The sequence below is a fragment of the Oncorhynchus masou genome, chromosome 31, assembly GCF_036934945.1.
Source record: "Oncorhynchus masou masou isolate Uvic2021 chromosome 31, UVic_Omas_1.1, whole genome shotgun sequence".
Taxonomy (NCBI): Eukaryota; Metazoa; Chordata; class Actinopteri; order Salmoniformes; family Salmonidae; genus Oncorhynchus; species Oncorhynchus masou.
The window spans coordinates 90,427,458-90,499,546 of NC_088242.1; the positions used below are offsets into that span (position 1 = coordinate 90,427,458).

Consider the following 72,089-nt stretch of genomic DNA (forward strand, 5'->3'; position numbering starts at 1 on the left):
TTTGGGACGTAGCCATACTGACTAGCTCTCAGTATTTACACTCTAGTGTACTTAAAAAATAAAATGCATTTAACCTTTATTTAACTAGGTGAGTCAGTTAAGAACAAATTCTTATTTTACAATGACAGCCTACCAAAAGGCCTCCTGCAGGGACGTGGGCTGGGATTGAAATAAATAAATAAATAATAAAAATCTCTCCAATTAGGAAGTGAGAAAGTTAAAAGACTTACATGATTAACTTATAGGGTTAATAATAACCTCTGTAATCATAATAAAGAAGTAGAGATCTCATATCGAACACCCATTTAGTTCACCTAATGAGAGAGATGAATGTATTCATCTGGTTAAAATGAAATTAGAATGACCAAAATGAGAGAGGGATTTACAAAAAACGTTAAGAACATGACAAAATCTTGTTAGGACACTGTCTGTTGTTAATGTATATTGTTACACTCTATGTTGTTACTCTATAAGCTGAGTTTACCTTAATGGCTCATGTTCATTTACATGACTATCGTTTTTATACTGTAGTAGTTGCTGGGAATATATATAAATGGGATATATATATACCACATCATGTAAACTATAAGAGCCATTATTCAAAATGTAGGTGTGAAGGTATTGGAGACAACACAAGTATGTGTTCCAACTAATTAGGATGAGTCAGTCATTTAGAAATGAGTGCGAGGCCAACAAAAAGACATTCAGATGACTCATGTCCTGCCACCAAGGAATACGTCCAATCAACATTACATCATCATCAGCTGCCCAGGCAGCCCGGTAATTAGATGCTGCTGACTGAGATACTGTGGCTCGGGGTGGCAATTTATTCTGGCCGCCAGTCAGTACAGTAGACCCCCGGCCAATACAGCGCAGGGCCCGGTGCTACTGTGCCATAACCAGGCAAAGACAGAGGGACATCATTAACACTTGAGTGTGGCCTGCAGGACACGCGAGGCAAACATCACCACCACCACTACTACGCAGAGCCACCAGTTCTCTGTGAAGGATAGAAGGGCAGAAACAGACTGGCCATGGGGCAACTCAGACAAATGCCAGGTGGGCTGGTCCATCAATCCCATTGTGTAAATTAGTTTGTATGCAGAATTATCCTTTTTTTGGTCAAATAATGGGGACCTTGAGGAAAGTTGTGAGCCGGTGTGGGGACCTTGAGGAAAACAAATGGGCTGGTGTGTTAGAAATAGCTGGGCCGATTTCTGCTCCCAGTTCGTCCCTGTGGAAGGGGATCATAGGAGGGAGGGATATAAGCTAGCTGCTAACAGGACTGTGTCTGCTGAGTGTCTGTCTGGATGTTCACTAACCAGGGGATTCCAGCCAAGGGACAAACTGGAATTTGGAGGTGCTTGTAAATATTTTTGCAAGACTTATAGAGGTCGACAAGATGAGCTGACGCTGGAATGCCTGTTTACATAAAGCCTGTTGCTCCAGTGGTGTGTGCTCACTGAATCTAACCCTTAAACAATGTCACAAGCCAGCTAGCGCAATTCACTTACTGAAATAATGACCATCCTATGTCAGACCCCACACCAAGGCCTGTCACATAAGTCTGGAGGTGAGACAGAGCTAGCCAGTCAGTCTCCTGTTTATATTCCCGTTACATTTCTGCATCTGCTGTCTGCCTTCCTATTTCCCCACACAAACTGGGGTGGGCTGTGGAGGGTTGGGGTGGTGGGCTGTGGAGGGTTGGGGTGGGTAGTCTATGTTCTTTTTTCTATGTTGTATTTCTGTGTTTGGCCTGGTATGGTTCTCAATCAGAGGCAGGTGTCGATCGTTGTCTCTGATTGAGAATCATACTTAGGTAGCCTGTTTTCCCCATTTTGGTTGTGGGTGATTGGTTTCCACTGCTCCCAGGCAGACTAAATAACTTTTTTGCCCGCTTTGAGGACAATACAGTGCCACTGACACGGCATGCAACGGAAACATGCGGTCTCTCCTTCACTGCAGCCGAGGTGAGTAAAACATTTAAACGTGTTCACCCTCGTAAGGCTGCAGGCCCAGACGGCATCCCCAGCCGCGCCCTCAGAGCATGCGCAGACCAGACCAGTGTGTTTACGGACATATTCAATCAATCCCTATACCAGTCTGCTGTTCCCACATGCTTCAAGAGGGCCACCATTGTTCCTGTTCCCAAGAAAGCTAAGGTAACTGAGCTAAACGACTACCACCCCGTAGCACTCACTTTCGTCATCATGAAGTGCTTTGAGAGACTAGTCAAGGACCATATCACCTCCACCCTACCTGACACCCTAGACCCACTCCAATTTGCTTACCGCCCAAATAGGTCCACAGACGATGCAATCTCAACCACACTGCCCTAACCCATCTGGACAAGAGGAATACCTATGTGAGAATGCTGTTCATCGACTACAGCTCGGCATTCAACACCATAATACCCTCCAAGCTCTTCATCAAGCTCGAGACCCTGGGTCTCGACCCCGCCCTGTGCAACTGGGTACTGGACTTCCTGACGGGCCGCCCCCAGGTGGTGAGGGTAGGTAACAACATCTCCTCCCCGCTGATCCTCAACACTGGGGCCCCACAAGGGTGCGTTCTGAGCCCTCTCCTGTACTCCCTGTTCACCCACGACTGCGTGGCCATGCATGCCTCCAACTCAATCATCAAGTTTGCGGACGACACAACAGTGGTAGGCTTGATTACCAACAACGACGAGACGGCCTACAGGGAGGAGGTGAGGGCCCTCGGAGTGTGGTGTCAGGAAAATAACCTCACACTCAACGTCAACAAAACTAAGGAGATGATTGTGGACTTCAGGAAACAGCAGAGGGAACACCCCCTATCCACATCGATGGAACAGTAGTGGAGAGAGTAGCAAGTTTTAAGTTCCTCGGCATACACATCACAGACAAACTGAATTGGTCCACTCACACAGACAGCATCGTGAAGAAGGCGCAGCAGCGCCTCTTCAACCTCAGGAGGCTGAAGAAATTCGGCTTGTCACCAAAAGCACTCACAAACGTCTACAGATGCACAATCGAGAGCATCCTGGCGGGCTGTATCACCGCCTGGTACGGCAACTGCTCCGCCCTCAACCGTAAGGCTCTCCAGAGGGTAGTGAGGTCTGCACAACGCATCACCGGGGGCAAACTACCTGCCCTCCAGGACACCTACACCACCCGATGTTACAGGAAGGCCATAAAGATCATCAAGGACATCAACCACCCGAGCCACTGCCTGTTCACCCCGCTATCATCCAGAAGGCGAGGTCAATACAGGTGCATCAAAGCTGGGACCGAGAGACTGAAAAACAGCTTCTATCTCAAGGCCATCAGACTGTTAAACAGCCACCACTAACATTGAGTGGCTGCTGCCAACACACTGACACTGACTCAACTCCAACCACTTTAATAATGGGAATTGATGGGAAATGATGTAAATATATCACTAGCCACTTTAAACAATGCTACCTTATATAATGTTACTTACCCTACATTATTCTTCTCATATGCATACGTATATACTGTACTCTATATCATCGACTGCATCCTTATGTAATACATGTATCACTAGCCACTTTAACTATGCCACTTTGTTTACATACTCATCTAATATGTATATACTGTACCCGATACCATCTACTGTATCTTGCCTATGCTGCTCTGTACCATCACTCATTCATATATCCTTATGTACATATTCTTTATCCCCTTACACTGTGTATAAGACAGTAGTTTAGGAATTGTTAGTTAGATTACTTGTTGGTTATTACTGCATTGTCGGAACTAGAAGCACAAGCATTTCGCTACACTCGCATTAACATCTGCTAACCATGTGTATGTGACAAATAAAATTTGATTTGAACTGTTTTGTTTTCAGTTTGTGTAGTGTTCAGTTTTGATTAAAAATATGACGAACACTTACCACGCTGCGTATTGGTCCAATCCTTCCTAGTCCTCCTCAGAGGAGGAGGACGAAAACTGTTACAATTACAGACTGAGACCTGAGGGGAAGCAAACATAGTAACGTTGGAGACATGGAAATTACGTGTCACATTAGATTAGCCCAACAGAACCTCTGGAATGGCTCAGGGGAAGACATCATTATTTCAATAACATTATTCCCAAAAAGTCTTTCAACTATACAAATTCTGATAAAAACACATTAAGAGTGATTTGTGATTTTCTCGTGTTATCCATCATACAGTGTTAAATGTCTGAATCCCTCCGAGTCAAGAAGATCAACCACCCAGCATTAAATGATCATTTGCATTCTAACTCAGCAACAGCATCTTTTCCCTAAATCAAAAGCACAGGACATGGCCATCAACCTCAGCAATTCTCTACTGAACAGAGGAATGGAAGACAACTCAGTCCCAAACACTTCACATTTTATAAAGCTTTCCGTCACATGTGAGACTGACCCCATTAGGCATGTTATTAAGCCTGGGTCAGTGTTGGTCCTTTTCAAGGTTATCCCCTTTCCTCAGTCCCCAGCCTATACTGTTACCTTTAAACTTAGGTAGCCTAGTAGTTCATTACACTGCCATTACAAAAAGTGCAGTTTATTTTATGGAAAGGAATGCCAAATGTAAAATCTCAATGTTGAGTTGAAGTGAGACAATATCTATGCCTGAACATCTGTGTTTGGTATAAACCGATTACAATCAGGACTAAAGCATGTTGTTATCAGGATGTAAATGGCAATGTATGTTACTTATTTGTGCCTTTGCCAGAGGTACATTATTTTTTAAAGCAGTTGGATATGGCGTAATCACATTTTAGTGTAATGTTTGTTGTTGTTCAGGATAGAGGCTAGCACTGAGGATAACAGATTGGACGCTCTAAATGTAGCTCACAGACCCTCTTCGGGAAGAGGTAGGCTAAGAGAGCTAAGAGAGGATCATCACTCGAAGCGTGGACAAGCATCTGAGCAGCAGCAGCAGTAGCCACAACAGCCTGAACCAGAGTCGCTTTAACCTCACAAATTCACCACCTCCTCTGTTACAATTATAATCGGTCCGTCCACGTGACAAATACCGCACTATACTTGGAAAGAATCGCAAGCGCGTGTTTTTTTTTTAAGGTGCCAACGATCTCTGACATCTTAACTTGAGAAAGTGTTCTTTGTGCGGTTAACAAAGGTCCATTACTACGCTTTAACTCGGTAAGTAGCCTACGTCTAGCCCTATACGCAACTTCTTCTTCTTAACTGTTAAATTGTTATGGTAACCAAGGGGTTATGGGTTAAATTAGCACATGTATAGCCTTATTGTGTAGCCTATTCTACATTTTGTTGGCTTCTTGTCGGGCCTATATGCAATATACTATTAATATATATTTTTTATAATTATCTGGATGAATGTTTTATTATCAGGTATTTGCTCTTGAAGACTGCTACGCTTGTTATTATAATTTTTTACTCGCAAATTAGGGTTTGTTTTACATTTGAATAGCCTACTTTTCAAGATGTTTGTTGGGAATTCTGTTGTCCAACTTCTTACGTTGTTCTCAAACCGCTCATTTGGGGACCCCGAGACGTTTCACAATTTTGTTGTTGCCCTGAACTATCTCGCCAGATTCACCTAATCAAGGCCTTGATGATTAGTTGACCAGTTGCGTAAGGTGTGTCATCTCTGGGATATATCAAACACATGGGATGGCTTGAAATGTTTCTAATTTATAGGCCTGACGTGTTAAGTCTAAATAGACCTATATAATACATCAAATAAACAAAACTGAAAAAAAAATCTCTTGCAGGGAGTCTAAAGGATGTTATTACGCTCTCACATTAGAATGAGTACCGAGTAGTAAAACAATAAGGAAGGGAAGCGCTGCTAAGGTACACAATAGTAGATTTTGGTAGACTGAGTGTTTAAAAAAGTAACTTGGGGCGAGAGAACGCAGAAGACATGCGACCTCTTTCATGTGATTGTTTTTTGTTGAACAGAAGTTTTTAATTTGCACATTCATATGTAAAAAAAAAAAAAAAAAAAATCAAATAAATCTATCATAGTTCACTATAAGTGTAGATGATCAATAGCAAAACGATCTATTTCATAACCAAACCTGTAAGGAACATCATTTTTAATTGATCATTTGTAGCCTATAAATAGGTTAATTTCAGAAACGTTAACATTGAGGAAACAGAAACGATTCGTTTTATAATCCTCTTCAATATCTGTAGATTTACATTTTAGAATTAGACGCCAATATTGGGATTATTTTAACGTTTTATGCAGAACACACAAAATGTTATTCACCCAAATATCTATTTGATAAAACGTAATGTCAAGTACATGGAAATATATGCGTTTTACTTTATTTTCTATTGTATGTTTGTATGTTTTTTTTAATGTAACTTTCAATTTAATTTAACAGCACATTCTCAGTTACTAATACAAGTCAGCGCAGCCTTTCCTTTCCCAGTTGAGTTACTTAGACTATGAAAGTGTGTTACCATTCTTAACATAATTTTCTGTCCAGATTGCACATTCCTTATGGAAATGTCTTATTTTTGGTAATGTTATTATTTAACTTTTGCATTAGTTAATTGTGTCACAGTTCTCTTTCATCCCCCATATCTCTTTCTTATATCACCCTCATTTCTGACAATAATATTTTATCAAGATGTCTTACATTTACTGTACATTTAGCAGAGCAATGATTAAGTGCCTTGCTCAAGGCCCCATCGGCAGATTTTCCGTCTGAACCAGTGACATTTCGGTTACTGGCTCAACGACTCTGAGGATGGACTCACAGTGAAGTCATTCAGCATCAACCTCATCTGTCTCCAAAGCACACCATTACTAAGCCCATCCCCTATTGACCAGTCCCCTCTCGCTTTAGGGACAGCGAGGAGTTGATTGGATGGACCTCCACTGGCCCACCTTCAAGATGGACAGCTCCTCCTACCTGCCCGGTCCCCTGGCGTCCCCAGCCCTGATGGTGCTGGCCTCCACAGCCAAGGCAGGCCGTGATGCCTCCGTCCCCTGCCAGGCCCCGAGGTCCTTCAGGGCCCCAATCTTTGAGAAGGACCTCCCCTTCCCCTCCGGCTCCTACACATTTGCCTCCATGTACAACCGTCAGAGGCCTATCTCCGGCCACGGCTCCTTCCCTGCCAGAGACTTCCCTGCCTCCCTGCTCCACCTCCATCCCCAGTTCCACCCCAACAACCTGGACTGCCCTTCCCTGGGGATGCTCAACCACATTGGGGTAGGGGCCTTCCGACCCTTCTCCTCCCCGCCTGAAGAGAGGGAGACCAGGGGTTATCAGTCAGCCTTCACCCCTGCTAAGAGGCTCAAGGGCTGCTACACAGGTTCTGAGGGGAAGGTGTATGATTTTGGAGGAGGGTGTTTCCTCTCTGGCTCACCGGGATCACTCAAGGCCACCGAGGATTCTGGGAGGAAGTTGTTTACGGTGTCTGGACTACTGTCGGACAGAGAGGCCTCGTCTAGTCCTGAGGACCGTAAGGAACACTGTGAGTATCCTCCTCTGTATATACTTCTCCAAGCATATCTATATGGGTGGTAATATAGTGACAGTTGTACAGTGTGATTTAAAGACACGCAGCAAAATCCTCATACCAGGCTAGCGGGAATTGTACGCTTTTTTAAAATCCATGGTTTCAATACAATCAATGAAATCATTGACAGTTATGGAAGGCCTACATCTTGAATTTTTAATGTGTGTCTTTATGGACTGTGTCCTTTCTACTCTTTGACAATCTTAACCCAAATCTTTTCCTGCTTGTGCAAAGAATGTGACACTCTCTTGGACTTGACATGAGCTGACAAAAAATGGCCACTCGTCCATGTTTCTGGTAATTGGTCACGGATTACCATTAGTACTACCACTGAATGTATAGTTTCTCAATAAGGTGGAAGACAAACATAAGAGGAGGGGAAGTTTGAGTGAGAAACACCCTATTCAGAGATAACGAGGTGACAGAGCGAGCAAGGCAGCCATGCGACGAGAAATGACGCAGCTCTCGGCTCCACAAATTACATCCTCAACTCAATATGGCCACCCACGCAATCATGAACCATCTGTTGTGTTGACAACATGAAGGAGAGAGGTGTCAGTCAGAGCGACGGGGCGAGAGCAGCTCCTCATTACGCTAGAGGATAATTGCCCGACGGCGCGGGGGCACAACGGCGCTCGCCTGCCCTCGTCTTGCCTCCACCTCCAAAGAGTGGGAAGGAAGGCAGACACTCCAGCACAAGGCATGATGGGAAAACTAACCCCCGCACGGCCGCCAAGGTGGTGCCTGACAGATGAAAGTCCCCAGAGAGAGAGAGGGCCCACAATCCTCGGTAGATCAGGGGAGGGCCATGTTGAAAATAATGACAATGAGAGGGGGGAGCTGAGAGCTGTGATATCCATATAACAAAGATACTTTTCATCCCACATCAAGGCCTGGAGCTGGGATGCCTTGTCTTAACAAAAGAAACGGATTGTGTGTGTGTGCAAGCCTGTGAGTGTCTGGTTTTGTGGAACTTCCTGGTTTTGAAATGCCGTCGGGTGAATGACAGGCAGGAATCCCAATAATGAAACCTAACAGTGACAGGAAAGGGAAGATGCCAAACAGGTGTGTGTGTGTTCATAGGCTTATTACGAGAGCGACACCCTGTGTGTGTGTGTGTGTGTGTGTGTGTGTCTGTGCTCATATTACCTCCAAACAGAGAATAATTTGACGAAAATACAGGCATGGATGGACAGGGGGCATGGAATAGGGCTGCCGAACCAAAAGTGGGTGGTGCTATGTAGCTCAAAATTCTCTAAAAATGTACTCTGAGTGTTAGAAGCAGCGTTTCCTTTTTTATCCAATTAGATTGAAGCTCAGGCAAACTCAGGGCTTTGATGCAGTTGAGCTGCCAGCACTTTCTAAAGTCTGATTTGGTTCCTCTTGACTGACGAACAGTGTTAAGCTTCAAAACGTACGGGGATGAAACATTTTGGTTGCTACGTAGAAAACCTAGGTATGATAATACATGACACCATACATGGATATGTAGCCTACGTATGGACATGTGCGACCCATACAGCATGATCCATACCTCAAGACCCATACAGCATGACCCATACGTAACGACCCATACGTAACGACCCATACAGCATGATCCATACCTCACGACCCATACGGTACGACCCATACAGCATGATCCATACCTCACGACCCATACGGTACAACCCATTCAGCATGATCCATACCTCACGACCCATATGGTACGACCCATACAGCATGATCCATACCTCACGACCCATACGGTACGACCCATACAGCATGATCCATACCCCACGACCCATACGCAACGACCCATACGGTACGACCCATACAGCATGATCCATACCTTACGACCCATACGTAACGACCCATACGGTACGATCCTTACAGCATGATCCATACGTAACGACCCATACGGTACGACCCATACCATACGACTCATACAGTATGACCCATATTGCGCAACCCATACATCACAAAACACCAAGTGTGTTCACAGGCATTCTATGTCCCTCTCTATTCTATCAATAAATTATATTTGGGGCGGCAGGTAGCCTAGTGGTTAGAGCTTTGGACTTGTAACTTAAAGGTTGCAAGATTGAATCCCCAAGCCGGCAAGGTAAAAATCTGTTGTTCTGCCCCTGATCAAGGCAGTTAACCCACTGTTCCTTGGCTATCATTGAAAATAAGAATTTGTTCTTAACTGACTTACCTAGTTGAATGAAGGTAAAATAAAAACCTATTGGAAACCCTGTCTGTAAGCTTTAAAATGCTACCGATCTAAACCTTTTATCTTTTCCAGTGATGAAGACATGGATGTTGCAACACAATGTATCATGGTACAGTGGGGTATGCGAAATGGGTCAACTTTAAGCATCTCCTGAATGTTTGGGCTTTAAGGTCCAAAAAGTAACTTTCTGACCACTTCTACAACAGGCAAAAATGTATGAAAGGTTTCATTCAAATTAAAAGGGGTGCTGTCAAAAAAGGATGGAATTCAAATGGATTTACCCATCTTCTATGCACTTAGAGATACATTCATTAGCATACAGTCTCCAGTTGAAATCTATCAACAGGAGCTCACTGTGAATTGGCATATCTTGTGTGAGTATATCAAGAGTTAAAAACGGTTCTATGTGCTCTGGTTAGACAGGCTTGTTGTGGCTATCCTGGCTGTTTGTCTGACACAGTGTTTGTTTATATGTCTTCAGTATCATTGTGTTGCATGATGTCTCCCTTCTCTTCTCCAGTATCCAAACACAACATTACCCCAGGGGCCGTATGTGCCAATCGTCTCAAGAGTAGGAGTGTTGATTTAGGATCAGATTTGCTTTTTTTTTTACATCGCAATGAATAAAACTACATGGGCAGAGGGAGGGCCTGATCCTTACAGTAGATCAGCATCATGGCCCCAGACGTTTTATCTGAAGATGGGCAGATGAACAGATGTGACAGCTGTTTAAACGGCTCCTCTCTTTCAAAGGGCAGATGTCTCCAGCGAGGCAAATCATGCTGAATTTTCTCAGGGAGATGTTTCAAACTTCTAGGGGTTGAGCTGTATAACTAAAAGGATACAAAAACAGAGGAAGAGAATGATAAAACATTGTCTACTGCAGATTTCCAGACAGACAGACTGTGGTGATCTTCCCTTCAAATCCCTGTGTTGTTATCACACCGTATGGTGTTGAGTTACTGTAAGGGAGAGTTCTGATTGGTGTGTCCAGTTGTATGAATGGTAAATATGGGCAGGTGTGAAAATAATTCTGTAGCAAAGTAAAGCCATCAGACAAAGGTGTGTCTGTCTGTGCGTGCGTCCTGTCTGTCTGTGCGTCCTGTCTGTCTGTCTGTGCGTGTGTCTGTCTGTGCGTGTGTGTGTGTGTGTGTGTGTGTGTGTGTGAGACTGCATCTTGGAAATAAAGAGCCGATAGAAAGCTGGTGTATGCATGAACATGGAATGGTTCCTATTGATCTCCTCCTCTGTTAGATGTAAACAGTATGTCTTACAGGATACTTCAATCAATACACCCTCAGCTGGACAGCTGCACTGAAAACACACACACACACACACACACACACACACACACACACACACACACACACACACACGGAAACTGTGTCTGGAACGAACTAAACCCATAAAGCATCACATGAGAATGAATCCCTGTGGCAAGTCTGCACCTGTGTCCCATATGGCCCCCTTTTCCCTACGCAGTGCACTACTGTGGGAACACATTGTCATTTAGAATGTAGCCTACCATTAATCTATGGGATATTGATTCTGTACAGTCAGGTTTGGTGTTCCCTTGAGTTCCATAACAGGCGTGTATAACAGACCGTAGAGGACTCTTAAACACTGAACACATCTGGTGAACCGAGCCTTGGAGTGTTACGCTCAAATGTTTCCCCTCTCCCATTCTGGTAACTTCCCTGGGCCTCGCTTCCCCATCAGTGGAGGATTTAGTTGTTTTCTATCCAGTTGTCCCATAGAATTCCCACAGTCCCTCAACTGTAGATTTTGCCGCCCATCCCGATAAGGAAGATTTCCCCCATACAGTGCCTTGCGAAAGTATTCGGCCCCCTTGAACTTTGCGACCTTTTGCCACATTTCAGGCTTCAAACTTAAAGATGTAAAATTGTATTTTTTTGTGAAGAATCAACAACAAGTGGGACACAATCATGAAGTGGAACAACATTTATTGGATATTTCAAACTTTTTTAACAAATCAAAAACTCAAAAATTGGGCGTGCAAAATTATTCAGCCCCTTTACTTTCAGTGCAGCAAACTCTCTCCAGAAGTTCAGTGAGGATCTCTGATCCAATGTTGACCTAAATGACTAATGATGATAAATACAATCCACCTGTGTGTAATCAAGTCTCCGTATAAATGCACCTGCACTGTGATAGTCTCAGAAGTCCGTTAAAAGCGCAGAGAGCATCATGAAGAACAAGGAACACACCAGGCAGGTCCGAGATACTGTTGTGAAGAAATATCCAATAAATGTCGTTCCACTTCATGATTGTGTCCCACTTGTTGTTGATTCTTCACAAAAAAAATACAGTTTTATATCTTTATGTTTGAAGCCTGAAATGTGGCAAAAGGTCGCAAAGTTCAATGGGGCCAAATACTTTCGCAAGGCACTGTATTTGTGTCCAATTCAAGTGACTGGGAACAGGAAGCATTAACCCAAGTTGCTGTAGTCATGGTGTGAGTGAGTCCACTTACATCAATTTTCCCATCTTGCCCCACATGTTAGCATTAGACTGAGGGGGTTAAGAAAAGAATAACCAGGCCCAAAACCACTGCTATCACCATGTTTGACAGTGGAGATGGATCTTCTGTGTTCATACTGTAGATGAAGAGAATGTCTGGACCATGTGGACTGCACTTTGGGATTTCAGACACATTGTCTGAGAGAAGAAGAAGCATATGAATGAGATGGTGACTGTGTTTGATGTTCAAGGGTCGTGTTTGACTGCTGCCCTTCTTCCACAGTTTTGATCTTCTAATGTACTCTTGTCCTTTCATCCTGACAGGGGGGCTGTTATTATATCTTTAAGATATCTTTAAGAATTGTCCAGGAGCAGCATGTGTGGAAGCCTCAGGCTATTTCCATAACACCCACCCACCCACACTGCACATTGAACATTATCCAAATAAAACCCGCAAACACAGCGTTTGATACATTATCCTTCCTTAACACCCACTGCACATCACAGATTGATAATTATCTTTTAAACCACAGCAAATTGATACGTTATTTCCATAACACCCATGCAAAGCACATACAGCATGCCCACACTGCACATTTACATTATCCTTCCAGAAACCAAATAAATAAAATCATTTACCTTTGAAGAGCTTCTGCACATTGATACATTATCCTTCCATAACACCCACCCAGCCACAGCACATTGATGCGCATTATCCTTCCATGAACAGCAAATTGATACATTATCCTTCCATAACACCCACATCAGCACATTGATACATTATCCTTCCATAATAACCCACCCACCCACACTAGCACATTGAAACATTATCCTTCCATAACACCCACCCGCCCACACTGCACATTGATACATTATCCTTCCATAACACCCACCCACCCACACAGCACATTGATACATTATCCTTCCATAACATCCACCCACACAGCACATTGATACATTATCCTTCCATAACACCCACCCGCACACAGCACATTGATACATTATCCTTCCATAACACCAACCCACCCACTCTGCACATTGATATATTATCCTTCCATAACACCAACCCACCCACTCTGCACATTGATATATTATCCTTCCATAACACCCACCCACACACTGCACATTGATACATTATCCTTCCATAACACCCACCCACACAGCACATTGATACATTATCCTTCCATAACACCCACAGCCACATAAGCACATTGATACATTATCCTTCCATAACACCCACCCCACCCAACAGCACATTGATACATTATCCTTCCTGGATGCACATTGATCATTATCCTTCCATAACACCCACCCAACAGCACATTGATACATTATCCTTCCATAACCCACCCACACAGCACATTGATACATTATCCTTCCATAACACCCACACGCACATTGATACATTATCCTTCCATAACACCCAGCACACAGCACATTGATACATTATCCTTCCATAACACCCCCCACCCACAGCACATTGATACATTATCCTTCCATAACACCCACCCACCCACACTGCACATTGATACATTATCCTTCCATAACTTCCCCACACAGCACATTGATGCATTATCCTGCCATAACACCCACCCACCCACACTGACATTGCTGCATTATCCTTCCATAACACCCACCCACACAGCACATTGATACATTATCCTTCCATAACACCCACCCGCCCACACTGCACATTGATACATTATCCTTCCATAACACCCACCCGCCCACACAGCACATTGATACATTATCCTTCCATAACAGATTTGCACATTGATACATTATCCTTCCATAACACCAACCCACCAGCACATTCTGCACATTTCCATATTTAAGCACTTGATAATTATCCTTTAACACCCACCCACACAGCACATTGATACATTATCCTTCCATAACACCCACCCACACAGCACATTGATGCATTATCCTTCCGTAACACCCACCCACCCACACTGCACATTGCTGCATTATCCTTCCATAACACCCCACGCACACAGCACATTGATACATTATCCTTCCATAACACCCACCCACACAGCACATTGATGCATTATCCTTCCATAACACCCACCCACCCACACTGCACATTGCTGCATTGCCCTTGCATAACACCCACCCACACAGTACATTGATACATTATCCTTCCATAACACCCGCCCACGCAGCACATTGATACATTATCCTTCAATAACACCCACCCACACAGCACATTGATACATTATCCTTCCATAACACCCACCCACACAGCACATTGATGCATTATCCTTCCATAACACCCACCCACACCGCACATTGATACATTATCCTTCCATAACACCCCCGCACACAGCACATTGATACATTGTCCTTCCATAACAAACCCACCGCAACACAGCACATTGATATTTCCTGTCCAACACCAAGTGACTGGGAACATTGAAGCATTATCCTTCAATAACACCCACCCACTACTGTACATTGATACATTATCTTCCATAACACTTTGCCACAGCACATTGATAGCATTAGACTTGATAACACCCAGAAAGCACATTGATGCATTATCCTTCCATAACACCCATCCCCACACTGCGCATTGCTGCAGGGATCTTCATAACACCCACCCACACAGCACATTGATACATTATCCTTCCATACATACCACCCACACAGCACATTGAGAATGTCTGGACCATGTGGACTGCACTTTGGGATTTCAGACACATTCATACATTATCCTTCCATAAAGCATACCACATGAGATGGTGACTGTGTTTGATGTTCAAGGGTCGTGTTTGACTGCTGCCCTCCTGTCGTGGCAGTAATTTGTTCTTCTAATGTACTCTTAAGTGGGGAGCTTTCATCCTGGCGGGGCGGCAGGGGGGGGGCTGTTATTCTCTTTTTCTTTCTCGTTCCCTTCGTATTGTCTGGCCAGGAGCAGCAGTGTGTGGAAGTGGTAGAAGTTATCCTTCCATAACACCCACCCACCCACACTGCACATTGATACATTATCCTTCCATAACACCCACCCGCCCACACTGCACATTGATACATTATCCTTCCATAACACCCACCCGCACACACAGCACATTGATACATTATCTTCCATAACACCCACACAGCAAATTGATACATTATCCTTCCATAACACCCACCCACACAGCACATTGATACATTATCCTTCCATAACACCCACCCGCCCACACTGCACATTGATACATTATCCTTCCATAACACCCGCCCACACTGCACATTGATACATTATCCTTCCATAACACCCACCCACACAGCACATTGATACATTATCCTTCCATAACACCCACCCACACAGCACATTGATGCATTATCCTTCCATAACACCCACCCACACCGCACATTGATACATTATCCTTCCATAACACCCCCGCACACAGCACATTGATACATTGTCCTTCCATAACACCAACCCACCCACTCTGCACATTGATATATTATCCTTCCATAACACCCACCCACACAGCACATTGATACATTATCCTTCCATAACACCCACCCACACAGCACATTGATGCATTATCCTTCCATAACACAAACCCCCACACAGCACATTGATACATTATCCTTCCATAACACAACCCACACACAGCACATTGATGCATTATCCTTCCATAACACCCACCCACCCATTAGGGTATGCACATTGCGGATGCATTAGCAAATCCTTGCATAACACCCACCCACACAGCACATTGATACATTATCCTTCCATAACACCCACCCACACAGCTGGGTTACATTGATACATTATCCTTCCATAACACCCATCCAACAGCACATTGATACATTATCCTTCCATAACACCCGCACACAATAATACACATTGATGCATTATCCTTCCATAACACCCACCCACACTGCACATTGATACATTATCCTTCCATAACACCCACCCACACAGCACATTGATGCATTATCCTTCCATAACACCCACCCACCCACACTGCACATTGCTGCATTATCCTTCCATAACACCCACCCACACAGCACATTGATACATTATCCTTCAATAACACCCACCCACACAGCACATTGATGCATTATCCTTCCATAACACCCACCCAGCCCACACTGCACATTGCTACATTATCCTTGCATAACACCAGAATCCCACACAGCACATTGATACATTATCCTTCCATAACACCTAGAACCCACACAGCACATTGATACATTATCCTTCAATAACACCCACCCACATTAGCACATTGCTGCATTATCCCTTGATAACACCCACCCACACAGCACATTGAACATTATCCTTCCATAACACCCACCCACACAGCACATTGATGCATTATCCTTGCAATAACACCCACCCACACAGCACATTGATACATTATCCTTCCATAACATCCACCCACACAGCACATTATCCTTCCATTATCCTTCCATAACATTGCATTATCCTTCAATAACATCCACCCACGCAGCACATTGATACATTATCCTTCCATAACACCCGCCCACGCAGCACATTGATGCATTATCCTTCCATAACACCCACCCACACAGCACATTGGTGCATTATCCTTGCATAACACCCACCCACCCACACTGCGCATTGCTGCATTATCATTGCATAACACCCACCCACACAGCACATTGATACATTATCCTTCCATCCATACCACCCACACACAGAGTAGAAACCCCCATCCCAAAATATCCTTAGGACTTGTTATTCCAACCCCTAACATTCATTTAATCCATAACAACCTCTTTACACCACATCTGCCCTAGACTGGCTCGTAACTGTCTGCCCTAGACTGGCTCGTAACTGTCTGCCCTAGACTGGCTCGTAACTGTCTGCCCTAGACTGCCTCCCACTCCAGGGTAGCCTAGTGGTTAGAGCATTGGACTAGTAACCGGAAGGTTGTGAGTTCAAACCCCCCGAGCTGACAAGGTACAAATCTGTCGTTCTGCCCCTGAACAGGCAGTTAACCCACTGTTCCCAGGCCGTCATTGAAAATATGAATGTGTTCTTAACTGACTTGCCTGGTTAAATAAAGGTAAAAAAAAATAAAAAATAGTCCCAAGTAACATTGACTGTACTGTCTGTCATCTGTAGTGCCCATATCCTCAACCAGCCACCACACACACCCACTCAGTGTATAGACACAAGGGGGGTTGTCTGCGAGCGACATGGAATCCATATGTCCTCATTCAGCTCTAAAAGGAGCCCAGTTAAAGTGTCAGTCAGCCCAGCGGCCAGACTGGAGGAATTTTACAGTAACATGGGGAGAGAGAGGGTAAGGCTTCGTCCTAAATGGCACCCTATTCCTAGTGGTGTGCATCTTATCTTTCTGCATTCTCCTCATATTGAACAGCAGTGTAGACTGAGAGGACGTGGGTTGAGAGGACAGAGAGAGATTATGAGAGAGGACCAGGGGTCGTTAAAACGACATGTCTGCTTCAACAGAGCCTCTGTCTCCCTGCACCTGATGGACCCGATGGACCTGCCGCATCACATGGTCTGAACGCCTCTCTCTCTGATCTCACTTCAAAGACCCGTGGAGGGAGATGGGGGGGCTTTGGGTGGCTGGATGTAGGGAAGTCTGCGTCCCAAATGCCCCCCTATTATTCCATATATAGTAACTACTTTTGACCAGAGCCTTGTGTGGGGGAGTGCACTATATAGGGAATAGGGTGATGAGGTCGAGGGTGAAGGGGGCGGGGGCTGCGGTTTTGGATCACTGAACACATCCCCTGTTCTGTCCCTGGTCTTTATTTAAAACCAGGTAGGCCAGTTGAGAACTAGTTCTCATTTACAACTGTGACCTGGCCAAGATAAAGCAAAGACGTGTGACACAAACAACAACACAGTTACACATGGAATAAACAAACATACAGTCAATAATACAATGGAAAAGTCTATATACAGGCAATAAATTGGCCATAGTAGCCTCAGATTTCCACTTTATTACGTATAGTTGGACGTGTGCGGAACGGTTATTAGCAAATGGGGGCAGGTGTGGCTGAACAAACAGCCACACCCCGTGTGTGTGTGTGTGTGTGTTTGTGTCAAGGCTATTCTGGCAGAAGCCTGGGTTGAGGAGGCTGGATAGTGGATGGGTTACCCTGACTGAATAAGCGATCTGAAGCCATCTCAATAGCCACTCATCGCAGTAACACAGACACTCTCTGTTACACAAGTCGTTCGTATGGAGATGACACTAATTGACTCCCATAGAACATACAAGCTGTGCTGGACAGTACAAGCCTGGTTAGGGGCAGGCAAATGAAGAGGTCAGTCCGTAATGAAAGGAATTGTGACAGTGTGACGTGACCTTTATCCACCCCTCTTGCTGTGGGGTATGTTCACTCCTCAGTCAAACTGTCTCTCTAAGAAAACAATCTAAAACTATCAGCAGATTTAGCAGCTTTACTGTGGGTCTCATGGAAATGATCCATTATATTCTGTGCCAGCTAGGCACATTGTAAAGTGGAGAATGTTATACAGAATTATGCACTATTAAATGTCCAGAATCCCAGGACAGTCAGTATTATCGCAGGATCCTATCCCTATGTCTGGTTGGGCTAGAACCAACCTGCCGCTGGGTCTAGCTTCTAACTGGAGATGATCCTGCCTCATTAGCACATGCTGAAGTCTCTCTTTTGAAGCCATGTTCATAGGAGATTGAACTTTGAACTGAAAGTGTCCTCACTACAGCACCACAGCATGACCTGATTGAACAAAAACCGAGCGGTGAGGATCTATAACTGGCCGACGCTGCCAGACCTCTTTGTCCTTCAGTGTTAGCAGACCGGGAGGGAGTATCGCTGGGGGGTATTGATGAGCACCACACAGGATCAAGCTCACCAGGGCTACAGACACATGCGGTTGAACGTGTGCATGTGTGTAAACGTGCACACACACGCTGGCACAGAACATCAGCCACTGTGTTTCTCCACTGTGTTATAAAGGCTCTGTTTACTTGGCTGCCCTTATCCCAGTGATAGTGCTGGGTCGATGTGTCTTGTCTTGTCTGGCTGGCTGGCTGACTGACTAGTTAGACTGAAGTTAAGACAGACAGACTGACATGTAGACAGACCCTCTGGCACAGACTGACAGTTACAAAAAGACAGTTAGACAGACAGTTACGACAGACAGACAGACAGACAGACAGTTAGACCGACAGAAACAGACATAGACAGACAGTTAGACTGACCGAAACAGACACAGACAGACAGACAGGCAGTTAGACTGACAGAAACAGACAGACACAGACTGACAGTTAGACAGACTGACAGTTAGACAGACTGACAGTTAGACAGACAGACTGACAGTTAGACAGACAGACTGACAGTTAGACAGACTGACAGTTACAGACTGACAGTTAGACAGACAGACTGACAGTTAGACTGACAGTTAGACGGACAGTTAGACAGACAGACGGACAGTTAGACAGACGGACTGACAGACTGACAGTTAGACAGTTAGACTGACAGTTAGACTGACAGTTAGACAGACAGACTGACAGTTAGACGGTCAGTTAGACAGACAGACGGACAGTAGACAGACAGACGGACAGTTAGACAGACGGACTGACAGACTAGACTGACAGTTAGACAGACAGACTGACAGTTAGACTGACAGTTAGACTGACAGTTAGACTTAGACGGACAGTTAGACGGACAGTTAGACAGACGGACTGACAGACTGACAGTTAGACTGACAGTTAGACAGACTGACAGTTAGACTGACAGTTAGACTGACAGTTAGACGGACAGACTGACAGACGGACAGTTAGACAGACTGACAGACGGACAGTTAGACAGACTGACAGACGGACAGTTGACAGACGGACAGTTAGACGGACAGTTAGACAGACAGACGGACAGTTAGACGGACAGACAGACGGACAGTTAGACGGACAGTTTGACAGACAGACAGTTTAGACAGACGGACTGACAGACTGACAGTTAGACTGACAGTTAGACAGACAGATTGACAGTTAGACTGAAGGTTAGACTGACAGACGGACAGTAGACAGACAGACTGACAGTTAGACAGACAGACTGACAGACAGACTGACAGTTAGACTGACAGTTAGACTGACAGTTAGACGGACAGACGGACAGTTTGACAGACAGACTGACAGTTAGACTGACAGACTGACAGTTAGACTGACAGACGGACAGTTTGACAGACGGACAGTTAGACGGACTGACAGACGGACAGTTAGACAGACTGACAGACGGACAGTTAGACAGACAGACTGACAGTTAGACAGACTGACAGTTAGACAGACAGTTTGAGAGACGGACAGTTTGACAGACGGACAGTTTGACAGACGGACAGTTTGACAGACGGACAGTTTGACAGACGGACAGTTTGACAGACGGACAGTTTGACAGACGGACAGTTTGACAGACGGACAGTTAGACAGACGGACAGTTAGACGGACAGTTAGACAGTTAGACGGACAGTTTGACAGACGGACAGTTTGACAGACGGACAGTTTGACAGACGGACAGTTTGACAGACGGACAGTTAGACAGACGGACAGTTAGACGGACAGTTAGACAGTTAGACAGTTAGACGGACAGTTTGACAGACGGACAGTTAGACAGACGGACAGTTAGACAGACGGACAGTTTGACAGACGGACAGTTAGACGGACTGACAGACGGACAGTTAGACAGACGGACAGTTAGACAGACGGACTGACAGACGGACAGTTTGACAGACGGACAGTTAGACAGACGGACTGACAGACGGACAGTTAGACAGACAGACGGACAGTTAGACGGACAGACGGACAGTTAGACAGACAGACAGACAGACAGACAGACGGACAGTTAGACTTGACAGTTTGACGGACAGTTAGACTTGACAGTTTGACTGACAGTTAGACAGACAGACTGACAGACGGACAGTTAGACAGACTGACAGTTAGACAGACTGACAGTTAGACAGACTGACAGACAGACAGACTGACAGACTGACAGTTTGGCAGTTAGACAGACAGACTGATCAGGACCCCTGTCCATGTGATCTTGTTCATTATGATTCTATAGTTAAAAAGCTGATCCTAGATCACCACTCTAAGATGATTCATGAATATGGGTCCAGGTCTTTCTATACGATGTCCCTCATACCCGCAGCAGTGGTACGTGACTGAGACAGTTTCTGATGCTATCTGTATGAGGAGAGGAAGCAGGGTCACTTTGAGGGCTATGTGTGGTCTTTCTACTGCGGGTTCATATTAGTCCTGTTTTACTGTTTCCACCCCCTCACACCTGTGGTGTATGGAGGACAGGTGTGTGTGTGTCTGCATGCGTTCATGTATTTGTGCATCCGTAACTCGAGGTCCCCTGCTATCTTGTCCCGTTGTATGTGATTGTTCAGGGCCAAAGTGGTCCTGTGTGGCTCAGTCGGTAGAGCATGGCGCTTGCAACGCCAAGCGTTGTGGGCTCGATTCCCGCTGGGGCCACCCATATATAAAAGTAGTGGCCCCAGCCGACTTGTAAGTCGCTTTGGACAAAAGCGTCTGCTAAATGGGCTATATTATTATTAGAAAGTGCTTGATACAATCAGCTTTGTAGAATGAGCCTTTCATTTCCCCCCATTAAGGAGTGAGTGAGTATTAGAGACACATATTTCCCTCATTTTACACAGACCGACAAAGAATTAAAAATAAAATCCAAATTTGATAAACTCTCATTTCTATTGTGTAAAATACCACAGTGTGCCATCACAGCAGCAAGATTTGTATCCCATTTCCACAAGAAAAGGGAAACCAGTGAAGAACAAAAACCAATGTTAATACGACCCATATTTATGTTTATTTATTTTGCCTTTTGTACTTTAACTATTTGCACATCGTTACAACACTGTATATAGGCATATGACATTTGAAATGTCCCTTTGGAACTGTTGTGATTGTAATGTTTACTATTAATTGTCAATTTCACTTTATTTATTATCTATTTCACTTGCTTTGCCAATGTAAACATATGTTTCCCATGCAATAAAGACCCATAATTGAACAGAGAGACACAGAGAGACACAGAGAGACACAGAGAGACACAGAGAGACATAGACAGAGTTAATAAGTGGGTAGAGAAATGTGGATCTGTATTTTAAGAGCCCATCTAATTAGCACATAACGAGGGATTTTGATGGTTCTATTAGCCTCTTAATGCCACCTCATCCAGACCCACTCAGTTCACACACACACACACACACACACACACACACACACACACACACACACACACACACACACACACACACACACACACACACACACACACACATACACATGCACACTTTATTGCCGAGAGAGAAATGTCTTTCTTTTAGGTGCATCGACTGGGACACTCACAGTTCAGATAACTAGAGGAGTTGACCATGCTTTATAGCCAGATGGTAGAGTAGACAGCGGAATCCAACTGTCACTGCAGGATCTATGATCAGATGCTCCATTTGATTTCCCTTTCAATCTCCTTTACTGTCACACGAGTGCAAGTGTAAAGCATTTGAGTTACAGGTCCTAGGTGAACACTAGTCAGCGTATGTCCCGTAACTGTCACCTAGCCTGGGACAGCTGTTAGCGCTCAGACAGTGAACCGGTTTATAAACTATATGACCAAAATGATGTGGACACTGGCTCGTCAAACATCTCATTCCAAAATCATAGGCATTAATATGGAGTTGGTCCCCTCCCTTTGCTGCTATAACAGCCTCCACTCTTCTGGGAAGACTTTCCACTAGATGTTGGAACATTGCTGCAGAGACTTGCTTCCATTCAGCGACAAGAGCATTAGTGAGATCGGACACTGATGTTGCGCGATTAGGCCTGGCTCACATTTGGCATTTCAATTCATCCCAAAGGTGTTCGATGGGGTTGATGTCAGGGCTCTGTGCAGGCTAGTCAAATTCTTCCCTATCCCAAACCATGAAAAATGGCCCAGACCATTATTCCTCCTCCACAAAACTTTACAGTTGGCACTATGCATCGGGGCAGGTAGCGTTTTCCTGGCATCTGTCAAACCCAGATAGGTCCGTCGGACTGCCAGATGGTGAAGCGTGATTCATCACTCCAGAGAATGTGTTTTCACTGCTCCAGAGTCCAATAGCGGCCAGCTCTACACCACTACAGCTGACGTTTGGCATTGAGGATAGTGATCTTAGGCTTGTGTGCGGCTGCTCGGCCATGGAAACCCATTTCATGAACCTCCCGACGAACAGTTATTGTGCTAACATTGCTTCCAGAGGCAGTTTGGAACTCGGTAGCGAGTGTTGCAACCGAGGGCAGACAATTTCTACAAGCTACGCACTACAGCACTCTGATACCGTTCTGTGAGCTTGTGTGACCTACCACTTTGCGGATGAGCTGTTGTTGCTCCTAGACGTTTCCACTTCACAATAACAGCACTTACAGTTGACCGGGGAAGCTCTAGCAGGGCAAACATTTGATGTACTGACTTGTTGTAAAGGTGGCATCCTATGACAGTGCCACGTTGAAAGTCATTTAGCTCTTCAGAAAGGCCATTCTACTGCGGTGAGTCTTCCTGGGTAAGTCTCTAAGCTTTCCACACCTAGATTGTGCAACTCTTGCCCATTATTCTTCAAGCTCTGACAGATTGGTTGTTGATCATTGCTAGGACAACTATTTCCAGGTCTTGCCATAGATTTTCAAGTAGATTTAATTCAAAACTGTAACTTGGCCACTCAGGACCATTCACTGTCTTCTTGATAAGCAACTCCAGTGTAGATTGGGCCTTGTATTTGACGTTAATGTCTTGCAGAAAGGTGAATTAATCTCCCAGTGTCTGGTGGAAAGCAAACTGAACTGATTTATCCTCTAGTATTTTGCCTGTGCTTAGCTCTATTCCATACATGTTTTTATCCTGAAAAACTCCCCAGTCCTTAATGATTACAAGCATACCCATAACATGATGCAGCCACCACTATGCTTGAAAATATGAGGGGTGGTACAATGTGTTGTATAGGACTTTCCCCTAACATAACACTTTGTATTCAGGACAAAAAGTGAATTGCTTTGCCACATGTTTTGCAGTATTACATAGTGCCTTGTTTTGAAATATTTGTTTTTCTTCTTTTCACTCTGTCATTAGGTTAGTATTGTGGAGTAACTACAATGTTGTTGATCCATCCTTAGTTTTCTCCTGTTAGATTAATTCAACTCTGTAACTGTTTTAAAGTCAGCATTGGCAACATGGTAAAATCCCTGAGCGCTTTCCTTCCTCACTGGCGACTGAGTTAGGAAGGACGCCTTTGTCTTTGTAGTGACTGGGTGTATTGATACACCATCCAAAGTGTAATTAATAACTTCAGCATGCTCAAAGGGATATTCAGTGTCTGTTCTTTTTTTCTCACTTATCTGCCAGTAGATGCCCTTCTTAACAAGGCAGTGGATAAACTCCCTGGTCTTTGTGGTTGAATCTGTGTTTGAAATTCACTGCTCGACTGAGGGATGTTACAGATAATTGTATGTGTTTGAGATACAGAGATGAGGTAGTCATGTTAAATACTATTGCACACATATTCCATGCAACTTATTAAATTACTTGTTTAGGCTTGCCATAATAAATGGTTTGAATACTTACTTGTTTTTTTCAAGACATTCCAGCTTTTCATTTTTTATTAATTTGTAAAAATGTCATACATTTTTATTTCAGGCTATAACACAACCAAGTGTGGAAAAAGATAATGGGTGTGAATAGTCACTGTCGCTGACTGTTGCTACTCTTATCTAAGATGAGCTAGCTAACTAGCTAGCATAAGGGAATACGTTCCCAGCACAGAGGAGTTATTCTTTTTGATAGAGCAACGTTATTAGTTTCCCTACAACACTTTCATTCTAATACTACTAGATAATATTCTTGACCTTCAACAGATTGTCAGGAAAAACAAACTCAGTTGGGAGACTAAAAGCTTTCAATTGAATGGTGATCTGTTTCATGTTGTGGACACAGGGATGTATGAATGTCACCAGAGGGGGAATACAGACAAACAAAAGCCAAAGAGAAATATGCTGCTGAAATGAACAAGAAGGCAGTACTTTCAAAGACCGATCACTGTAATTCATTCCATACACGTTTACAACATTCATTTAATTTGATTAATGTTGAATTACTAACTAACAATGGAATGTTCTTCAATAAAATGCAAGAAGTTGGGCATTTTAAACAGGTTTCCCAACTCGCGTGGCACTTTTTACAGTACCGTTTTATGTGTAATGTGTATATCAAACTGTATTCCTATCATGTAATATTTTTTTATTTTTTTTATTTTTTACCTTTACTTAACCAGGCAAGTCAGTTAAGAACAAATTCTTATTTTCAATGATGGCCTAGGAACAGTGGGTTAACTGCCTGTTCAGGGGCAGAACGACAGATTTGTACCTTGTCAGCTCGGGGGTTTGAACTCGCAACCTTCAGGTTACTAGTCCAACCACTAGGCTACCCTGCCGCCCCATATATTGTCTAGGGCTATAAAAGTACCATGTATGTAAAGGGTATAAATAATGTATATGTAACAAAATATCTGTAAAAATGTCAAACAAAGTAACTTTTGTCCTCCTAAGAGGGGGGTGGATGGGCCAATAAAATGAATACATTAAGAGTGTAAGTAGGGTTAGGCTGGTGAGTTACTCCTCTATAGAGTGGGGTTAGGCTGGTGAGTTACCCCTGTGTAGAGTGGGGTTAGGCTGGTGAGTTACCCCTCTGTAGAGTAGGGTTAGGCTGGTGAGTTACCCCTCTATAGAGTGGGGTTATGGTGGTGAGTTGCCCCTGTGTAGAGTGGGGTTAGGCTGGTGAGTTACCCCTGTGTAGAGTGGGGTTAGGCTGGTGAGTTACCCCTGTGTAGAGTGGGGTTAGGCTGGTGAGTTACCCCTGTGTAGAGTGTGTTTATGGTGGTGTGTTTCCCTTCTATAGAGTAGGGTTAGGCTGGTGAGTTACCCCTCTGGGCTCTGTTGTATTAGATAAATACATGACTGTAGTAAGTGCCTAAGTGCCAAATAAAGTAACACGTTTTCATCTTTAATCAGACAATAATCCACCAATAATAAATAAATAAATACCAATCTTTGAAATCCGTGAAACAGTTCTGTGAAACTGTACATTTTACTTGTGGATTTGTGTTCATTTGTTTACCTACATGCCATTATATAAACAATGCAGATAGTGGAGTAACTTTGACTAAGGGCAAACATCATGATAAGCTTGCAATCTGACTTTGAATAAGACATCTGATTACCACTTTGCATTTAGAACGGTTGGTTTTATTAAATCTAGTAAATAACCAAAACATTGATGGATCACTAGATAAAAGAAAAGCATGTCTCTCGACGGCCCCTGCAATCTGGTCGGCATGCGCGTCATCCAACTCCCTCGTATGATTGGTTGTTTCCCACAAACCATAAGCGTCATCACACATCACACTGCCTCATGTGATTGGTAGCTTTCTGACTTTCTGGCTGTGGTAACGAATGACGACCCAACTGACACTGTCCTTTCCCTTTTTTACTGGTTTCTAGATCAGTTTCAAACATCATTAAGCCTGTATTTCAATGAGGCTAGATTGATTACAGTTAGAAGACTAGAGGCAGAATTCATTCATTGCCTTCGGGGTGAACATGGTCTAAGAGGAGAGCCTGGCGGTTGAGACATGGCGGTCACTGTCCTCATTTATGGATAGAGAGAGATGATTGGCTAAGGACGTGCACGGCCGTGGACACAGCTGATGGAACTAAAGTGACCTGTAATGAAGAAGATAAAAGGAGAGTGAGAGAGAAAGAGAGAGAGACAGAGAGACCGACAGAAACAGACAGAGAGCAAAAGACAGTACTGAGAGGGAGAGACAGAGAGAGAAAGACAGAGAGAAAGACAGAGAGAGAAAGACAGTGATGAGAGGGAGAGACAGAGAGAAAGACAGTGATGAGAGGGAGAGACAGAAGAGAGACAGAGAGAGAGAGACAGAAGAGAGACAGAGGGAGAGACAGACAGAGATGAGGGAGAGACAGACAGAGATGAGGGAGAGACAGACAGACAGAGATGAGGGAGAGACAGACAGACAGAGATGAGGGAGAGACAGACAGAGATGAGGGAGAGACAGACAGAGATGAGGGAGAGACAGACAGACAGAGATGAGGGAGAGACAGACAGAGATGAGGGAGAGACAGACAGACAGAGATGAGGGAGAGACAGACAGACAGAGATGAGGGAGAGACAGACAGACAGAGATGAGGAGAGAGACAGACAGAGATGAGGGAGAGACAGACAGAGATGAGGGAGAGAGACAGACAGAGATGAGGGAGAGAGACAGACAGACAGAGATGAGGGAGAGACAGACAGACAGAGATGAGGGAGAGACAGACAGACAGAGATGAGGAGAGACAGACAGACAGAGATGAGGGAGAGACAGACAGAGATGAGGGAGAGACAGACAGAGATGAGGGAGAGACAGACAGAGATGAGGGAGAGAGACAGACAGAGATGAGGGAGAGACAGACAGAGATGAGGGAGAGAGACAGACAGAGATGAGGGAGAGACAGACAGAGAGACAGATAGAGATGAGAGAGAGACAGACAGAGAGACAGACAGAGATGAGGGAGAGAGACAGACAGAGATGAGGGAGAGACAGACAGAGAGACAGATAGAGATGAGGGAGAGACAGACAGAGAGACAGATAGAGATGAGGGAGAGAGACAGAGATGAGGGAGAGACAGACAGAGATGAGGGAGAGACAGACAGAGATGAGGGAGAGAGACAGACAGAGATGAGGGAGAGAGACAGATAGAGATGAGGGAGAGACAGATAGAGATGAGGGAGAGACAGACAGAGATGAGGGAGAGACAGACAGAGATGAGGGAGAGACAGACAGAGATGAGGGAGAGACAGACAGAGATGAGGGAGAGAGACAGACAGAGATGAGGGAGAGACAGACAGACAGAGAGACAGATAGAGATGAGAGAGAGAGACAGAGACAGAGAAGAGAGAGTATTTGTAATATTGGTTGGAGGTCTTTGTTCCGATTGACCCGTGGTCAAAAGGCCTTATTATTGATCTGGCGTCGTCAGAGAAGGGCTATGGGGCTGAGGTGGTTCACAATGAGTCAATTTGAGGTCTGATTTGAGGTTGAATTCAAGTTGAAAAAGGGAACACAGCTGCTCAGCTCAAAGCAAAAAGTTGCTTAGATGCACTTCCACACCCACAACATATGCACCCGTGTGCACGCACACACACACACACACACACACACACACACACACACACACACACACACACACACACACACACACACACACACACACACACTTGACCTTGTAGGCCTACAGTATAAACACACAAACACAGTTTTACTTGTTATTGTTTGGTTCCTTACTGACAGTATTAGTAACATTAGCAACAACATGGTCTATTATGTTAATGTGTTAGTAACAACATGGTCTATTATGTTAATGTAGAAATAACAACATGGTCTATTATGTTAATGTAGGAATAACAACATGGTCTATTATGTTAATGTAGGAATAACAACATGGTCTATTATGTTAATGTGTTAGTAACAACATGGTCTATTATGTTAATGTAGGAATATCAACATGGTCTATTATGTTAATGTAGGAATAACAACATGGTCTATTAGGTTAATGTGTTAGTAACAACATGGTCTATTATGTTAATGTGTTAGTAACAACATGGTCTATTATGTTAATGTAGGAATAACAACATGGTCTATTATGTTAATGTAGGAATAACAACATGGTCTATTATGTTAATGTGTTAGTAACAACATGGTCTATTATGTTAATGTAGGAATATCAACATGGTCTATTATGTTAATGTAGGAATAACAACATGGTCTATTATGTTAATGTGTTAGTAACAACATGGTCTATTATGTTAATGTGTTAGTAACAACATGGTCTATTATGTTAATGTGTTAGTAACAACATGGTCTATTATGTTAATGTGTTAGTAACAACATGGTCTATTATGTTAATGTAGGAATAACAACATGGTCTATTATGTTAATGTTTTAGTAACAACATGGTCTATTATGTTAATGTAGGAATAACAACATGGTCTATTATGTTAATGTGTTAGTAAGCAATCACTCTATCGAGACATATTGCAGACTTGTGGAAAATGATGTTGGACTTCTCTTTAAGATTAAATAGGGATCCAAATCTTTCCATAATTTACCCAAGAATGAAAAACAAGCTTTGCTGGATTTACAATCTGATACGTCAGTCCTTATTCGTGCCGTTGATAAGGGTGAGTCGGTTGTACTCATGGATAGGACAGCTTATGTACATGAGTGTCATAGACAGCTGCTTGACAACACCTTTTACAAGAAACTCAGAAGTGACCCCACTTCCCAATTTCAGAATACTATCTTGTCTGTCCTAGACGGGTATTTAAGTTCTGGTCAGATAACCAAAAAAGAACATGCTTTTTTGGCTATTCAACACCCTAAAATTGCCACTTTCTATACTTTGCCGAAATTACACAAGAATGTTACACAACCTCCAGGGAGCCCTATTGTAGCGGGCATTGATGCAGTAATGGCCCCTCTATCTACTTTTGTTGACTTTTTTATTAGACCACTCGCAGAACAGCTCCCCTCCTTTGTAAAGGACACCAGCAGTATGATCTCTATCATTGAATCTCTTGATCCTCTCCCTGAGAATATACCTTGTTAGTTACTTTTGATGTTGAGTCGTTATACACTAATATTCCACACGAGGGCGGTATTGAAGCTATGGAACATTTTCTTCTGCAATGTGACCCTAATGAACTACCTTCCAGTGCTGCATTGTAACATTGGCTGAAATAGTACTAACGCATATCTATTTAATGTTTCTAAATGATTTCTTTATTCAAACAAAGGGTACTGCTGTGGGATCCCCCATGGCTCCTAACTATGCTAATTTGAATGTGGGTTACATGGAGAAACAGTCTATTTTCAATCCTCTCAAAAATGTTTTCTTGCCTAACATCATTATTTGGAAACGGTATATTGATGATATTTTTGTTCTATGGAGGGATGATGCAAAACAGCTCCTGGAGTTCCATGCTTTTCTTAACTCCTGTTCTGAGCATCTGAGATTTACTATGCAATCTGATACACGTCAAATCACTTTTCTTGATCTTCTGATCTTGTGTGAAGATAATGTTCTATACACTGATCTTTACAGGAAACCTACTGATCGTAACAGTTTGTTGAGGGCTGATAGTTGTCACCCACTCCCCTTGAAAAATAGTTTGCCCTACAGCCAATTCTGTCGAATCAAAATAATTTGCAAAAAACAATCCGATTTCTACAGAAATATGGCTGAGACGCAAAGAAAGTTCAAGGAGACAAGAATGATCAGATTAATATTGCCATTGAGAAAATTCAAAACAAAACGAGACAAGACCTTTTTCAAGGTCAGTCTCGCAAAAAGACGCATTCTTGCGTTCTAACTACCCGCTATTCAAAGTGCTCTGAACAAATTAAGGGAATTGTTCAAACATTGGCACATCCTAAAATCCGATGATAGTCTCGGTAATGTGTTTTCGGACCTTCCCTTTGTCATATGCTTGCGGGGCAGAAATCTCAGAGACCAATTAGTCAACTCTGATTTACCACCCTAAGATATCCCTGAACAACGTCTATTTGCGCCCCTACTGGATGGAAATTACAGATGTAATGGCTATGCTCAATGCAATGCAACTTATAAATGTAGATCCTTCAAACACCCACAAACAGGGAAATCAATCCCAATCAAAAGGTGTTATTACGTGCTCCACTAAGGCAGTTATTTATCTTATAACTTGTCCTTGTGGTAAAAATGATGTAGGTAAAACAAAGCGCGAATTAAAAGTACGTATCTCAGAGCATCGTAGCACCATTAGGTGTAAAAACTTTACTTACCCAGTTGCAGCCCACTTCTTGGGGGCAGGCCACTCGATTTTGTCTCTGCGTTATAGTGGCATCGAACATGTCACACCTTGATAATTTATTGTTAAAACGAGAGGCTGCCTGGATCTTTAATATAAAGACCCTTGCGCCCTTCGGTCTCAAAGTAGACTTTGATCTGAAGCCATTCTTGTGATTATTGTGACTCTGCCATTGTAATTGTTTGTAAACTTGTGTAGTCAAATTAATCTATGATCGTATGCTATCCATTTGTTGTTTGTATGCTGTTCTTTGTATGACATTTTAATATTTGATTATTAACCAATGATATTAGGCCACTCCTGGCCATGATTACAGACACCTGTGTCCTTTGACACTATATAAACGAGTCATCCCGCAGTGTTTGTGATTATACCCTGATGAAGACAGCTTGGAGGTCAAAACGTTGGTATTACATTTTTGCATCTGAGCTCCAAGAGTGTGCGGCTCTCTTTTATTTTCATGTGTGAGTAGCAACATGGTCTATTATGTTAATGTGTGAGTAGCAACATGGTCTATTATGTTAATGTGTTAGTAGCAACATGGTCTATTATGTTAATGTGTTAGTAGCAACATGGTCTATTATGTTAATGTGTTAGTAGCAACATGGTCTATTATGTTAATGTGTTAGTAGCAACATGGTCTATTATGTTAATGTGTTAGTAGCAACATGGTCTATTATTTTAATGTATTAGTAGCAACATGGTCTATTATGTTAATGTGTGAGTAGCAACATGGTCTATTATGTTAATGTATTAGTAACCACATGGCCTATTGTGTTAATTAGTAGCGACATGCCTATGGTACTGTTCATTAAATAGCGTAGGCCATTATTCCCCCAATAAAAACATTATTCCCCCTCTACTTCAGAGAGTGTGTATTTGTCCCAAATGACACCCTATTCCCTACATAGTGCCCTACTTTTGACCATGATCCATACGGTTCCGGTAGAAGGTAGTGCACTATAGGACACAGCCTGTGCTGCATGTAGGAAGAGAAGCGCTGAGTAATATCCTTTAATATCCTTGATGTGATGTTTTCAATAGGAAGCAGGTTGCTGTGGGAGACTGGAAATGGCAGGCACAGGTGTGGTGGGATCCAATGACTTATATGACTCGGGTCTCCTCTGAACGCTTGCCAACTACAGCCCACACAATCCTACCCCCCCCCTTCCTTCCTTCCAGTAGCCGAGTGATGACTGATGAACGAGGACAGCATCGCAAGATTGCCATACAGAAAGACACAGATGCCCATGTCTGTCAATCATAGCTAAACCACAGGTTATTCTTTACAGCGTGTTCCTATAGCCGTGTTCATTTTCTGGCCTAATGTCCCAGGGTGACGTCGAGCCCAATGTCCCAGGGTGACGTCGAGCCCAGTGTCCCAGGGTGACGTCGAGCCCAGTGTCCCAGGGTGACGTCGAGCCCAGTGTCCCAGGGTGACGTCGAGCCCCATGCCCCAGGGTGACGTCGAGCCCCATGCCCCAGGGTGACGTCGAGCCCCATGCCCCAGGGTGACGTCGAGCCCCATGCCCCAGGGTGACGTCGAGCCCCATGCCCCAGGGTGACGTCGAGCCCCATGCCCCAGGGTGACATCGAGCCCTGATGACATGTGACATTCTGTGAAGGTCACATCAGCCATCTCAGCTCTGTTTGTCTCTACAGTACTGGCACCTGTCATATGGGCGCTGGCATCAGCTCACAGCGGGCTGGCATCAGCCAACAGGGTGACCATGGTGTTTTCAAGGATGTGTTTGTGTGGTTGTCTGATTTCTCTGTATTGGTGGAGTGGCATATGAGATAGGTTTGATTATCCCCTACATACAGTATGACTTTAAGCACTTCCTATGCTAACAGGATCCCAGAGTCTACAATATCAACAGTTCTGTCCGTCACCAATAAGGATTTCCCTCAAATAGAGCATTAGTGTATTTAACCCACTAGAGTTTATTGATGCACCGGTGCGTCAATCTAAGAAACAATCCCCACACTAATCCATCAGTTGAAGCTAGAGATTTTTGCCTTGGATGCGTCTCAATCCACCACATCCGCCAGTGTCGCACTTCCTCATCTGCATTGAAAGGAGGCCGAGCTAGAGCGGTGTTTGTCAGACCATGAGACGTCCTGGAAATCAGTCTTCTCACGAAAACGTCTGTAGCGTCCGAATGGTTTAACATACTATTATGACCCCCCTGTGGAATAGGGGAGATCGTCACGAACACGAAGGTGTGCTCTGTTTTACTCTACAACCCCCGCAACTGTCATGGGACTCGTCTGAAGGTAACCAGTACCGGTTTTCAAGTTTTTTTTCAAATCCTTGTTTCTTATGATACATTATTTGACTGAACTTTTTGCTGTTGAGGAATGTGTTATTCAATGCATTTTGGCTTTAGTAGTGAAAGCCAAAATCTATATGTTATCAAATCAGTTTTCTATATATTTTTTCTGATACCTAAAGGGGTCCTAAAATTCAAATTGAAATAGCTAAATGATCCATATGACCATCATAAAACATTTCCATATTTCAGCTAAGCAACCCCTTTCCCCCCAATGTCTTAGATTCTAAAGAATTAAATCTGCAGTAACTATTTGGGCAACCTGAACAAATTCACGGAGAAATGAGAGTTGTAGATCTGTCATTCTCATTGAAAGTGGTATGTATATCTGTTCTATGTGCACTATATACATTTTTAAAAACCAGTCAAGAGAGTTATTCTTATTTACAATGATGGCCTACTGAGGAACAGTGGGTTAACCGGCTTGATCAGGGGCAGAACGACACATTTTCACCATGTCAGGTCAGGGATTTGATCCAGCAACCTTTCGGTTACTGGCACAACGCTCTAATCACTAGGCTGCCTGCTATTTCTTTGCTTCTGGTTCTTAAGTTTTGTTTTTGTGACTTTTACTTTTGGTTTTGTTTACCAGCTTTAAAGAGCTGAAAATACAATATTTTTTTATTATGGAAAAGATAATACACATGAGTTTAAGTGGTACAATGATTCTCTACACTGTAGTTGCCAGCATCCCGGAGTCGCCTCTTCACTGTTGACGTTGAGACTGGTGTTTTGCAGGTACTATTTATTGAAGCTGCCAGTTGAGGACTTGTGAGGCATCTGTTTCTCAAACTAGACACTTTAATGTACTTGTCCTCTTGCTCAGTTGTGCACCGGGGCCTCCCGCTCCTCTTTCTATTCTGGTTAGGGCCAGTTTGCGCTGTTCTGTAAAGGGAGTGGTACACAGCGTTGTACGAGATCTTCAGTTTATTTGCAATTTCTCTCATGGAATAGCCTTCATTTTTCAGAACAAGAATAGACTGAAGAGTTTCAGAAGAAAGTTCTTTGTTTCTGACCATTTTGAGCCTGTAATCGAACCCACAAATGCTGATGCTCCAGATACTCAACTAGTCTAAAGAAGACCAGTTGTATTCCTTCTTTAGCGCGTTATTCGTGTGAGACCCCCCAGGCTGGATTGCTGCTGAGGCTGACTGATGCTGACAGGGTTCATCTGGGACTGGGCAGGGGAGAGAAGGAGGGGGAGGATGTACATAAACACACACACATTGACACATACTTTCGTATTCAATTCTCAGTAATTAAAAGTGTATTTAGTACAGATAAAGTCTCATTCTGGGTCCGGGAATTTGGCCCTTACTACTGCAGGCTGCCTGGTAGTGGCCTGCCAGACACAGGTGTCAGTATACTGGAACGGGGGCAGAGAGAGGTTCTAAAAACAGGGACAATAAACCACCTGCAAATCTAATCCCATTCCTTTTATCACAGCGCCATTCAGAGACACTTATCTCTCCATGTAATGTGCTTATGAATTCAATTTCAGCCCCGAGATTTCATTGTTTACTGACTCCAGAGTGTTTCGGGCCAGGGAGCACTGAAGGCCCGAGAACACTTGATGCGTGTTGGTAAAACTCATTAAGGCTTCGATGGGGGATGCAAAACACCTGCGAGGAACACGGAACGACCTGTCTCTTCCCCAAGGACACTGAGCGTCTTTTTGCGATTTGCTGCCATGTGTTATTTAGCAGCCATTTTGTCCCTATTTGGGTCCTCATTAGTCGCTCATAACTCAGCTGATGTTAGAGGGGATGCCAACCGGCTCGCAGCATGCTGCAACCCATGTCTCTTGGCCTTTATGAGTGTGGCTGGTGTGCTGGACAATAGCTTCCTGAGGACAGAAGAGACAGTGGGGTACTAGACTTCACGCTTCGGGGTCCCTAGGCTCTCAGGATAGAAATAGCTAGTGTAGACCTGTGATACTTGAACTGTTTCAGTGTTTTTAATGGTGATGAGTAGGCTAATGAGCCTTTGCTTTTATTCGTGTCTCAAATGTATTCATTTCTCTTTACGTCACTGATATTGACCATGCTGTGTAGTCCGTCATCGTTGGCTACATGACGAGGTTCTTGTCTGATTGTGTCGAGATACAGAGAGAGATATGATGTAGACAGATGGTCTTACTTCTCGACATGTGATTGATGGCTTTCAGGAGTACATGACCTCATCTACCTGGTGAAATGTTTATTTAGCATACCTCCCATCCTAGCTGTCTGCTTATGGCAATAATCCAGAAGGGAAACCCAATGGGCCAGGTGGGCCTGGCTAATGTTCCCATTGACAGGCTATGATGCAGGCTCACTGACAGGGTGGTGCTGAGTGTGAGGGGGTGTGGGGTGTGTGTGTGTGCGTGCAAACCATATATTTACTTGACACAGACAATTCTAATGAAACTCTCCCCTCCTTACTCAGCTTTTCCACCCTCTCTGTGTCAGTAGGTAAGGGTAATGTCCTGTATGACTCCCAGCCCCTCCCTGTGTCAGTAGGTAAGGGTAATGTCCTGTATGACTCCCAGCCCCTCCCTGTGTCAGTAGGTAAGGGTAATGTCCTGTATGACTCCCAGCCCCTCCCTGTGTCAGTAGGTAAGGGTAATGTCCTGTATGACTCCCAGCCCCTCTCTGTGTCAGTAGGTAAGGGTAATGTCCTGTATGACTCCCAGCCCCTCCCTGTGTCAGTAGGTAAGGGTAATGTCCTGTATGACTCCTAGCCCCTCTCTGTGTCAGTAGGTAAGGGTAATGTCCTGTATGACTCCCAGCCCCTCTCTGTGTCAGTAGGTAAGGGTAATGTCCTGTATGACTCCCAGCCCCTCCCTGTGTCAGTAGGTAAGGGTAATGTCCTGTATGACTCCCAGCCCCTCCCTGTGTCAGTAGGTAAGGGTAATGTCCTGTATGACTCCCAGCCCCTCCCTGTGTCAGTAGGTAAGGGTAATGTCCTGTATGACTCCCAGCCCCTCCCTGTGTCAGTAGGTAAGGGTAATGTCCTGTATGACTCCCAGCCCCTCCCTGTGTCAGTAGGTAAGGGTAATGTCCTGTATGACTCCCAGCCCCTCTCTGTGTCAGTAGGTAAGGGTAATGTCCTGTATGACTCCCAGCCCCTCCCTGTGTCAGTAGGTAAGGGTAATGTCCTGTATGACTCCTAGCCCCTCTCTGTGTCAGTAGGTAAGGGTAATGTCCTGTATGACTCCCAGCCCCTCCCTGTGTCAGTAGGTAAGGGTAATGTCCTGTATGACTCCCAGCCCCTCCCTGTGTCAGTAGGTAAGGGTAATGTCCTGTATGACTCCCAGCCCCTCCCTGTGTCAGTAGGTAAGGGTAATGTCCTGTATGACTCCCAGCCCCTCTCTGTGTCAGTAGGTAAGGGTAATGTCCTGTATGACTCCCAGCCCCTCCCTGTGTCAGTAGGTAAGGGTAATGTCCTGTATGACTCCTAGCCCCTCTCTGTGTCAGTAGGTAAGGGTAATGTCCTGTATGACTCCCAGCCCCTCTCTGTGTCAGTAGGTAAGGGTAATGTCCTGTATGACTCCCAGCCCCTCCCTGTGTCAGTAGGTAAGGGTAATGTCCTGTATGACTCCCAGCCCCTCCCTGTGTCAGTAGGTAAGGGTAATGTCCTGTATGACTCCCAGCCCCTCTCTGTGTCAGTAGGTAAGGGTAATGTCCTGTATGACTCCCAGCCCCTCCCTGTGTCAGTAGGTAAGGGTAATGTCCTGTATGACTCCTAGCCCCTCTCTGTGTCAGTAGGTAAGGGTAATGTCCTGTATGACTCCCAGCCCCTCTCTGTGTCAGTAGGTAAGGGTAATGTCCTGTATGACTCCCAGCCCCTCTCTGTGTCAGTAGGTAAGGGTAATGTCCTGTATGACTCCTAGCCCCTCTCTGTGTCAGTAGGTAAGGGTAATGTCCTGTATGACTCCTAGCCCCTCTCTGTGTCAGTAGGTAAGGGTAATGTCCTGTATGACTCCCAGCCCCTCCCTGTGTCAGTAGGTAAGGGTAATGTCCTGTATGACTCCTAGCCCCTCTCTGTGTCAGTAGGTAAGGGTAATGTCCTGTATGACTCCTAGCCCCTCTCTGTGTCAGTAGGTAAGGGTAATGTCCTGTATGACTCCCAGCCCCTCCCTGTGTCAGTAGGTAAGGGTAATGTCCTGTATGACTCCTAGCCCCTCTCTGTGTCAGTAGGTAAGGGTAATGTCCTGTATGACTCCTAGCCCCTCTCTGTGTCAGTAGGTAAGGGTAATGTCCTGTATGACTCCTAGCCCCTCTCTGTGTCAGTAGGTAAGGGTAATGTCCTGTATGACTCCCAGCCCCTCCCTGTGTCAGTAGGTAAGGGTAATGTCCTGTATGACTCCTAGCCCCTCTCTGTGTCAGTAGGTAAGGGTAATGTCCTGTATGACTCCTAGCCCCTCTCTGTGTCAGTAGGTAAGGGTAATGTCCTGTATGACTCCCAGCCCCTCCCTGTGTCAGTAGGTAAGGGTAATGTCCTGTATGACTCCCTGCCCCTCCCTGTGTCAGTAGGTAAGGGTAATGTCCTGTATGACTCCCAGCCCCTCCCTGTGTCAGTAGGTAAGGGTAATGTCCTGTATGACTCCTAGCCCCTCTCTGTGTCAGTAGGTAAGGGTAATGTCCTGTATGACTCCCAGCCCCTCTCTGTGTCAGTAGGTAAGGGTAATGTCCTGTATGACTCCCAGCCCCTCTCTGTGTCAGTAGGTAAGGGTAATGTCCTGTATGACTCCCAGCCCCTCCCTGTGTCAGTAGGTAAGGGTAATGTCCTGTATGACTCCCTGCCCCTCCCTGTGTCAGTAGGTAAGGGTAATGTCCTGTATGACTCCCAGCCCCTCCCTGTGTCAGTAGGTAAGGGTAATGTCCTGTATGACTCCTAGCCCCTCTCTGTGTCAGTAGGTAAGGGTAATGTCCTGTATGACTCCCTGCCCCCAGTGTGTCCAGTGTGCCATGCTGTGTTACCACCAGGTGAGCTACAGGAGCACATGGAGCAGGAGATGGGCAGACTGGCACAGTTACAAATCAGGTAGGCGTATAGAACAGATCTGAGCAGGAGAATAGCAGACTGACACAGTTACAAATCACACACACACACACACAACAATAAAAACAACAAATAACAACACTAAACAACAATTAAAAACAAACAACACTAAACAACAAATAACAATAAATAACAACAACACTAAACAACAATAAACAGTGTGAATATTGTAGTATTAATTTCCTGACCCCCTTTAAGTGTTTCCTCTTTCAACAGTACTAATTCAGTGCAGAGGAACCATCCATTCGGAGCTACTAAGGTAAATAATAACACACACACACGCAAACACATACACATCTTTCTTTGACTCTGTCCCTGTCCTCTGTCCACAGACCCTCTCAATATCTCTGCACATTAAATGTGAGGGTGGGTCCCCCACCTCTCTCTCCTGCCCTCCTGAAGAGCCCCACACAGACAGATACCAGGTAGGTTCTTTACTACAAAGACACACACACAAACACACTTCTTTGAAGGTTCTTCAACTCTCCTTTTTCCACAGACGTTTCTGCGTGTGAGGACAAACAGACAAGCAAGACTGAATGGTATGTGTTCAGAAATACATCCGATTTCAAAGACAGATCTGCTGTTTGTTCAGATGGGTGGGTTAGTTGGGTTATTGCTTTTGCATTGGATTAATTGACTGTAAAATGACATTCAAAGGCCTATCTACAGCTACGATATATTATGGAGGACATTTTCAAGGGAGGAATGAAAATGGGAGCTTCTATCCCCCCTCAACTGCATTGAAGATCATTCAAAATGATAAACTAGCCTGACTGTGACCCCTGTGACTCCTGTCACTGAGAGCACGGTACCTTTTGACCTCGCACCCAGGAGAGGATCTACTAACCCTTGACCTTTAACCTCTTGATATGTTAACAGTGGATGATTGGTGCTACGCCAAACCCGCTCCTTTAAGTCCCCACAACAGAAGTCATCTAACCCCAGACTGCAAAAGAATTGGTAAGCGACACAAGACACTATATGGGCGACCTTGTACACCCCAATACTTATATTGAGTACTTTTCCCACCCATTATCACAGACTACGCTCACTGACTATTTAGTTTATACGTTATATATTTCGGGGAACAGACTTAGGAGGATGTTCTACCATAAAACTATCAATGAATTTGACACAAGATAAAATTATTTCATACCTTGTAGGTTGTAGTCTGCTGATAGTTCGCCGTATCTTATCTGTGCACAGCATGTGTGTATGTATCTTACCTGTGTATCTTACCTTCGTATCTTACCTGTGTATCTTACCTTTGCACATCGTGTTTAACCTAGTAGCTACTCTTGTATCAGTGCCTTGTCCAGTAGCCAGTAGAGAAACATACCATTCCTCTTCCTCTATCTCTCCAGTGTGTGTTGGTTTTGTTGAGGAAACTACACTCTCCTCTGTATGCAGTCAGGAACAACACAGGCAGGATGCAGTCAGGAACAACACAGGCAGGATGCAGTCAGGAACAACACAGGCAGGATGCAGTCAGGAACAACACAGGCAGGATGCAGTCAGGAACAACACAGGCAGGATGCAGTCAGGAACAACACAGGCAGGATGCAGTCAGGAACAACACAGGCAGGATGCAGTCAGGAACAACACAGGCAGGATGCAGTCAGGAACAACACAGGCAGGATGCAGTCAGGAACAACACAGGCAGGATGCAGTCAGGAACAACACAGGCAGGATGCAGTCAGGAACAACACAGGCAGGATGCAGTCAGGAACAACACAGGCAGGATGCAGTCAGTGTTTGTGTGTGTGTGTGTGTGTGTGTGTGTGTGTGTGTGTGTGTGTGTGTGTGTGTGTGTGTGTGTGTGTATTCCGGTCTGTTTTTATACACAGTAGCCAAGAACTCTGTCACATTTTGCCCATTGTCACAAAGCAGAAGCAACATCCTTCAACTTTAACTCCTTCCTTTGGGTCTTACTGCATGGCTGTGTCTACACTATGTCAGGATTTGGCCAGGGTTGTTCCGGTTTTTGGTCACTAGATGCCCCCATTGTGCTTTTTGACCTTTTGCTTTCCCTTGATCCCCATTATTATTTGCACCTGTGCCTCGTTTACCCTGATTGTATTTAAACCCTTAGTTTCCCTCAGTTCTTTGCTCTGTGTTTGTATGTTAGCACCCAGCCCTAGTATTCTGTGAACTCTTGTTGATCCCGGTGGACGCTCTTGTGGAATTCTGTTTTTTGTTCTTGTTTATTTATTTTTGAGTATCTTTTGAGGCTTTTTATGCCATACCTACCACCTTGTGGATTTACCTTTTGTCTTGGAGGATTACCTTGTGGATTACCTTGTTCTTGTGGAATTCCTTTTGAGGTTGTGGAGTTACATGTTTTCCTGAAGGACTTCACTTTTTACTTTATTAAATACACCGTCTCAAGTACTGCTGTGTCTGCCTCATCTTCTGGGTTCTGCCGACTATTCCTGGCTCAGTTGGTTAAGTGACTGTTTCTCACTCCGGAGACCCGGGTTCGTAACCGGGTCCTGACAGAAACACAGAGCCAAAAATGAACCCAGAGGCAGCCAGTTCCCAGGACCTTGTTGCCATGCTGTCCCACCACCAGGAGACTGTCCAACGCCACGAAGCCGCCCTGGTTCAGCAAGAGGCCTTAATGGCTAGACATTCTCATCTTCTGTCGGAGATGCTGACTTCCATAAAGCAGATATCTGATCGACTTACCCCGGCAACAGTTCCCGTCCCAGTACCTCAGATTCACGTACCCATGGCAGTTAACCCCCTGGCTGAACCTCGTCTTCCACCTCCCCAACGGTTCTCAGGTAATCCAAGTGCTTGTAAAGGGTTTCCCACCGACCGGTCTAAAATTGCATATATCATCACCCTGCTGTCGGAAAAAGCCCTGGCCTGGGCTACTGCTGTGTGGGATGCCCATAGTTCCTGCTGTGCCAGCTACTCTGCCTTTGCTGAGGAATTCAAACGAGTGTTTCAAGGCCCAAGCAGTGGTCCTGACTCAGCCAAACAGCTCCTGACTCTCCACCAAGGTCGGCGCAGCGTGACGGACTATGCCATCCAGTTCCGCACGGTGGCAGCAGCGAGTGGCTGGAACAACGAGGCGCTCACGGTGTGCTTTCTGAAAGGCCTTTCCGACACTATCCAAGATGATCTGGCCACTCGGGAACCACCGGACAATCTCGAGTCCCTGATCAAGTTGGCCTCACGCATTGACCAGCGTCTGAGAGAGAGAACTCAACCGTAGACCTCTAGCCCCTATCAGTCCCAGCTCCGAGTCCCCACCTTTATCCTCGCTGGCTCCACCGGAACCCATGCAGATTGGACGCATCTCCCAGGCTGAGAGAGACCGCCGGATGAGGGAGCGACGCTGTCTATATTGCGGCAAACCGGGCCATTTCCGTTCCACGTGTCCCGGGCTCCAGGGAAACGCTCTGTCCCGTACAGACCGGGGGGGAACTGTAACGGGAAACACAACCTCCTCCCATCCGTCCAACTCCCGTCTGCTCATTCCAGTCACCCTTTGCTGGGACAACCACAAGCTTCACCTTCAAGCCTTGGTAGACTCTGGAGCCGCAGGTAACTTCATGGATGGTGTCTGGGCGAAGGAGAATGGCGTTCCCTCTGAACCTCTAAGTGACCCCATGAGGGTTACTACATTGGATGGAAGCCCTTTGGGATCTGGACTTGTCACTCATGTCAAACTTTCAGTTTCACAACACCAGGAATTGATGAACTTTCATTTGATCTCCTGTTCCGAGTTCCCTCTCGTCCTTGGATACCCCTGGCTTCACAGCCATAACCCTCATATCGACTGGTCTGTGGGCACTATCAAGCAGTGGGGTCCTACGTGCCAAGCTACTTGTATTTTCCCGAATTCCCCGAGTTCTACTCCCGAGTCTTTAGAATCCATCGACCTGACCCGAGTTCCCGAGTGTTACCATGACCTCAAACTGGTGTTTAGCAAACAGAGGGCCACCATGCTACCACCCCATACACCTTATGATTGCCCCATCGACCTGTTTCCGGGCACTTGCCCCCCCAGGGGTCGGATCTTTTCCCTATCTCCACCCGAACGAGCTGCTATGGATACCTACATCAAGGACGCTCTGGAAGCAGGCCTCATGCGTCCATCCACCTCCCCGGCGGGAGCAGGGTTTTTCTTTGTGGCCAAGAAAGACGGTGGATTACGTCCTTGCATCGACTACCGGGGACTCAATGCCATAACCGTCCGTAACCGTTACCCGCTACCCCTTATGGCCACAGCCTTCGAGCTGCTCCAGGAAGCAGTTGTTTTCACTAAGCTTGACCTGCGGAACGCATACCATCTTGTGCGGATCAGACCTGGTGACGAGTGGAAGACCGCTTTCAACACGCCTACTGGTCACTATGAATACTTGGTGATGCCCTTCGGCCTGACCAACGCCCCAGCGGTGTTCCAAGCGCTCATAAACGATGTGCTTAGGGATATGCTTAACATATTTGTTTTCGTTTACTTGGATGACATCCTCATCTTTTCGAGCTCCCTTCAAGAACACACAAAGCATGTCAGACAAGTACTCAAACGCCTCCTAGACAGCCATCTGTACGTTAAGCCGGAAAAATGTGAATTCCATTCATCCCGAGTACAATTCCTGGGATTTGTAGTGGAACCCGGTCGAGTCCAAATGGACCCCAGGAAGGTAGGGGCGGTAGCGGATTGGGCCACTCCCAAATCCGTTAAGGAAGTTCAGCGTTTCCTGGGCTTCACAAACTTTTACCGCAAGTTCATCAAGAACTTCAGCTTGGTGGCAGCCCCTCTCTCAGCTTTAACCAAGGGTGGCAATGCAAGGTTTTTGTGGGGAAGAGAAGCTGAGATGGCCTTCCAAGGACTCAAGCAGCGCGTCCTCTCTGCTCCCATCCTGATACTACCGACTACGGATGAACCGTTTGTGGTGGAGGTAGACGCATCAGAGGTTGGTGTTGGAGCTGTCCTGTCTCAGAGGGGTGAAGACAAGAAGCTTCATCCGTGCGCTTTCTTCTCACACCGGCTTACCCCGACTGAGAGGAACTACGATGTGGGGGATCGTGAACTCCTAGCGGTTAAGATGGCATTGAAGGAATGGAGACACTGGCTCGAGGGGGCTTCTCACCCGTTTCAAGTGCTTACGGACCACAAAAATCTGGAGTATATCCAGCAGGCGAAGCGGTTGAACTCTAGACAAGCTAGATGGTCTCTTTTCTTCAATCGATTCCAGTTTATCCTCACCTATCGGCCTGGGTCGAAGAATCTCAAACCGAATGCCCTGTCCCGAGTCTACGCTCCTGCCATTCGAGATGACACGGACATGCCTGTCCTTCCTGCTGCTAAGATCGTGGCTCCGATCTCGTGGCAAGTTGAGGATACCGTGAGACGAGCTCAAGCTATCGAACCGGACCCGAAAGGAGGTCCTGCCAATCGGTTGTTTGTCCCCAAGGCAGTGAGGACTCAGGTCCTTCTGTGGGGGCACTCCTCTCGCCTCACCTGTCACCCGGGCGTAGGTCGCACCTTGGAGTTCATCCAGCGTAAGTTCTGGTGGCCTACCATAAGAGAAGACGTTGCCACTTTCGTCAATGCCTGCCCCGTGTGCTGCCAGGGCAAATCTTCTCACCTCCGCCCTCAAGGACTCCTTCACCCTTTACCTGTTCCCCACAGACCCTGGTCACATATCTCATTGGACTTTATTACTGGCCTTCCTCCATCCCATGGCAATACTACTATCCTAGTCATAATCGACAGGTTCTCAAAGGCGGCCAGGTTCGTCCCTCTGACTAAGTTACCTTCTGCCAAGGAAACGGCTGAGTTGGTAATTAATCATGTGTTTCGAGTCTTCGGCATTCCTCAAGATATGGTTTCTGACAGAGGTCCCCAGTTCGCCTCAAGGTTTTGGAAGGCCTTCTGCCAACTCATGAGGGCTTCTGCCAGTCTATCTTCAGGGTACCATCCGGAGTCCAACGGCCAAACAGAGAGGATGAATCAAGAGCTGGAAACCACCCTCCGATGTATGACTTGTAACAACCCGTCCACATGGTCGTCCTTTATTGTTTGGGCCGAATACGCGCACAACACCTTGCGCTCCTCCTCCACTGGTATGTCCCCGCACGAGTGTCAGTTTGGCTATGCCCCTCCATTGTTCCCGGACCAGGAGGCAGAAGTCAGAGTGCCTTCAGCCTTGAAGTTCGTCAGACGCTGTCGGCTTATGTGGAGGAAGACCCGTCTTAATCTTATGCGTTCCTCACAGAGGTACCAACAACAAGCCAACAGACGTCGCCGTCCCGGGCCTACCCTGCGCCCCGGCCAGAGAGTCTGGCTCTCCACAAGAGACTTACCACTACGGGTGGAGTCTCGCAAGCTGTCCCAAAGATACATCGGTCCCTTTAAGGTTGCCAGGAGAGTTAACCCAGTTTCTTATCGCCTACACTTACCCAGATCCCGTAAGATTAATCCCACGTTTCACATTTCCTTATTAAAACCTGTTGTTTTTTCTCCCCTTGTCCCGGCAGACAGACCTCCCCCTCCGCCTCGTGTCATTGGAGGCCAGCCGGCTTATACCGTCCATCGGATACTGGATTCCCGCCGGGTGCAGCGGTCCTGGCAGTATCTGGTGGACTGGGAAGGCTACGGTCCCGAGGAGCGCTCCTGGGTTCCTGCCAAAGACATACTGGACCCTGACCTCATTCGTCAGTTCAGGGCCCTCCACCCCGAGAGAGCTGGTAGGAACGTCAGGAGCCGTTCCTAGGGGGGGGGGATTCTGTCAGGATTTTGCCAGGGTTGTTCCGGTTTTTGGTCACTAGATGCCCCCATTGTGCTTTTTGACCTTTTGCTTTACCTTGATCCCCATTATTATTTGCACCTGTGCCTCGTTTTTCCCTGATTGTATTTAAACCCTTAGTTTCCCTCAGTTCTTTGCTCTGTGTTTGTATGTTAGCACCCAGCCCTAGTATTCTGTGAACTCTTGTTGATCCCGGTGGACGCTCTTGTGGAATTCTGTTTTTTGTTCTTGTTTATTTATTTTTGAGTATCTTTTGAGGCTTTTTATGCCATACCTACCACCTTGTGGATTTACCTTTTTGTCTTGGAGGATTACCTTGTGGATTACCTTGTTCTTGTGGAATTCCTTTTGAGGTTGTGGAGTTACATGTTTTCCTGAAGGACTTCACTTTTTACTTTATTAAATACACCGTCTCAAGTACTGCTGTGTCTGCCTCATCTTCTGGGTTCTGCCGACTATTCGTGGCTCAGTTGGTTAAGTGACTGTTTCTCACTCCGGAGACCCGGGTTCGTAACCGGGTCCTGACACACTACAGTACCATGTATTGTACATTTACTCCCAATGGGGAGTTGCACAGCCAATTGCTATTACCTTGCTATTACCTAGCTCTACAGATATATTCTAGCTAACCCTCTCTGCTCCCTGTCTGTTTCTTTGTGTGGGTTCTCTTTCAGTCAGGATCGGCAAGCTGAAGAGGAGACCTTACGTGGGCCAGGTATGTTCCTAAATAGAAACTGCCGTTGTATTGTACTGTAGATGACAGCAAGCCTAGCTATTCCTCATACTGTATACTGTACTGGATGTCTTAGAGAGAGTGATGATGGATAGAGCAGGTGGATTGGTCTGGAAACACGGCTACTGAAATAATCAGAGGTTAACAGCATGTTGTGGCCACCTGTGATTAAACTCCTGGTATTGTTTTCTGCCCATTAGGCTCAGTGTGTCCATGTGGAAAGGGCCTGCTTTTACAGATTACCGTACCTTAGGTTACCGTACCTCAAGGTACCGTACCTTAGGATACCGTACCTTAGGATACCGTACCTTAGGAGACCGTACCTTAGGTTACCGTACCCTAGGTTACCGTACCCTAGGTTACCGTACCCTAGGTTACCGTACCTTAGGTTACCGTACCTTAGGTTACTGTTCCCCAGGTTACTGTACCCCAGGTTACTGTACATCAGGTTACTGTACCCCAGGTTATCATACCTCAGGTTACTGTACCTCAGGTTGCCGTACCTCAGTTTACCGTACCTCAGTTTACCGTACCTCAGGATACTGTACCTCAGGATACTGTACATCAGGATACTGTACCTCAGGATACTGTACACCAGGATACTGTACCTCAGGATACTGTACCTCAGGTTACTGTACCTCAGGATACTGTACCTCAGGTTACTGTACCTCAGGTTGCCGTACCTCAGTTTACCGTACCTCAGGATACCGTACCTCAGGATACTGTACCTCAGGTTACTGTACCTCAGGATACCGTACATCAGGATACCGTACATCAGGATACTGTACCTCAGGATACTGTACCTCAGGATACCGTACCTCAGGATACCGTACCTCAGGATACTGTACCTCAGGTTACTGTACCTCAGGTTGCCGTACCTCAGTTTACCGTACCTCAGGTTACTGTACCTCAGGATACTGTACCTCAGGTTACTGTACCTCAGGATACCGTACCTCAGGATACTGTACCTCAGGTTACTGTACCTCAGGATACTGTACCTCAGGTTACTGTACACCAGGATACTGTACCTCAGGATACTGTACCTCAGGTTACTGTACACCAGGATACTGTACCTCAGGTTACTGTACACCAGGATACTGTACCTCAGGATACTGTACACCAGGATACTGTACCTCAGGTTACTGTACACCAGGATACTGTACCTCAGGTTACTGTACCTCAGGTTACTGTACACCAGGATACTGTACACCAGGATACTGTACACCAGGATACTGTACACCAGGTTACTGTACACCAGGATACCGTACCTCAGGTTACTGTACACCAGGATACTGTACCTCAGGTTACTGTACCTCAGGTTACGCCTCGGAGATATATCAGTAACAACCAAGGGCTATAAGATATGTATTTTCATAGAAAAGTGTGTAGGGTGCGGAAAATGGTGTGTGTGTGCGTGGCTGCATGGCTTCATCCTGCCTGTGTCTGTGTGTGTTTTCAGGACATTTTGTTGGACCTGGGGGGGGAGGAGTGGAGTGAGCGGAGGAGGATACGGATGACATCCATACTGGGAGGGTGTGAAGGTAAAACACATCCCCCGTACCAGACCCTCTGACTGGGTCTTGGATCTGGTGCAGTGGGGTGGATAATGTGACTGGGTGGCAGTTAGAAAGGCCCTGAACTGAACACAGGATACTCTATTAGCCTACCTATAAGTCTGTTTTGCTTTCCCTTACCAACAGCAAAGCTCTACCTTGATTATGTGGGTTGCCGATAGGGTTATACATTTCTTGTAACTTTCCCAAAATGCTCAGGTATTCCAGAAATCGTATTCTCTTCCAACCAGGATGTCTGGAAAACCTGTAAATTTGGAGAAAGTTTAGGGAATTTTTCAACCCTTGAAAGGGAGACATATGGTACATGTCAAGCCAAACAATGACAGAGTGACAATGAGTTGGCTTGACAGCATAGGTGACACGAATCACTCCACACATTTGGAAGTGTCACCTTTCAATGGCCTCAGATTAGCAAAAAAAAGTCTCACCTCTCAAAGGCCTTAAACATCTGCCCTTAACACTCGATAGTCAGTTAACACTGCCCACTATGTGAGAATGTTCTAGGTGACAGTGAAGATATGGTGAGAGTGAAGATATAGGGAGAGTGAAGATATGGGGAGAGTGAAGATATGGGGAGAGTGAAGATATGGGGAGAGTGAAGATATGGGGAGAGTGAAGATATGGGGAGAGTGAAGATATGGGGAGAGTGAAGATATGGGGAGAGTGAATATATATATTGAAAGTGAAGATATGGTGAGAGTGAAGATATGGGGAGAGTGAAGATATGGGGAGAGTGAAGATATGGGGAGAGTGAAGATATGGGGAGAGTGAAGATGGGGAGAGTGAATATATATATTGAAAGTGAAGATATGGGGAGAGTGAAGATATGGGGAGAGTGAATATATATATTGAAAGTGAAGATATATCAAATGAATATAAGTCACAGAGTGTTATGACGTCCTCAGGGTCGGTGTTTGTGAGCAGCAGCACGTCTAAGGAAGGCCGTGGTGACAGTGACACTGACCTGGACGTGGATGGAGATGACACTCTGCAGTATGGAAGAGTACAGTATCTTTTAAAACATATCAGATTTTATAAGATCTAATCATGAATCCTATGTTCTCCACATCATTGTAAGGATCCACCAATATGGCAGTACTATATAATTGTACATGGTTGCATGCAGTCCTTATGTTTCCTTAACATGGTGATCAGATGTACGGGGGCAGACATCCCCTGTTCAGGGAAGGTTCCTGGGGAGGTGGAGGACAGGGAAGCACTGAGGGGGGCGGTTTTAAAGTACGCACCACACCCTGTAGTCCCATGGCCTGTTTCTGTGTTCCATCACTACACAACAAATCGTCATGCCTGTGTGGTTAGCATTGTCTGCATTAACTGTGTCATTGGTTTTGTTTCTCAGTGGTGGTACACTGTCCAACAGAGTAACTCTGGAACATTCCAAATGGACAAATGAGGGTGAGAACAGCTACTGAGTTTTAATTAATTAATATTTAGTACCTATAATATAATTTGTTGGGTGCTTATATTTGTCCAATCTCATGTACATGTGTGTGTTAATACTCAGGTGTGAATTGGAAATGTGTTTTTTTTGCATATCCCAACTCTCCCTGCGACACCTTGAGACACCCTACAATAGGGGTTCCCAAACTTTTTCCCTCAAGTCATTGGGGAACATCCTGTGCCCCATGTCTATTTCTATAGTCACAAGCACTGTTCATGACAAAAATGGTTCATACCTCTCTTGTTGGCGACAGACAGTTTTGTAGTTTTAAAGCTTATTTCCTGCAATTCTATACATTTTTGTCGTGGGGTGCAGATACAATTTTGCAATTTTGAAGCACATTTTCTTGCAAATCTATACATTTTGCCATGTCTAATGTTTATTCATGTCATATTTGAGTGACTCAAACATTACAACAAAATCTACGGCTAACGAACTTAGCTAAAGAAACATTAACTGACTTCGACCATTTGATCTGGACATTTCTGACAAGTTAGACATAGTTCTCTAATGATACACTACCCATATTTTGAAACGACACCTTGTGCATTCCACCATTTACAACTTTGAAGAGTAAGTTGAAAGCCAGACTGAGTGCCCTACGACATCCTTGTCAGCTCGGGGATTCAAACCAGCAACCTTTTGGTTATTTGTCCAATACTCCAACCGCTAGGCTACCTGCCGCCATACTTCATTAATTGGATATTAAGAGTGGATGTCCTGATCTAAAATGATAGTCCTCTTTTGCTACAGGAAGTCCATCCACTAGCAATGGAGAGAGCAACAAACTGGATAACAGCATAGCCTCCCTACACAGGACCTGTAAAAATAGTGACATTGATATGTAAGTTCTGAATGAAACGTCAAGTGTCAGCTGTGAAAATGTTCTACATTACCATTGACTTCATGATACTGTAAACCTTTCCAAAAATATAATTAAAAATGTGTTTTCGCATATTATTCCTCTTAATCAAAGAGTTGTTTTTACACGGACATTGGATACATTGGATATAATATACTGTAAGACAAGTACTGGAAACAATGGAAAACTATGACAACTCTTGGAAACCAGGCCTGGTACTCAAAGCTGACTTTGAAAAAGCTTTTGATAAAGTATGACTGGAATTTATCTATAATGCCTCGAATATTTCAATTTTGGAGAATCAATGGTTTAAAGTTAAGTATAGTAACCCTGGGTGTAAAATACTAAATAATGAATACATCTCAGAAAGTATTAAACTGTCAAGAGGAGTAAAACAAGGTTGTCCACTATCGGCATATCTATTTATTATTGCCATCTAAATGTTAGCTGTTAAAATCAGATCCAACATTAATATCAAGGGGTTAAAAATCCAGGGAGTAATCTGAATAAAGGGAAAAAGGCCATTATTGAATATGGTATATTATAATATGTATATTTGGGGGGAAATTTAAAAAAAAAAAGTATAATCTTTGTAAATTATATCATAAATATGACTGGCGGAGTTACATCACACATTCAGCTAACAAAAATATATGGAAATGTCCGCCCGTCAGTCCTGAGCCGCCGGAGTCGCCCGTCTGTCCTGAGCCGCCAGAGACGCCCGTCTGTTTTATTGCTTCTTTAACTAGTACAACAGATTTCAGCTGTGCTAACATAATGGTAAAAGGGTTTTCTAATGATCAATTAGCCTTTTAAAATTATAAACTTGGATTAGCTAACACAACATGCCACTGGAACACAGGAGTGATGGTTGCTAACAATGGGCCTTTGGTACACCTATGTAAATATTCCATAAAAAATATGCTGTCTCCACCTACAGTAGTCATTTACAACATTAACAATGTCTACATTGTATTTCTGATCAATTTTATGTTATTTTAATCGACAGAAATGCACTTTTCTTTCAAAAATGAGGACATTTCTAAGTGACCCCAAACTTTTGAATGGTGTATATATATATATGTACAGTGCATTCGGTAAATATTGAGACCCATTTTCCACATTTTGTTACAGTTCAGGTCCATCCTGTTTCCATTGATCAACCTTGAAATGTTTCTACAACTTGATTGGAATCCACCTGTGAAAAATTAATTTGATTGGACATGATTTGGAAAGGCACAAACCTTTCCATATAAGGTCCTACGGTTGACAGTGTATGTCAGAGCAAAAACCAAGCCATGAGGTCGAAGGAATTGTCTGTAGAGCTCCGAGACAGGATTGTGTCGAGGAACAGATCTGGGGAAGGGTACCAAAAAATGTCTGCAGCATAGAAGGTCCCCAAGAACACAGGGGCTCCATCATTCTTAAATGGAAGAAGTTTGGAAACACAGACTCTTCCTAGAGCTGGCCACCCGGCCAAACTGAGCAATCGGGAGAGAAGGGCCTTGGTCAGGGAGCTGACCAAGAACCCGATAGTTACTATGATGGAGCTCCAGAGTTCCTCTGTGAAGATGGGAGAGCCTTCCAGATGGACAACCATCTCTGCAGCACTCCACCAATCAGGCCTTCATGGTAGAGTTGCCAGATGGAAGCCACTCCTCAGTAAACGGCACGACAGCCGGCTTGGTGTTTGCCAAAAGGCACCTAAACGACTCCCAGACCATGTAAAACAAGATTTTCTGGTCTGATGAAACCAAGATTGAACTCTTTGGCTTGAATGCCAAGCATCACATCTGGAGGAAACCTGGCACCACCCCTATGGTGAAGCGTGGTGGTGTCAGCATCATGCTGTGGGGATGATTTTCGGTGGCAGGGAGACTAGTCAGGATCGAGGGAAAGATGAACGGAACAAAGTACACAGAGTTCCTTGATGAAAACCTGCTCCAGAGCGCTCAGGACCTCAGACTGGGGCAAAGGTTCACCTTCCAACAGGACAACGACCCTAAGCACACAGCCAAGACAATGCCGGAGTGGCTTCGGGACAAGTCTCTGAGTGTCCTTGAGTGGCCCAGCCAGAATCCGGACTTGAACCCGATCGAGCATCTCTGGAGAGACCTGAAAATGGCTGTGCAGCGACGCTCCCCATCCAACCTGAAAGCGCTTGAGAAGATCTGCAGAGAAGAATGGGAGAAACACCCCAAATACAGGTGTGCCAAACTTGTAGTGTCAAACACAAGAAGATTTGAGGTTGTAATCGCTGCCAAAGGTGCTTCAACAAAGTACTGAGTAAAGGGTCTAAATATTTATGTAAATGTGATATTTCAGTTTACATTTTGTATAAATTTGCACAAATTTATAGAAACCTGTTTTTATTTTGTCATTATGGGGTATTACGTGTAGATTAATGAATAAAAATTAAACAATTTAATCTATTTTAGAATAAGGCTATAACGTAACAGAATGTGGAAAAAGTCAAGGGGTTTGAATACTTTCTGAATGCACTATATATATATATATATATCAAATAAATATATCAAATAAATATATAGCTGAGCTTTTTTGTAAATATATATATATATTTATATGAATTATGTGACCTATGTCTCTTTTGCATATGTGTCCTGTATATGCAACATAATATACACATTATACACAAACTATCATGGGAAGCACAAGTAAGACATCACAAATCACCCAGCAAAACAGTTACAATCCTCCAAAAAGAAGTCCCCAATCAATACTTTAAATTGCCGTAACGGCACCAGAACATCAAGATTAAATATATTTAGAACTTTGGTCCAGAAATATCCTGAATTAAAACTCAAATCAGATTTACCTAGCACGGTGGAGACCCTAGAAACCTCAAGAGTTAACCAATGAACGAGTTAGGGATAAGTCCAGCTCAACTCAGACAGAACGACTCTTTATGCCTTTGAGCCTGTAGTGAGCCTGTGGTGTGCCTGTGGTGAGCCTGTAGTGAGCCTGTGGTGTGTGGGGTTACTTGCCCTCCACTCTCTCAGCTCACCTTCCTCTTCCAATGATGAATGAGACAGTGGATGCTGCCTATGTGAGTGCAGTTAAATGTCATGCTCCATGTCCATGTTGGCCAACAAATCATTTAATCTGTCTATGATTTATGATTAACTCTCTGGCATCTTCTTCTCCTGTCCCCCTAATTCCCCTCCTCTCTGTGTGTGTGTGTGTGGTGCACATGTTCAGGGTCTCTGGGCTGACGACGTTGGATTCACTAAGAAGTCGTATACGGGACCTAGAGAAGCAGCTGTCCAGAGGAGACAGACACAACTGTCTTATCTGTAGGGTGAGTGTATAGCCTGAGTCCCAGTTTGTTTGTGCTGTCATGCCAACTCCTTTTCATTGTTTACCTTGACATTGAGCAATGGAGTTGGGAAGAGCGCTAACAGGTCTGGGACCGGGCTAGTGAGTATAGATAGTTGCACGGGGATCAAGCTAATTCAATAGAAATACTGAAGTGTATCCTTTAAGAATTTTACATTCGTATCCAGAGTGTCTTACAGTAGAGAGTGGACACATATTCCTGTACTGGTCCCCCATGGGAATCAAACCCACAACCCTGGTGTTGCAAATGCCATGCTCTACCCGTTGAGCCACACAGAACCTTTCATTCAACCTATCAGTAAACATAGTTATGAATAGTTGAATTTCAGTATGGGTAAAACGGAGCCCCAAAGCAAACAAATAGAAACATTTTGAACATTTGATTAAATCTGATCTGTTGTGGAATGTCCCACAGCTAGGTATCATAGGTCTCCTAGGTCCTTGTCTCACCTATCCTCTCCAGCTGCACTGACACAGCCGATACAGGCACTTAGCACCATCTACTGACAACAGTCTTTCATGCAATCGATACATTTAACATACAACTGTGTGATGCTGCATGAGGCCCTATAATGTCATCCATACGGGTCGTTTTTCAATCTCTACATCTTCTGTCTCCACCCCCCCCCCTCTCTCTCTCCCCACCTCTCTTTCTCGCTCTCTGTAGGACACTTACACAACACCCCTCACCTCCATCCAGTGCTGGCATGCCCACTGTGAGGAGTGTTGGCTCCGCACTCTGGTAAGATGTTTGTCAAATAATGCTATAAAGCTATAATACACATGACTCTATTGTATTTTTATCACGTTAACCCTGCTTTCTTCCCACATTTCCCTCAGGGGACAATAAAGTTTGATTGATTGTTACAGCCCATTAGATTTTTTCATACAACACAATGTAATGCGCACAAATTTCATACAGATGTTTGTTGAGCCCAAAGCAGTCTCAAATTGCTGTGTTTATGTCCCAGGGGGCTAAGAAGCTGTGTCCACAATGTAACACCATCACTTCTCCTGGGGACCTGAGACAGGTATTTTTGTGACTGGGCAGGGCCAGAGAAGCACAGACCCCTGAGGTGGCAGGACATCTGAAGTATTAACCTTTGACCTTTGAAGGGGACGTAAGGACAGCTGGCCTGTCAGAGATTACCCTTTTCTTTGCACCTTAACCTGCCCTCTAATCCCCCCCTCCCAAACCAAGTATGGGGCCACCCCATGATAAAATGGCACCCATGACTGGGTATTGCACAATGATCAGTCTTCATGTCATTTCACCTTTTAGGTTTGACATTTGACCTTTGCTTTGCCCACCTAGATAGCATTCATTTGTATCAAGCTCACCTCATCATTTAGTGAGCCATTTCTAAGAGGAGGACTCTGTGCTCAATCCATTACAATTCATATGTAAATGACAAGAACTAGTCATCTTAGTGCTCAGGCACTGAAATAATTATTTAAAATGGCTTTAGATCAAAACAAGGTTGAGATACTCTTTGGACTATAAACTATAAGCGGTATACACTTTTGAAAATAATAGTGGTCTGTTTTTATCAATGTAGCACATGTAAATAGTTTTTTGTATGTTTGAAATTATGTGCAGTATCTGTAAAAGGTTTGGCCACACCTACTCAGTCAAGGGTTTTTCTTGATTTTTACGACTTTCTACATTGTAGAATAATAGTGAAGACATCGAAACAATTAAATTACACATATGGAATTATGTAGTAACCAAACAATTGTTAAACAAATAGTAGCCACCCTTTGCCTCGATGACAGCTTTGCAGACTCTTGGCATTCTCTCAACCAGCTTCTTGAGTTAGTCACCTGGAATTCATTTCAATTAACACGTGTGCCTTGTTAAAAGTTAATTTGTGGAATTTCTTTCCTTCTTAATGCGTTTGAGCCAATCAATTGTGTTGTGACAAGGTACGGGTGGCATACAGATTATTCCCCTATTTGGTAAAAGATCAAGTCCATATTATGGCAAGAACAGCTCAAATAAGCAAATATAAACGACAGTCCATCATTACTTCAAGACATGAAGGTCAGTCAATCCGTAAAATGTCAAGAACTTAGAAAATTTCTTCAAGTGCAGTTGCAAAAACCATCAAGCGCTATGATGAAACTGGCTCTCATGAGAACCGCAACAGGAAAGGAAGACTCAGAGTTACCTCTGCTGCAGAGGATACGTTCATTAGAGGTACCAGACTCAGAAATTGCAGCCCAAATAAATGCTCAAGTAACAGACACATCTCAACATCAACTATTCAGAGGATACTACATGCATCAGGCCTTCATTGTCGAATTGCTGCAAAGAAACCACTACTAAAGGACACAAATAAGAAGAGGATACTTGCTTGGGCCAAGAAACATGAGCAATGGACATTAGACCGATGGAAATCTGTCCTTTGGTCTGATGTCCAAATTTGAGATTTTTGGTTCCAACCGCTGTGTCTTTGTGAGACGCAGAGTAGGTGAACGGATGATCTCTGCATGTGTAATTCCCACCATGAAGCATGGAGGAGGAAGTGTGATTGTGTAGGGGAGCTTTGCTGGTGACACTGTCTGTGATTTATTTAGAATTCAAGGCATACGTAACCAGCATGGCTACCACAGCATTCTGCAGCGATACGCCCTCCCATCTGCTTTTCTCTTAGTGGGACGATCATTTGTTTTTCAACAGGACAATGACCCAACATACCTCCAGGCTGTGTAAGGGCTATTTGACCAAGAAGGAGAGTGATGGAGTGCTGCATCAGATGACCTGGCCTCCCCAATCACCCGACCTCAACCCAACAGAGATGATTTGGGATGAGTTGGACCGCGGAGTGAAGGAATAGCAGCCAACAAGTGCACAGCATATGTGGGAATTCCTTCAAGACTGTTGGAAAAGTATTCCAGGTGAAGCTGGTTGAGAGAATGCCAAGAGGGTGCAAAGCTGTTTACTTTGAAGAATCTAAAATATATTTAGATTTGTTTAACACTTTTTTGGTTACTACACGATTCCATATGTGTTATTTCATAGTTTTGATGTCTTCACTATTATTTTACAATGTAGAATATAGTAAAAAATAAAGAAAACCATTGATTGAGTAGGTGTGTCCAAACTTTTGACGGGTGCTGTATGTGAAATAGATTAACACTGCCATTGTGTTTACAGTCATGTTCTTATGAAGTCATGGTTTTAGTTAGTTAGTTAGTTAGGAAGTGTGAACATAACAATTGTAATAATTTGAGATGAATGATTTTGTGTTTGTCATTGTGGTTGTGTTTCTTTGTACTGGCGTACAAAGTATAATTAGTAAATGTTACAAAAATAAAATCAGGCTTTTAATGATGTTGGTTATTGCATTAATACATAAAAACATACAGGTACATGCACTGAAGATATCATTGAAGATGCAATGTGTGTACAATGTTAAAGATCACCACCACAATCTGTCTTTATTATAACTTTGATGAACACTGGTTAGCCGTTATAAATGCTTATACACAGTGGTGTAAAGTACTTATGTAAAAATACTTTTAGGTACTATTTTTTTGAGGGTATCTGTACTTTATTTGACTATTTATATTTTTGTCAACTTTTACTTTTACTCCACTACATTCCAAAAGTAAACAATGTACTTTTTACAAGACACCCAAAAGTACTCGTTACAGTTTGAATACTTAGCAGGACGGGAAAATTGTCCAATTCACGCACCTCTCAAGAGATCCTTGGTCATCCCTACTGCCTCTGATCTGGCAGACTCACTAAACAAAAATGCTTTGTTGTAAATTGTGTCTGAGTGTTGAACTGTGCCCCTTGCTATCAGTAAATAAAAATGGAAAAATAAAATAGTGTTGTCTGGTTTGCTTAACATAAGACGTTTTAAATGATTTATACTTTAACTTTTGATACTTAAGTACATTTAAAACCAAATACTTTTACACTTTTACTCGAGTAGTATTTTTTCTAGGTGACTTTCACTTTTACTTACATTTTCTTTTAAGGTATCTTTACTTTTAGTCAAGTATGAGAACTGAGTGGTTGTTCCACCACTGCTTATACATGTTTGTAAATGATTATTGATGTTATGTTTATATACATTTACATTTTCAAACAAAATGTATTACTTATTTAGTTAATAAATAGTTAATGCTGATTCTGAAAGTTATTATGACATTTTACTGAATTATCTAAATGATGTTCAAAGCCCTGTAGGCAAGAATATTGTCTAAGATTAATTCCTGACCTGTTGCCCTTCTCTATGTTATGAAATGTCTCATCATTACAAGCCAAGCAGCCCTTGCATGTTGATTTGGCCAATCCGGAGCCTTGTTATATGTGTTTGTGATTGTCCTTTAAGAAACAATTGGACCACTTAAGGATTAGTCCAGCCCTGGTCAGGTCAAGACTAGCCCATTCAATCCTGCTATTCTGAGCTTTCCTAAGGTTATGACCATCCACTGTTCTTGCCAAGACAAAGGATATATGAGCTAAGAGTCTGACCCTCTAGGGCAGGAAGGAGGGATGGAGAGAGAGAAGGAAGACATAGGTGGGAACTATTTTCATGGGCTGAGCAAAAGTAAAAGTATTCACAATAAGGCACAAGTAGCATCAGGACCCATCTATCTCTATCAGGGGTGTCAAACCCGGAGGGCCGTCTGTCTACTAGTGTTTGTTTTCTCTTCTCAATTCAGACTTAGATAACCAGGTGAGGGGAGTTACTAACTAATCAATGACCTTAATTTGTCAATCAGGTACAAGGGAGGAGGGAAAACCTCCAGACACTTGGCCCTCTATGATTTGAGTTTGTAACACCAGTGTCACATGTGACAACATATATAATACTGTACAATCACCTGACACCTGAGAGAGTGGGTGGAGCATCTGGAAGAATCCTCTATGTGACACCAATGTCACACGTAACTGCAAACAACACGACAGCCACCTCTTACATACAGACTGCAAATCTACCAGATCAAACATGGTCTATACGGCCTATCTCCAAAATATCGCTAGTTTTTAAACAAGCAATAGAAATCTTTCAATTTCAGTTTCATCAACCAGAAAAGACAGAAGAAATAGCACTGCTGTCAGAGTCAATCAATCAATAATATAATAAAGTCTTAGCAAAAGTGTTTAACTTTAATTCACAATCTGTAAAAACTTTGAGAATAGAAAGGTTCAGAACTTTTGTGAAACCACAGCACAGTGGAAATATACACTATTTTTCAAAAGTTTGGGGTCACTTAGAAATGTCCTTGTTTTTGAAAGAAAAGCACATTTGTTGTCCATCAAAATAACATCAAATTGATCAGAAATACAGTGTAGATATTGTTAATGTTGTAAATGACTGTTGTAGCTGGAAACTTCAGCTTCATTAAATAGTACCTACAAAAGACCAGTCTCAACGTCAACAGTGAAGATGCGACTCCGGGATGCTGGCCTTGTAGGCAGAGTTCTTCTGTCCAGTGTCTGTGTTCTTTAGCCTATATATTTTTATTGGCCAGTCAGAGATGTGGCTTTTTCTTTGCAACTCTGCCTAGAAGGCTAGCATCCCATAGTCGCCTCTTCACTGTTGATGTTGACTAGTGTTTTTTAGGTACTATTTAATGAAGGTGCCAGTTGAGGACTTGTGAGGGGTCTGTATCTCAATCTAGACACTCTAATGTACATGTTCTCTTGCTCGGGTGTGCACCGGGACCTCCCACTCCTCTTTCTATTCTGGTTAGAGCCAGTTTGCGTTATTCTGTGAAGGGAGTAGCACACAGCATTGTATGAGATCTTCAGTTTTTTGGCAATTTCTCACATGGAATAGACTTCATTTCTCAGAACAAGAATAAACTGATGAGTTTCAGAAAAAAGTAAATTGTTTCTGGCCATTTTGAGCCTGTAATTCAAACCCACAAATGCTGATGCTCCAGATACTCAACTCGTCTAAAGAAGGCCAGTTGTATTGCTTCTTTAATCAGGACAACCGTTTCCAGCTGTGCTAACATAATTGCAAAAGGGTTTTCTAATGATCAATTAGCCTTTTAAAATGATAACCTTGGATTAGCTAACACAACGTGCCATTGGAACACAGGAGTGATGGTTGCTGATAATGGGCCTCTGACACCAATGTAGATATTCCATATTCCAGCTACAATAGTCATTTACAACATTAACAATGTCTACACTGTATTTATGATCAATTTGATGTTATTTTAATGGACCAAAAAATGTGCTTTTCTTTCAAAAACAAGGACATTTCTTAGTGACCCCAAACTTTTGAACCGTAGTGTATGTGTCAGCTAGAAATTGGATGGTCTTCAGAGAGGGAGGGGTTGAGGATAGCTGAAGTATGGGACTAAAAACGAACTAAAGATCACTTTTGGAAAATATATATATACTGTCTGTGAAATATATGTAGCTGGAAGTGGAAGCCTAAGTATTGTTGTCCATTAATTTACTCCAATTAGGGGAGGGGTGGTAGGGTTAGGGGAAAGTAATAAAGAAGGGAAATATATTTAAAAAATACATATTTAAAATAATGTATACATTTACCCCAAAAATATATGGCGATCGGAAATAATGCAGACAATTACATTGATAGAAGCCACAATCTATCTGCAATATTAAAGCTGTTCTACCCACACAAAAAACAACACGGTCTATACCTCTGACTGTGTCTGTGGTACTTAAAGTAGATAACGGGATGCCTGTTGTTACCCTTAATCACATTTCCTCCTTCATTAAGGTTTATCATTAAACAGTGTTTGGTAGCGAAGAGGTGAGGACAACGTTATTGACCAGTGATTTAAAAAAATAAATATATATTTCACCTTCATTTAACTAGGCAAGTCAGTTAATAACAAATTATTATTTACAATGATGGCCTGAGGCTACATTGGTCAACCAACGGATTAAGAGAGGTACTGGCTACACTGTTTTGACAGAGCTGGGAGGCCTTAAGCGTGGGCAAGATGCAGCCAACGGAGCCAGTCATGATGACCTGAAGTAATTAAGCCGCTACCTGTTTAGACACCGCAGGTAAACAAGGCCAGCATGCCGGTGTGCAAATGGCTGATGAGCTGATGGGAGGAGGTGGTAATTAATGCTGACAGTAAGCTGTCTCTGTCAATCAGTGTGACAAACACACACCTAACCACAGGTCACACAAACGCATGCACACAGAGACACACACACACACACACACACACACGCACGCACGCACGCACGCACGCACGCACGCACACCACTCACACACACCTCAAACACCCGTACAAGCTCTCTCCTCCATCCCAATCACTCTAAGACACCTCCTCTACAGCCACACAGTACTGCCACTGAGAGAAGGTAAGACAAATATACAACTTGAACGATGCAGGACAGACATAGCTAATATACTGTAGGACAGGCATAGCTAATATACTGTAGGACAGGCATAGCTAATATACTGTAGGACAGGCATAGCTAATGTACTGTAGGACAGGCATAGCTAATATACTTTAGGACAGGCATAGCTAATATACTTTAGGACAGACACAGCTAATATACTGTAGATATACTGTAGGACAGGCATAGCTAATATACTGTAGGACAGGCATAGATAATATACTGTAGGACAGGCATAGCTAATATACTGTAGATATACTGTAGGACAGGCATAGCTAATATACTGTAGGACAAGCACAGCTAATATACTTTAGGATAGACATAGCTAATATACTGTAGATATACTGTAGGACAGGCATAGCTAATGTACTTTAGGACAGGCATAGCTAATGTACTTTAGGACAGGCATAGCTAATATACTTTAGGACAGGCATAGCTAATATACCTTAGGACAGGCACAGCTAATATACTGTAGATATACTGTAGGACAGGCATAGATAATATACTTTAGGACAGGCATAGCTAATATACTGTAGATATACTGTAGGACAGGCATAGCTAATATACTTTAGGACAGGCATTGCTAATATACTGTAGTGTTTATGGACTCCATATAGATGTTATGAAGTCAGAAACAGGTGCAGTTAATATATAGTATTTGGAGTAACAACTTGTAAACAGTTTGTATGTTATGGTACTGTCCTTCAGTGTTCTTTTGTTGCTGTGCTTGGAAAAATAAGATTTGTGCGTAAGTAAGATACACCTAAATATTGACAATGGGTATACAATGATTTGGTATAATTTCAATTACCTACATGCAGTACCAGTTTTGTTGTCTTTGGAAAGTTGTGTCCCTTTAAGGGGTAGGCAATAGACCCTTTACTTAATTATTCAATTATGACCAATAATCCCATAGCGCTTTTCACCAAAAAGCCCAACTAAGGTCAGCAGACAGGAATCTGGGTTGTGATGGTTTATCGGTCTATGAGTATCTTAAGAGTGGATTCTGGTATCCCCTCCAATTAAATAAGTCAATCTGTTTGATAGTCTTTAGTGTGCTATACCCATGCAACATCATTGAATGTTATAAGGACCACATTAATATAGAGAGTCAACCAGGACACGAAATAGGTCAGACTGCCTCATTAGCCATTGACTCTGTCAGCAACAAAGTCATTTCACCAACAGTATGAAGAGCGATCCGCCTCTTACCTCGAATGTTTTGCCACTGCTGATTGACTTGAAATTTGCCTATTTGAACATGGTTTATATCTGGAAATGTCCTTATTTTCAGAGTCACAATAGAACAACCAATATGACTTCCTGCAGGCAGATATATGGTGTTGACGCAGACATACAGTGTTGATGCAGACATATGGTGTTGACGCAGACATACAGTGTTGATGCAGACATATGGTGTTGACGCAGACATACAGTGTTGACGCAGACATACAGTGTTGACGCAGACATATGGTGTTGACGCAGACATACAGTGTTGACGCAGACATACGGTGTTGACGCAGACATACGGTGTTGACGCAGACATACAGTGTTGACGCAGACATACAGTGTTGACGCAGACATACAGTGTTGACGCAGACATATGGTGTTGACGCAGACATACAGTGTTGACGCAGACATACGGTGTTGACGCAGACATACGGTGTTGACGCAGACATATGGTGTTGACGCAGACATACGGTGTTGACGCAGACATACGGTGTTGACGCAGACATACAGTGTTGACGCAGACATACGGTGTTGACGCAGACATACAGTGTTGACGCAGACATACAGTGTTGACGCAGCTCAGTGCCGGGTGTTCCATTTGGCCCACTTTCTATTAATCAACCTCATTGGCCCAGATTGACTTAAGTAAAAGGCGTGCATGGTACTTGTCTGTACTGGACCGTGAAATCTATTCCTAATCCCTTTTACAAAGTCCTATCATCCAATCTGCTTCATTAGTGCATTCCTACTTATTTGCCTAATGTTGAGTTGGGTTTTTGCTAAAGTGAGGAATTTTCTATGTCCCCAATGTTTGTTTCATGGAAGCGCTACATAATTCCCATAGTGCTAACAGAGTGTTACTAGAATGGCAGCACATGGATGAGCTACATTATAGAAGTGATTATAACCACCTGCTAGATTAAACAGTCAGGGCAATTTGCTGGCATTTTTCTTCAGGTTTCTGTGGGTTTTGTGTTTAACCCTTTAACGTCTGGACACTCTTGATGTGTGGTCCCTGTGTGGTCCTGAAGTGCAGTCCCAATGGCTGTCCCCCCATATATCATTGTACCGTAGCCATTCCATCAGATGAGTTTATTCCCTGGATCAGTGGATTATCTCTAGCGTCTGAGCCTGGGACCAAAGGAAGAGCTGCTCAGCTTTAGGTTTGATAGCTGTTTACCCTCCAAGCACTCTAAACAGATTGGCTCCTGAGTTAGCCAGACTTAATCTGGGCAAGAGAGGGTTATTTTGAAGGTTACAGAAGAAGACCTGGTAGTGCTTGATTCCCTTTTGTTTGGTATATCTGTGACGGTTGTGGTAGTGTCAGGCCAGGCAGTAGGCTACCAGAAAGGCATTGGAGTTCATGAGTGGACTGGTGCAACCAATACAGATCTCCTAGGTAATCCACGAAGGTCCATGTAGAGGTCAAAACTAAAATGCACTGTTTACATAAAAGTATTTATTTAACCAGTCTAGTTAAGTCAGTTAAGAACAAATTCTTATCTTCAAGGACAGCCTTGAGGGTTATTTTGAAGGTTACAGAAGAAGACCTGGTAGTGCTTGATTCCCTTTTGTTTGGTATATCTGTGACGGTTGTGGTAGTGTCAGGCCAGGCAGTAGGCTACCAGAAAGGCATTGGAGTTCATGAGTGGACTGGTGCAACCAATACAGATCTCCTAGGTAATCCACGAAGGTCCATGTAGAGGTCAAAACTAAAATGCACTGTTTACATAAAAGTATTTATTTAACCAGTCTAGTTAAGTCAGTTAAGAACAAATTCTTATCTTCAAGGACAGCCTAGGAACAGTGGGTTAACTGCCTGTTCAGGGGCAGAAGGACAGATTTGTACCCTGTCAGCTTGGGGGTTTGAACTTGCAACCTTGTGGTTACTAGTCCAATGCTCTAACCACTAGGCTACCCTGCCGCCCCAAAGGTATCTAGTACATAGCTTTCTCAGAAATCAGTAGTGGAAAGATTTGTTTACATGCATACCTAAAAAACTGTATAAAGGCATTGTTCACCCAAATTACAAAATTACATATTGGTTACCCTATAAAAAGTCTTTGGACAAAGAGAGAGAGTAATGTATTTTTTCTGTTTACCTGGCTGCTGGCACAAATACTAACTTCAGCAATTTTGTCCAAAAGTTAGCATGTTTTAATTTAATGCCCAAATGACCCAAAAATGTGTAGCAGATGTATAGCTAAAGGAACACTATTTGACAGTATGAAAGGTTTTTCACTGTATCTTTCATTGTACTTCCTCTCTCCCTCTCTCCTCCAGTGTTATGTCAGGACCCAGGCCGGTTGTTCTGAGCGGCCCCTCAGGGGCAGGGAAGAGCACTCTTATGAAGATGTTACTGAGGGATTATGTTGGAGTCTTCGGTTTCAGCGTGTCACGTACGTTTGTGTTTCTGGCTCCTACCCCAATATCCTGTCAGGGAGGAAGTGGGACTGCATTAAGCCCTATCTATCGGTACTCTCAGCCTTATCAAACTCTAGGCCAAGTTTGTCAAAGGATTTTGATGTGGGATATCTCTGTATCCAATCCATATCCAAGCACAATTATAACTAGTTATGGTTGTGCTGACTGGTACGAGAGAGGGATGTCCTCTACCTCCATTCTTCTTCTTGTTGGTTGCAATGGAGACCACTGAACACCGCAGAAACGGCACACCTTTAGGGTCGGCTGGCATGTCTTTGAATGCACATCGTTGAGGTTATTGATACCCTTCCTTATAACCAGGAGTTGATGATGGATGTTGATGATGGGTGTTGATGATGGATGTTGCTGATGGATGTTGATGATGGGTGTTGATGATGGATGTCGATGATAGATGTCGATGATGGATGTTGCTGATGGATGTTGATGATGGATGTTGATGATGGAGGTTGATGAATGGTGCTGATGATGGATGTTGATGATTGATGTTGATGATGGAGCTTGATGAATGGTGTTGATGATGGATGTTGATGATGGATGTTGATGTTGGAGGTTGATGAATGGTGTTGATGATGGATGTTGATTATGGATGATGGAGGTTGATGAATGGTGTTGATGATGGATGTTGATGATGGATGTTGATGCTCACTGAATGTGTCCTTACAGATACAACACGGGGCCCACGTCCAGGAGAGGTAGATGGCAAAGGTACAGTAACATTCTCTGACTCATAAACACAGTGTCACGCCTGCTCCCGCTGTCCATCTCTGGTGCTCGAGGGCTGCCATGCTTCCCTTCATTTCGCACACTTGTCACCATCATTACACATATTAGCACTCACTGGACTCACCTGGACTCCTTCACTATTTTGATTGCCTTCCTTATTTCTGTCTGCTCCCCGGTTTGTTCCCTGTGTCAGCATTAATGTCGTTCTGTGTTCATGTCTTGTCCTGTTCCATGTCTGTTGCTAAATGAAATGTTCCCTCCCTGTCCCTGCTTCTCATCTACCAGCGTCGATCCTTGCACACAGATCATGTCAGTAAACCAAGAAGGATATCAGTGACGCTCTCCTGGATTTGAATCAAGCTGGTTTTGTAACTTCAAATCTGCTTTCAAGCCTGATTGACAATGAATTGATCATTCTCCTCTCCTGTCCATTTGAAGATTACCACTTCTCAAACAGGGAGGCCATGCAGGAGGATATTGATGACGGGAAATACATTGAGAATGCTGAGTTTTCCGGCAACCTGTATGGAACAAGGTAGAGTACATGTTGATAACCTTCTGTTGACACCAAAATATCTTACAGTTACATGTAGGGTTGTGAATTTCTGATGACTTTCCCACAATTCTCAGGCTTTCTAGAAATCCCAGATGGAGGATTCCTGGAATCAAGAGGGAATAACCAGGAAATACAAGAACTCTCTAACCTGGATTTCTGGAAAACCTGATAATTTTGGGAACATTACTGGAGTTTTGGAACAGTATGCTAGTTAATTTGCTTTTATGTTTCCCTACCGGTGATATTGATACATCAAAATGAACAAGCAGAGTACTTGCTCCACTGTTGACTAGAATCCAGTAGGGTTTTCTCCTGTCATGGCTTTGTAAAGATATCTTTAAATGCAGGTCCAGCTTGATTAGCAAAGAGACAGGCCGGGGACAGAATGAGCTTTATCCTCCATTATACACTGCGTTCAGAAAGTTTTCCTTTTGTCCACATTTTGTTATGTTACAGCCTTACTCTAAAATGTATTAAATAAAACATGTTCCTCATCAATCTGCACACAATGTCCCATGATGACAAAGTGAAAACAGGCTTTTAGAAATGGTTGCAAAAAATAAATACATCAATTAAAATACCTTATTTACATAAGTATTAAGACCCTTTACTATGAGCTTAGGTCCACCCTGTCTCCACTGATCATCCTTGAGATGTTTCTCCAACCTGAGGTAAATTCAATTGATTGGACATGATTTTGAAAGTCACACACCTGTCTATATAAGGTCCCACAGTTGACAGTGCATGTAAGAGCAACAACCAAGCCATGAGATCAAAGGAAATGTCTGTAGAGCTCAGAGAAAGGATTGTATCGAGGCACAGATCTGGGGAAGGGTATCAAACATTTCTGCAGTATTGAAGGTCCTCAAGAACACAATGGCCTACATCGTTCTTAAATGGAAGAAATTTTGAACTACCAAGACTTTTCCTTGAGCCAGCCGCCCAGCCGAATTGAGCAATCGGGGGAGAATGGCCTTGGTCAGGGAGCTGACCAAGAACCTGATGGTTACTATGACAGTGTTCCAGAGTACCTATGTGGAGATGAGAGAACCTTCCAGAAGGACAACCATCTCTGCAGCACTCCACCAATCAGGCCTTTATGGTAGAGTGGCCAGACGGAAGCCACTCCTCAGTAAAATGTCAGCGCGATTGGTGTTTGCCAAAAGACTCTCAGACCATGCGAAACAAGATTCTCTGGTCTGATGAAACCAATATTGAACACTTTTGCCTGAATAGTGTCACATCTGGAGGAAACCTGGCACCATCCCTATGGGGAAGCGTGATGGTGGCAGCATCATGCTGTGGGATTGTTTTTTAGTGGCATGGACTGGGAGACTAGTCAGGATTGAGGGAAAGATGAACAACGATTAAGTACAGAGAGATCATTGATGAAAACCTGCTCCAGAGCGCTCAGGACGTCAGACTGGGGCGAAGGTTCACCTTCCAACAGGACAATGACCCCAAGCACACAGCTAAGACCACACAGGAATGGCTTCGGGACAAGACTCAGAATGTCCTTGAGTGGCCCAACCTGACCCCATACTTGAACCCAATCGAGCATCTCTGGAGAGACGTGCAGCAACGCTCCACATCCAACCTGACAGAGCTTGAGAGGATCTGCAGAGAAGAATGGGAGAAACTCCCCAAATACAGGTATGCCAAGCTTAAAAATAAAATATAATTTTATTTGCCACATACACATGTTTAGCAGATGTTATTGCATCATACCCAAGAAGACTTGAGTCTCTGCCAAAGGTGCTTCAACAAATTACTGAGTAAAGGGCCTGAATACATTTAAAAATAATAATTTAGAAACATTTCTATAAACCTGTTTTTGCTTCGTCATTATGAGGTATTGTGTGTAGATTGGTGAGTGAAAAAAACACACTATTTAATCAATTTTAGAATAAGCCTGTAATGCAAAAAAATGTGGAAGAATTCAATGGGTCTGAATACTTTCTGAATGCACTGTACATATCAGGATAGCACTTGATAGCACACAGAACTCAGCACCTGCAGTGTCACTCTTAATCTAAACCACTGAACCCTGATATTAGCTTTGGTGTTATGGTTAATGTTACTGTCCTCTTACCCTAGCTATTCTGTAGCATGTGAGGAATAGTCACTGGTCTAATGTCACTCCCCATCCCCTGTTATAAGCCTATTGTACATACCTCGGTGGAAAGGTGCGTTCTTGTGCTGTTCAATGGGATCCTTAAACAATTAATGAGCATCATTTATGTTGTCTATTTTCTACACAGCAAGTCTTCTGTAGATGACGTGAGGGCCAAGGGCCTCATCTGCATCTTAGATGTGGAGATCCAGGGAGTGAAGAACATCAAGGAGACTGATCTGGACCCCATCTATGTTTCTATCCAGCCCCCCTCTATTGAGATCCTGGTAAAGTCCAATTCAGAGTTCAGAGCTGCCATAGTCCGCATGGTCCAATAGAAAACATTTACGAACTCATTTGATATGCTCTTACTGAGGTGCAGATATATGTCACGATGGAATACAGACTATCGTGGCTCTGTGTCTGTAAACTCTGTAACTAGTCAACAATCATACAACGTAGAGAGTTTTACTGTAATTTGGCGTTTCTTAAGGTTTTGAGTTTGGACCCCTATTATTTTCTCTATATGATAATCATCCTTAGACATGTCAAGCCAACCTGGTCTCAGAGCATTTAGTAAATCCGAGACACTCAATTTAGTATGATATGTTCGTATGTTATGTATTCGTTTGTTGATGTCAATCACCAATTTCATATATGTTACGAATTACAATTTGTATTATATGTTATGAATTTGCATAACATACAATATGTTATGAATTAGAAAAATTCACAATATGTTATGATTTTGCAAAATGTATGATATGCTACGAATTCTAAATAGGTGTGTAGCTGACTAATGTTAGCTAGGCTAGGGTTTAGGGTTAGGGTTAAGTTTAGGAGTTAAAGGGTTAGGGTTAGGGGAAGGGCTAGCTAAAAAGGTTGAAGTTAGGGTTAGGTGAAGGGCTAGCGAAAAGGGTTGAAGTTAGGGTTATGGGAAGGGTTAGCTAACATGCTAAGTAGCTAAAAAGTGTTAAGTAGTTGTAAAAGTTACTAAAATGCTAAAGATGTCAATGATGAGATTAAAACTCGCAACCTTTGGATCTCTAGACAGTCACGTTACACACCCACCTATCCACCGCGATCAATCAATAAATTTTGTTTTAAGACCATAGGTCTTATGTAAAAAAAATACCAAACGTAACATAGCATACTAATTTCAGTGTCCTGGATTTCCGTTGACTATGTTACGTCTAGTCTATAAGACTGGGCTGGTCATCATTGAGCTTGTGATATGAGACTCTTGAAATGTACAAATTGTAATACATTTGGGGACCATTGATGTTTACAGGAAAAGCGTCTGAGGGACAGAAATACTGAGACAGAGGAGAGTCTGAAGAAGCGTCTGGAGACAGCGCGAGTTGACATGGAGCTCAGTAGGTCCCTCATACTGTCCCATATAGACATGGCCATACTACAAATGTTTGAAGAATATAGATGGAACAATGAATTATCCGTGCTATGCCTTTAACAATGATTTGAGAAAAGCTTTCACAATTAATTTATCACTCTCCTATTTCAGGCAACGAGCCAGGAATGTTTGACGCGCTTATTGTCAATGAAGACTTAGAGGAGGCGTATGAGAAGTTGCAAAGTGTTCTTATTGAGGTGAGTCTGAAGAGGATGGTTGTCTGCATGTAGTATGGGGACAAAGTATAATTGTCAGTCAGTCGGTAGCAGTGGAGGCTGCTGCGGGGAAGACGGCTCATAATAATGGCTGGAATGGAGTTAATTGAATGCTATCAAACATATTGAAACCATGTATTTGATATCATTCCAAATATTCCGCTCCAGCCGTTACCACGAGCCCGTTGTCCACGATTAAGGTGCCACCAATCTCCTGTGGTCCACGATTAAGGTGCCACCAATCTCCTGTGGTCCACAATTAAGGTGCCACCAATCTCCTGTGGTCCACAATTAAGGTGCCACCAATCTCCTGTGGTCCACAATTAAGGTGCCACCAATCTCCTGTGGTCCACAATTAAGGTGACACCAATCTCCTGTGGTCCACAATTAAGGTGCCACCAATCTCCTGTGGTCGGTAGTAAGTGTTGAGTCATATTTATGTGATGGCTTTGTAACTAAACTTGATATTCTTATACTTGTCTCAACAGGAAATAACGAAGGTTCAGTCGACCAAGAAAGAAAGATGCAATTCGTAAGAAGCAATTTGTTATTATGCATATCACAGCCACACATTTTCAACAGAAAACTAGTTAGTTCAATTGAGAACAAGTTTTCACTATTCAATGTAAAGTATAGCTTTTCACGTGTTTAATGTTTTCCACTTTATTGAACCCTCTCCCTCTCTCCTCCAGTGTTATGTCAGGACCCAGGCCGGTCGTTCTGAGCGGCCCCTCAGGGGCAGGGAAGAGCACTCTGCTAAAGAAACTGCTGAAGGACTACAAGGGAGTCTTCGGCTTCAGCGTGTCACGTACGTTTTGTATCACCAGATGTAGTTTCCAGCAGCAGGGCTGCAGTATCTATCCCCGCGTGTGCGACTGGACCACGAGGAAGACCAATGAACACTAAAGAAACCATATACAGTCAGGGTTGTCTTGCATAGCATTGACAGGTTGAGGCTATTGATATCATTCTGTATCATCTGATCACAGAATAGGATGGATGTTGAATTGATGCTCACTGAATGTGTCCTTGCAGATACAACCCGGGATCCACGTCCAGGAGAGGTAGATGGCAAAGGTACAGTAAAATGTTTTCAGTCACAACACAGAATCATGTCAGTAAGCCCAGAAAGATTTCAGTGGCGCTCTCCAGGCACAGAATGAAGCTTCCATCTTTAGTAAGAAATGCCTACTGTATGAACGCAGACTGGAATTCAATATATTACATTTTTACATTTTAGTTATTTAGCAGACACTCCAATACAGAGATAGCAACCACATGTCATAGTAAGTACATTTTTCCTCAATAAAGTAGCTACTGTATCAGCAAAGTCAGAGCTAGTAAGGGGGGTCAACTGCGAGTGTTACCTCACGAAAGGCATGACTTTATTTTATTTTTTGGGAGATGGGGGTATTATTTGGGGGTGGTGGGGGCGGTAAGGAGTGGGTGTGATGGGGGTGCTGTGGGATTATTTAAGGGTGTTTTCACATATAGTCCTCTTTAATAGAACTGATCTTAGTCCTCTTTAAAGTGAACTGGGGTACAAAAAACCCAGAAAGAATTCAGTTCTCTTTGTATTCACATTGCCTTTGAATGAGGACTCAACTCTTTTGCCAGTTCACTTCACCTAGTTTGTGGACCGAGTCCTCTTTGCATTCACATTGCTATGTTTAGAAAGGAACCAAGATCTTTTTCCTACATGCAATCTGAATTTTTACAAAATGTTGTTCCTTTGGAGTGTTCACACTGCACACAAAACATGATAGGGGTGGGCGGGCCAAGAAATCAGCGGTGGCAGAACGAAATGCTCAAGTTGAGGTGTAGGGTTTGAACATAGTCTGGAGGTAGAGATGGGCAGTTCCTCTTGCTGCTCTCTAGGCTTGTAACATGGTCTTGTAGCTGCAGTGCCATGACAACCTGGTCTCAGAGCAAAATGCATTATATTTGACAAAAATCTGTGCCACTCCATTTAGTATAATAGATTACATTACATTGGCCTACGAATGTAATAGCAGTCATACAATGTAATGAATTGTATATACTGTATGCCCCATGTATTGATAGTTTAGTATGATATTGTTGAAGGAATTCTAAATTCCTCAGTATTATGTCCCAATCAGAATTAATTACTCTGTCAATGCATTCTAAGGGATTGTAAGACCCAATATTTTTATAAGAATGGACAGAGACCCGGTCTTAAAAGTCAGGTAACAGCGTTTAATTCAAGAGAGTACTGACCCAAAATACAAAGAACATTACATTTTAAAGAGAAGATAAAAATGACGTCATCAGTTCTCTCACACTCCGATCCACACAATAGCGCAGTGTCTTCAGGTCTGGAGATTGTCTCCTACTCCCCTCATAAAGCAAACATTCCAATCTGTCTAAAAGATATACGCTCCTCCACTAATGGAACATCAAAGAACATTCTTATCTGGCTGAAAATATATACCATCCTTCTCCCTTAAACCCGCAAGGTACAGACAATTCATTCGTTTTACCTACAATTTCAGTCCTAGTTTAACCAAAAACCCATACATTTCATACCACAACATAATAGTATTAAAACTTAATAGTTCTAATAAAATGTATACATAATTAATCATTTCAACTATAATTTCCTCCAACAGATATGCTACTTTTGACTGATTTAGTATGATAAACTACATTAGGTTAGGGGTTAAGATTAGGATTAGGGTTAGGTTATAGGGTTAAGGTTAGGGGAGGGCTTAGCTAACATGCTAAGTAGCTAAATGTCCTT

At 43.7% G+C, this 72,089-nt stretch overlaps 2 protein-coding genes across 2 annotated transcripts; both read left to right on the plus strand.

Annotated features, from left to right (window-relative positions):
• The first annotated feature begins 6,845 nt into the window (after positions 1–6,845).
• On the plus strand, positions 6,846–54,397 carry LOC135525337 (E3 ubiquitin-protein ligase RNF220-like). The gene is made up of 14 exons (XM_064953040.1): positions 6,846–7,455; positions 38,370–38,496; positions 38,731–38,773; positions 38,847–38,939; positions 39,014–39,056; positions 45,959–45,999; positions 47,477–47,558; positions 48,497–48,599; positions 48,747–48,830; positions 48,952–49,007; positions 49,807–49,897; positions 53,135–53,234; positions 53,940–54,014; positions 54,244–54,397. Exons 1-14 carry the CDS (start codon positions 6,846–6,848, stop codon positions 54,313–54,315), a joined length of 1,620 nt encoding a protein of 539 aa, XP_064809112.1. The 3' UTR covers positions 54,316–54,397.
• A 2,381-nt stretch (positions 54,398–56,778) lies between these two features.
• Positions 56,779–69,864, plus strand: LOC135525051 (guanylate kinase-like). Its single transcript, XM_064952817.1, has 8 exons — positions 56,779–56,801; positions 64,149–64,264; positions 64,974–65,015; positions 65,472–65,568; positions 67,851–67,989; positions 68,994–69,078; positions 69,225–69,310; positions 69,817–69,864. The coding sequence occupies exons 2-8, from the start codon at positions 64,153–64,155 to the stop codon at positions 69,862–69,864; spliced, it is 609 nt and encodes a 202-aa protein (XP_064808889.1). The 5' UTR covers positions 56,779–56,801; positions 64,149–64,152.
• The last annotated feature ends 2,225 nt before the right edge of the window (positions 69,865–72,089 follow it).

Bases quoted from the DNA above. Each gene is read 5' to 3' on its own strand.
- LOC135525337 (XM_064953040.1), top strand. From the start codon at position 6,846: ATGGACCTCCACTGGCCCACCTTCAAGATGGACAGCTCCTCCTACCTG. The intron at 7,456-38,369 runs GTGAGTATCCTC...CTGTGTCAGTAG, and splicing joins TGAGGACCGTAAGGAACACT to GTAAGGGTAATGTCCTGTAT. The intron at 38,497-38,730 runs GTAGGCGTATAG...CTCTTTCAACAG, and splicing joins CTGGCACAGTTACAAATCAG to TACTAATTCAGTGCAGAGGA.
- LOC135525051 (XM_064952817.1), top strand. From the start codon at position 64,153: ATGTCAGGACCCAGGCCGGTTGTTCTGAGCGGCCCCTCAGGGGCAGGG. The intron at 65,569-67,850 runs GTAGAGTACATG...TTTTCTACACAG, and splicing joins GGCAACCTGTATGGAACAAG to CAAGTCTTCTGTAGATGACG. The intron at 69,311-69,816 runs GTGAGTCTGAAG...TTGTCTCAACAG, and splicing joins TGCAAAGTGTTCTTATTGAG to GAAATAACGAAGGTTCAGTC.